The sequence below is a fragment of the Pocillopora damicornis genome, chromosome 6 (genome assembly GCF_964200805.1).
Source record: "Pocillopora damicornis chromosome 6, jaPocDami1.2, whole genome shotgun sequence".
In the NCBI taxonomy this organism is placed as follows: domain Eukaryota; kingdom Metazoa; phylum Cnidaria; class Anthozoa; order Scleractinia; family Pocilloporidae; genus Pocillopora; species Pocillopora damicornis.
In genome coordinates this window covers 21,170,009-21,241,355 of record NC_142675.1, presented here as the reverse complement: position 1 = coordinate 21,241,355, position 71,347 = coordinate 21,170,009, and the positions used below count along the sequence as shown (strand labels likewise).

The following is a 71,347-nucleotide window of genomic DNA, read 5'->3' as shown; positions in this document are numbered from 1 at the left end:
TATAGATGTAAGTGAATGCCCATTGCGCAATTAGCTCATCAGAAACTATTTAGAAAATGACGCCTCTTTGGAGTTACGGGAAAGGTAAAGCGGAAATTGGGTCATATGATTTTATAACTAAAACAACTTCAAACCTGATTTTTCACTCGTATTCCTTTCTGCTCTCATAAAACTCAATCATAGCACTGAGACATCCATTGTTGCAAAAACAAAGGAACGTGCTGTTTGCACGTCAGAAAATTGGGAGCAGCTGGAATCGCTCAAATTCTATTGGTTGTAGTCAACATTCCAGTCGTTCATAAGTCAGTTGCATCAGAGGCCAGGCTAAATATCTCACATCAGCGACGAGATCTCCTCTCAACATGTTTTTTGGTCTTCTTTATCCCCTTCTATTTGAGCTCTCTGCTCTTATTCCAGATCCAGCCTTTTCACAAGGTTTGTAAGATGCGTTTGAATCGTATCTCTTATTGTTTTCAGTGTTAGAACATTGATGTTGGTGTAATTCATTTATTCATACTAATTCAACTCAGAGTCTGGATGTAAGTCTGATGTTCGCTGAATTCTATAAGTCTTTGTTTTTTTGTCATATTTTCACTTGCCAGTGATGGGCATTGAATGCTCTTTGGAAACTTGTTTCGACAATTTGCTTTATAACTGATAACTTGGAACGCTGCTAAATGGCACAATCTCAACGTTCTTTCATGTTTATCTGCTGTTATGAAGTCCCATAGTTGAAGTCAATCTGTTGCCCTCTAACGTTCAGCACTTCAACTTGGTTAAATGCAAATAACACTCCATCACTTCACATTGAGAAATGATTTTCAAGACTTAGCTAAAGTATTGATTAAAAAAGCCTTTACTCAACTTCAATTTAAATTCTAAATGCAGACAAAAAAACAGCTACACTCCTTTAAACTTGGATAAAACTGCGGAGGTCTACAGGCTTTCGACCTCGTCATGGTTTTACTCAAAATAATCTATCAAAGACTGCTAAAATTGGGTTCGCAGAAACATTCGATTCCTATGTCTATCAGACAATTGATTTATGTTCTTCCTTTTCCGAAAGAAAATTTAAAAGCAATATGTTACAGTAAGATAATCAATACGGAGGAACAGAAACGAATGATAACATTACGGCACCGAAGAGCTAGAAATGCTTAGAATTTAAAGGTTTGTGACTTTATTTGCAAAATTTTATTTTGAAATGTTACCTCAGTAAATAAATATATTAAAGTCATGTAGAATGCGTGTATATTTATGGTAAATGACACGGCAGATGTTGATAACTGCGAAGATAGGACAATACAACTTTATATTTGAGAGGTTTCGAACAACTATTTAATAAATTAAAATCGAAATGGCTCGTTGAAATGGCTGCGAAAATCTATCCGCGATATTTTAAGTGTTCAACGAAGCGATTTTCTTTTTCCACCAAACTAAATTTTTCACATGTTATCCTTCTCTCTTTATCTTGCAAAATATCGCCTGATTTTATCCAACTTGATCGAGGGCCTCCGGGGCTGGGCACCCAACAGAGTTTTGCGACAACACTGGAGGAAAATTTTCAATTGAAATAGGCGGAAGTCGAGGGGCCTAAGATGTTATCGACAAAATGACATCTGTTTTGCTTCCCAAATTCATGAATTCTAAAATTAAGATAGGTAACATGGTAACGGTGACGCAAGATTTCTCCAACCTTTCAGGTATTTGGAATGGATAGCTGCTAAATAAACACGAGGGAGCAGACATAATTTTTCTCCAATTAGATCAGAAAATTCATGGGGAATTTAAAATGATTTTGTCATGAGTAATTTCTGTTGAAAATATAAGCCTTTAGAAGTCTCCACACTGCTTAGTCATGCTGACATGCGTACTATTGCTGGTTTTCAGTGTCACGCCATTCAAAATAGATCAAAATAAAAAATAAAAACCGTTCAATCGATTTAGTCTAGAATCTGGAAATAGAAAGAAGCTAGATATGTAAAGACTCTCGCCAAGATTCAGGTCACAGCAATTTTTCTTACGGAAGATATGAGGAGAAACGTTTTTCCCAAATTTATAGAGATTTGTATGGAGCCGCCATGCTGGTGCCCACCTAGATGGGCACCAACATGGCGGCCGGAAACCAGCAGAAACATCTGTCACTGAGTTTTGCTACAAAAGCGTGAATTTATCTCTCTAAGAACTCATAAACGTAACAATAATACTTTATTCTAATACAAGAACTGTTCAGATAGCTGAATTTCCCTAAATAAGTCACCTTTTAAACCAACATAACAGCTCTCTCGCTCGTCATGTAAAGGCCACGTCACGCAAAAGCTTAGAAATTCAAGAGTAGTCTATCATTAAACCAAGAACCCATTTGGAGTGAAAATTTGTCTGAATATTAGTTTTTAGCTGCTCTAATACATCATGAAAGTAAAATCTCAGGAGGATCAATAGTTCTGAAGTCTGAAATTTAGTGACGTCACGTGAAAACCAGCAATAGTACTTTCTGGAACATTTCATCAAGTCACGCAGTTATAGATTACGTAATACTACTAAAATATCTCAATCCTTTTTACCATTCTCAGTTATCTCTTTGCTGTAATTTACAATATCCTAATACGGCACAAGAAGGAGGGAGGCTGACACTGATTGGCCTGGAAATTATTCTTAAAAAGTTTTTTTTTTTAATGGCATGCCTCTAATGTTGCAATTTAATGAAGCTGAATTACTACTGACCATAGCAAAATGGTTTTTTACCTCCCTAAATAGCGGATTTAGCCAAATGAATGTTAATAAGAGTAACGTAGATATAATAAACATCAATTACTTTGAATGGTATAGCGGGGGGAGGGGAGTACTGTTCTATAAGCCACTTAATCCTCTCTTCTGACCAGCTAGTCCCTTCACCACCACTCCCTCCTTGAGTAGTGCCATCATATCCTTTATTAATGAACTGTTCCTCTTTCCTATTACAGTATCAAACCCCGTGTATCGCGAAGGCAACCGCGCCTCCTCTACAAGAACCTTCCTAAGACGTACATTCATTAAACACGAGTTTCAATACTTGAATGTGCCGCTTGTTGGAACAGTGGCAGTGTCTGATGTGTTTGACTGCACGTTAGAATGTCTCAGCAATCCGTTCTGTTTTTCTGTGAACCTGGCCGCCTTCAAAGGAGCCCATGGAAAACTTTGGTGCGAATTGTTGTCATCTGATAAGTTCAGAAACTCCACAGAGTATAAAGGGAATAAAAGTTCGCATCATTTCGCCATTGAGGTAGGAAACATTTCTTAATTTTGACAAATAAACGTGTTAAAAGTTTGACAGCCTTGTCAAGATCGTAAAGAGAAGGCAGTCAGGTTAAAGCCACTGCAAATGGTGTGGGTCTGTTGTCGTATTCATTGTGGTGACAACCGTATTTCCATGGCATGTTGTAAAGCATGCAAACACTTTCTCGTGCCGCACACCATCTTACTTACTTACCACCTTCTGTTTCCCAGGCACGTCAGCATACTAAGAAAATACATGTGACTCAGTTGAAAATTTGAGTCAAGATACCAGATTCTGTTTGTTTAAAGAATGGAATCGTTGTTTAAATCGTCAGTATTTGGTCAGCCTTTAGTCAAGATACCAGATTCTGTTTATTTGAAGAATGGAATCGTTGTTTAAATCGTCAGTATTTGGTCAGCCTGTAGTCAATTTGTGTTTTAAAATGTTTTATCGATAGACTTCTTCATTTTCTGCAAACGTTCGAAACAGTTAGAAAAGCTTTCCTGACTTATAGATCCCAACGGCTTAGCAATATATTTTAATCTCATAAAGCCACTTTCTCAAATACCGGCAAAGGCAGAAAACTAATCCAAAATCTTAACTGATAAAGATAAAAAAAAACACCGATGCTATCAGATGAGGTATGTCTATACCATAAAAATTTATATTGAAACAAATCCGTACCGGATCGACGAAATAGCGCGCCGCGATAGGCGGATTAATGTACTCCCTATTTACCGAACATTTACAGATTTACAGCTGCCTTTCAAAATGAACTATTTTCCTACTTTATTTCTCTACAGTCACCTTGCTCTTCGTCACCTTGTCAACACGAAGCTACATGTGTCACAAACTATAGAGATGGCTCATTCAGATGCCGCTGTACAGAAGGCTTCAAAGGAGAATATTGTGAAAAAGGTGAATAGTTTAGTATGGTGTTAAATTCTAAAATTCTCAAGTGACTGCGATAAATTTTTCTGCTTTACCTTGCAGCTCGAAGACTTTATAAAAATAGCTAGCGAAAATAGATAACTAAAAAACATTTAATGCAATGCATAAAGATGTTGAATCTCTTGGTGCTCAAGTTGATTAATCATCTGACTGCGAAATCAAAAGGTCTGAGGTGGGGAACTAAATATTTATTTGTAATTTTTACCTCTCCTAAGGGATCAATTATCATTCATCATTTACCACGAAGGAGTGGGGGGGGGGGGGGGAAGTGGAGAATTTTAGAGGATCACATGATTTTCAGGGGGAAAGGAGGGGGAAACAGTTGTCGCCGAAAGAGTTTAAAGGGGGGGGGGGACTCTAGAAATTGGCTGTCAATTTTAAAACAGCTAACGAGTGGGGATCGTAAGAATTTTACAGAGCCTTAACTGAGGGGGGGGGAGCGATCTGGTTAATTTTATCGTAACTCAACCAAAATCCTCTGACCCCCCCTCCATCGGTAGTAAATTATAACCGGTACCAAAGTGATGTTTATCATCTCTTATTGCTCAAAGATTTTGTTCATAGCTTGATACAAGAATGTACAGCGACTTTACTTTTGTGTCCCCTGCTGGACTGTGATAGAGCCTAAATATCTTAAACACCTGACTTTTGTTTTTTTCTCTTATATTTAGTTATTGGGTCCTGCAAAGAAGCTTACAACCTTCTCAAGTGAGTGATACCAAATTATTACCCTATAGAGCATAAAAAAGATACAAAATTATCGAATAGTTTCGACGTCGAGAGGAAATTTTTTGCCGCAAACAATTATGATCACGAATGGATTTCTTTTCGCGTCAAACAGGTCAAACGCTAGTCAACTGGTTCCACTATACCTTGACTCTAAACCAATCACAGTTCTCTGTCAGATGGGGAATTTTGGATGTGGAGGTGGAGGATGGACGCCTGTAATGAAGATTAACGGCAGCCAGGTAAGCCTCATTTGGAGGAATATTCTTGGCGGGGTTTCAGAAGCATCGAAACTACGAGAGAATCTCTTAGCAACTCGTCCATATTCCTCTCGCGGTCCCGCTTACGGAAATTCTTCTGGCATAAGTACGACAATACCCTAATATCTAAAAGCGCGACGAATTGCTAATTAACCCGCCTACAAGTAGGGTATTTACACTAACAGTATTATTGATTTCATGAAGGTCCTGCCTTTGATGATGCATCGTGTTGTGTATGTTTAAGGATAAATAAAATCCTCTTAATTCTTTTTAGGCAACGTTTCACTATGACTCTCACTACTGGAGTGATAAAAACCAATACAACATCGTTGGCGGGAGGACTGGGTTTGACTCACAAGAGACCAAGTTACCGACTTATTGGAACACATCTTTCTCCAAGATCTGTCTCGGTATGAAGATAAGTGGACAGCTCAGGTTTATTGTCATTAACAAGCAGGCCAACTCTCTGCACTCACTGATTGCTAGTGGGACATACCGCGCTACTTCACTGGGTCGTAACGAGTGGAAGAAGTTGATTGGTGCGCAGGGCTCTTTGCAACTGAACTGTAACAAAGAGGGCTTCAATGCTGTGGGTACCTCGAGGCATGATTCTAAAGCGAGAATTGGTTATATTGCTAACCAGCAAAACCATTGTGGCTCTTGTAATTCCAGAATTGGGTTTGGTACCGGAGGATCTCCTGATAACTCCAATACGTGTGGAAACGTAGCAGCAGCTCACCCAGATAATGGTAACAGATACATCCGAGCTATGGGATACATTATGGTGCAGTAAACTCTTTCAATCCATGTATGACCTGAGAAAACTCATTATAAAAGGGGGAGGGGAGGAGGGGTACCGAAAAAATATCCTTTCCATCTATCCACCCCCTCCCCCTTCTTTTCTCAGACGCCAGATTGAGAACTTGCTAAGCAGACTATAGATTGCTTGCGGTCTACGAAAATGACGTCAAAATGTTTGTATAAACAAAAAGGGGAAACAACAAGGCGCAGTCGAGTTTGTTACTGATGTTCTTACCACATTTTGACGTCATCTTTTATTTACAACAGAACAAAGTCACGGCAATCTGACGTTGATGAGAACGTCACCCATGGCGTCAGTGTGCCAACTTCAGCTCCTACTTTCTGATGCTTTTTTTTTCTTTAATCTCAGAATTAGTTGTAGCTTTATGTAGATTTACAAACCTTCTTTATGTATTCTTACTTATAAACACGGATATATATTCTTAATTGAAATGGTTTTGTCAAAGAAAAAAAGCAGAAAGGAATAAAGGAAAAAGCCAAAGAGGAACTATTTGGAGAAATCTAAATTCTAAGTATTCATGTTGGATACTGTGCATGTGTGAAAAATAAGTCAAAAGATAGGAGAGAACAAGTACCCCAATCTAACTCGTATTTAAAAACAAATTTTCCAAAACTGTTAAATTCCTAGGAGGCTTTTTCCGTTTTTCTTTCTGCGTATTTCTTTAACCACTTTTTTGCAATAATTTTTACATTATTTAAATTTCTTCAACTTTATGAGATAACCGAGATATAGTATTAGTATTTAGCGGCCACCCTGTATTGTGCGGTCAGTTGTTAAAGTCCCGAATTTCTTTCCCCTTAAACACTGCAATTTTTACCTCTATTAAGTAGTCACCTCTGTGGAGTGGTCGCACTCAACTATACCTAGTCGCGATGACCCGTTTGCTTTTGTCCTTCACCTTGTAAGTCACTCTTTGGCTCGTTATTTACAAACTTCTCTTCCTCTCCCAACATCCCACGCGAGTTGTTAAACCAGTAGGCCGATAGAAAGTGTAGTCTATTGCTTAATTATTACTAATTATTATTAATACTAACAATAATTATTAATCATGATAAAATACTATTATCAATTACTATTAATTATTAAGATTTGCGAACCAGTCCCTTAATGCAAGAATACATTCAGTTGTAGACTTTTAGTATACCCAACACCAGGTCTGTACAAAAAAAAATACGTCCGACACGAGAGCCTCAATTTACTGCATTTTCTCCACAACAGCTAAAAAATGTGCATGTGATAATTAGAAAACAACAGGTAAAAAATAAATGAAAAACAAATGAGCAATAAGCAAAAGAATATTTGAATAAAAATTGATTAAAAAAAGGTTTTCATTTTTGTCTTTTCCGTTTTAGTTCAATTCTCTGCTCAGATGTCATGACATTGTTTTTCTAGAAAATTTTTGTTCTCACTTTTCTAGGTTACTAACATCAAAAAGGCGATGAGCAAGGTTCAGATTATCGTTTGCTGTAGTAAATATTATCTAAAGGATTTTCGTTTTTAAGCTAAGGCTCCACGAAAAGAAGCGCTCGCCAGTGATAACTATCGTGCGATCCTATCGAGCCGCCATGTTTGTTTTGCATGTTGGCATTTAAAAGCTCGCGCTATGTTCGCACCCAGATCTCGTGCGCTCAAAAAACTCCACGAAGCCTCCTTAATATCTGAACATTGCATTTCCCGTCATCATTCGTTTACACCTAGGAAGAGTATCATATATTTTTTTTTAATTATCTGTACACACGTTCAATGAACAATGCCATCAACGTTTACACATTTCCTCGTTACAAGGAAATTTGTGCTTTGAAATTTAGCTCAAAACCAAACTTTTTTGAAAATTTGGTTTGTTTTTATACTCTAAAACAGTTACATGACATTTCGAAGATGTCTATCTCCGGCTGTCACAAAACATTGACCCCCTCTTAAATTTACTTAGAAAAATGAACCTACAAATTCCTTGTTGATTGAAATTCATTTGACCGATACGCCAGTTGTTTCAATTTTGCTTTTTCCTCGGGCTGTTATAAAACAGTCCGTGAATTGGCCAATGAATAAACTATTTTGAAATACCGGAGTTGTTCTTTCTTTTTCGCGTGCAAACCAAGGGAAGACAAAGTTTTTAAAACATTTGACGAGAATTTCATAGGGCTCAATAGGGAGGTTACCTTGCCGCATCGTCGGCAAGAATCGTCGGCCAGAGTCAAGACGCGCCGAGCTAGGTGACCTCGCCCTCGAGTGAAATAATTTACCAAATGTAATAATAAAAGTAGCGAGCCTGAAGAAACGCATATTTTTCATTGCTGAGATCAAAGTGCAATGATGTACCTTAACTGATACTTACGGTATCAAACCATTGATGTGAGCCTAATTTTTCTGTCGAGGTCCATGTGTATTTGATAAGCTTACGTTCATGCAAATAGTAAATAAGTTGTCTTTTTTCGATTGAAGCAACCAGAAAGAATTCGCCCGGTGCGCTTACGGTGTTTACGCGGCATTTTTTGAACGTTTCATGTAAGAGTACATGATCTTTTGAGGGTCACAGATTTCGTGTAAATATTTGACCCCTAAACACATTGCATACTCGTCCATTTAACGTCTCTAGTTTACAAAGGTTTTAAAACGCTTCACGTGCACGCAGAAAAGGCCATGAAATTCAGCGAAAATAATAGCAGATGCAGATGCCATTTTCAATTTAAAAAAACCGGCACATAAAATAACAGAAGGTTGAAGAACTTTCTAGAAGTGTTACCTTGAAAAAGAAAGGTAAACAGTATTTTTGTACTTTAAGAAAGGTCACGTAGTCACGCTACAAATATTATTTCTGCGTGAAATTTCTTGATGGTGAAAAGTGGGAACAGCATTTTCCTGTCTTGTTTTCTGGAAGCATAGCTCAGTTTACAAATTTCATGGGGCTATTGATATTTCCTTTCAAAAGAGGGGGTAGAGTCTTCCGTCATCCACAGTCTGGAAAAGCCGAAGTTGTTACACACGGGAACTTAAAAGTAAAAAAGCACGCGACATGTGACTTTAAAATTTCCTTTCCTGTTGCAGTCTCCTTATAGTAAACTGTGCGATAATGCTAATAAACAATCAAATCCTAGACTAATGAGTGTTTTGTTCCATACAAAAGCCATATTTGCTGATTTCAGCAACTCTCCATAGTGATAAACGACAGAAGAAAGAAACGCTACGATTTTCCCATCAACATTTCGCCCACATACATCTCTCTAAACGTGAAATTTTCCGTTCCTAACAACACTCTCGAAAGTTGTTCAAATTTTTTTGGCTTCCTTGATCAATCATCTTGTATAAAGAGATTTAGAATGCGGGTTTATTTGCTCAAGTGACCGCCTAGGGCCGGAATTGCGTGACAGGTGAAGTTAATAGAAGCTTGTCACAGTCGCACATTTTAAAAGGCATCCAAGACAAAAATACAGCAGTACCCAAATATTTTTTTGATGGTTTTCAGAGATGAAATGATGGATTATAAAGGGGAACTAAAATTAGTGTTGTATCGTCTGGCAAGGGGAGATAATTGACCTCAAAGTTATCATATATTTGTATGAATCAAATAGTCTAAAAACACAGTCATTTATTTCTCTTTGTTGATTAACAAGCTGTAAACCAAATTGACTGATACTCAAGTCGTACATTTATTAAGGATGCAGCAATATGTGTGCAAACCTTCAGAGTAATCAGGCAAATATCATCGCATTGAGAGCTTCGTGCATTTCACCTATTTTGAGACAATTTCCATAGTGAAAACCAATTCGCCCTGGAAATAACCAAAACAGAAACCAGTTTGTCAATTGGTTCTTCGTTGTCAAGTTTTCCTTTAAATAGCAACTTCCCTTACCACAGAAAGAAAGGAAGCTAGAATGGAAGCTAGGAAAAAAACGATTTTGTTTGTTTTTACGCTGAAATGTCCGGCTGAATTACGGAGAAATGTTTGACAGACTGTACGCAGAGTTGATTTCCAGATCTTAGAGGTAAACGAATTAGAACGGCTTAAGTTTAATACAACGTTTTCCACGATGGCAATACTGAGTAACATGGAAATTTTTTCAGGCCCTCTGATTTCGCTCATTCTACAACATCGTTTCAAAGCACTCAGCTTTTGCGTAGCATTTCACGTGAGGCCCGCTTTTACAACCTGAATATTGTGAATTTATTCTAATTGTAAAACAGAGACTTGTTTATCTAGACGATTCAGGTTGCCCTTAGTAACAAACTTAAACCACCGGGTGTTACTGCAAGCCTATATGGATGTAAGTGAATGCTCATTGCGCAATCAGCTCATCAGAAACTATTTAGAAAATGACGCCTCTTTGGAGTTACGGGAAAGGTAAAGCGGAAATTGGTTCATATCATTTTATAACTAAAACAACTTCAAACCTGATTTTCGACTAATATTCCCTTCCGCTCTCATAAAACTCAATCATAGCACTCAGACATCCGTTGTTGAAAAAACAAAAGAAAGTGCTGGTTTGTGCGTCAGCAAATTAGGAGCAGCTGGAATCGCTCAAATTCTATTGGTTGTAGTCAACATTTCAGTCGCTCACAAGTCAATTGCATCAGAGGCGAGGCTAAATATTTCACATCGGCGACGAGATCTCCTCTCAACATGTTTTTTGGTCTTCTTTATCCCCTCATATTTGAAGTCTCTGCTCTAATTCCAGATCCAGCCTCTTCACAAGGTTTGTTAGACGCGTTTACTAATACGTATCTCTTTTTGTTTTCAGTGTTAGAACATTGATGTTGATAATATTCAGTTATTTATAGTAATTTAACTCAAAATTTGGATATAGTCAGATGTTCCCTGAATTCTATCAGTCTTTGTTTTTTGTTATATTTTCACTTGGCTAGTGATGGGCGTTGAATGCTCTAAGGAAACTTGTTTCAACAATTTGAATTATAACTTATAATTTGGGACGCTGTTGAATGGCACAAAGTTTAGTTAACTTCCTTTCATAAATATCTGCTGTTATAAAGTTGCAAAGCTCAAGTCAATCTGTTGCCCTCCAACGTTCAGCTTTTCAACTTGATCAAATACAATTAACACTCCATCACTCTATATCGAAAAATGTTTTTCAAGAGTAAGCTTAGTCATTGATTGAAAAAGCCTTTATTCAACTTCAATTTAAATTCTCAAGGTAGCCAAAAAAACAGCTACACTCCTTTAAGCCTGGATAAAATTACGTAGGTTTACTACAGGCTTTCAACCTTACCATGCTTTTGCTTAAAATAATTTATCAAATACTTCCAAAATTGGGTTCGCAGAAACATTCGATTCCTATGTCTATCAGATCATTGATTGGTGTTCTTCTTTTTTCCGAAGAAAAATTTTGAAAGCAATATGTTATAGTTAGAAAAATAATCATGAGAAAAACAAACGAACAATAACCTTACTAACCAGGGCCTCCTGGGCTGAGCACCAAACAAAGTTTGGCGACAACAGTGAAGGAAAATTGTTAATCAAATTTGGCAGAATTCAAGGGGCCCAAGATGTTAAGACAGCTACAAGCTATTGACAAAATAATATCTGGTTTGCTTTCAATTGGCAAAATTTATGAATTCTAAAATCAAGAACGGTACCATTGTAACAGTGTCGCAAGATTTCTCCAACCTTTTAGGTACTTGGAATGGATAGCTGCTAAATAAAAACAAGGGAGCTGACAAAATTCACCTCCAATTAGAACGAAAAATTCATGGGGAAGTTAAAATTATTTATTAAAGACTGTTTACTTTGGTCTCGTTTGATCTAAAAACACGTTTCGGCCTCTAGTCAAACGTCACATATCTTTCGTTCCGTAAATGCTCAGAATGTTTTAAATATCTTAATATTTTACTAGAGGGCTAAATATCGAGTAAAGCACTTAAAATATCTCATAGGTTTAATCAGCTGATAACCATGAAAAAAAATTCTGGCATAGAACTGAGCATCGTCCCGAAAACAAAGCGAGAGAAAAACACATGGATCAGCTTAAAATTAGCTCTAGATACTTCAAAATATCACTCGATTTTATAAATATCTTATGCTTTCCACCATTCTTAGTTACCTCTTCGATGTACTCTACAACATCCTAATACGGCACGAGTACAAATTTTGTTTTAGTTGTAGAGAGGCAGGGGTCACCCCGAAATTATTGAAAAGAGCTGCGAGGGCCTTGAAACCATTCTTGAAAACTTTTATTTTTTATGGTATGCCTCAATCGTTGCAATTTAATGAAGCTGATTTACTACTGACAATAGCAAAACGGTTTTTTATCTCCTTACATAGCGGATTCTGCTAAATGAATGTTCATAATATCTAGAGTCCCACAGTTATGATATACAGTAATTATTTTGAGTGATATGGGGGAGGGGGGATGGGTAGTGTTCTATAGGCCACTTTATCCATTCTTGTAACCAGCAAGTCCCTTCCTCCCCACTCCCTCCTGTGAGTGGTGCCATCATGTTCTTTTATTACTGGACTGTTCTTCTTTCCAGTTACAGAATCAAACCCTGTGTATCGCGAGGGCAACCTCGCCTCCTCCACAAGAACCTTCCTGAAGCGAACATTCATTAAACACGAGTTTTATCACTTGAATGTGCCGCTTGTTGGAACAGCGGCAGTGTCTGATGTGTTTGACTGCACGTTAGAATGTCTCAGCAATCTGTTCTGTTTTTCTGTAAACCTGGCCGCCTTCAAAGGAGCCCATGGAAAGCTTTGGTGCGAATTGTTGTCATCTGATAAGTTCAGAAACTCCACAGAGTATAAAGGGAATAAAAGTTCGCATCATTTTGCCATTGAGGTAGGAAACACTCTTAATTTTGACAAGTAAACGTGTTAAGAGTAAATGTCAGTAAAAATCACAGATTATCGAAAAAGTCGCGGACACGGTCAAAAATCGATTTGGTTCATTTTTCGCCTGTGGGTAGCCTTATCTAGTAAGCAAACGGAAATGGGGTTAGATTTTTGAAATATGCACTTTAACGGGAATAATTTGTTTTAACATTTCCGGGGGTAAATAGCTCAAATTTGACCAAGCGCGATCCTGAAATTATGCACTTTTCGGGCACTTGTCATGCTAACAAAAATGTAACAGAAGGACTTTTCTAGTCATAGAAATATTGAGTTGGACTTGCATTATCGAGACAAAGTGATAGTTTTTGTCTCATGTTATTCTTGGAGAAGCTACGTCCCTATTAAGAGACGACATCTTCGGCCTTTCGAAATTAAGGCAAAGGTGGCCTAGAATAGCTTGGCAAAAATACATGTGGTAGTGTCTCAAAGTTTACAATAACACTACCAAGAAGCCTTGAAAGATAGTTCTTTACGATGTGGGTTTTATTTCTTTGGGACCTTTGACTATCAAAAGATGACCACCAGCCGAATTTCGGTTAAATTACCGTGACGCCATAATGAGATGCATAATAACAAAATTAAACGCGTCGGACACAAATAAGTGTTTTGGTCAGTTATATCTTCACTGGCCTTTAAAATGACTAGAAACATATTAAAATGTCTATAACTACACTTGATTTTTATATACGGAGACAGGAGAAACAATTTTCGACTTTTGCTACCCTTTGAGAATCACGCCGTAATTCTTCATAATTCTACACAATTCTACACACAAGAGGTTAAACAGTTGAATTGCACTCAAAAGGTTAAATTTGGCACAAAGCCGTTAGTTTCCGTTTACTTCTCATCCAGTGAACATGGATTCGAGCATTTGCATCCCTTCTGCGCCTTCTGCACTCGCCAGTTTCGAATTTACTGAAAATCGTCCGACACAAAGATAAGGAGGTTTCACAAGCAATGGTGAGCTCGAGTGACTAAAATCCGATATGTAGGACTCTGCTGTCACGCAACGCCTTCATGTAAATAATACACGCACCGCTTTTATAATCAGCAGATCAGTTATTCGTAAAACGTTCAGTGCTCAGTTACTTGGAAGAGCAGGTACACTCCTGGACTAATTGTGTGAGTCGTGCGATGAATGGCTTTTTCCTCTTCTGAGGTGAAATGTCAGAAATATCCAGCCCAAGGTCGATGCACATGTCTCTTAGCCTATCCACTCTTAAAGTTGTGAGTGTGCGTTTTTGTACAAGTTCGCAGATATTTAGATCGAAAGATACAATCGGATGTTGAATAGCCACATCTCTCATCACATTTGCACACACTGCAGATAGATGACTCTCAGCTTCGGCGGAAATTTTGTCCTTTTCGACGCTCTCCATGTCCACTTCTGAGATTTCACTAGCTTTTCCTCGGTTACCGGCGGCTGTAACTTCTAATCGCTTCTTTGCTGAAAGACGGCTGAAGAAGCCACTAATCTGCTGCGACGTAAGGACTTAATCAGGTTGAAATCGACGTCCCTCCGCTTGGTCTCTTGCTAGGCTCATGGTTTTCGAAACTTCCTGTGGATCGCTTTTCCGTCCATTATACTCCCCTTTTTGAAATTGGTCAGTTAAGAATTCGGTCTGTTTCCTTGTAAAACGCACCTTTTTCTTAATTGTCTTCAAGGCCCAACCCATTGGAAGAGGCGGCAAGCCGTCTCTCTTTGATCGTGCAGCAACTTGAACGCTTGGTATTCGACTGCGTCCCTCCATCAGCCTGGAAGAATATTCTCTTTTAGCTTCATCGTAGAGAGTTTCCTGTTCGAGCATCATTTGGTGTTTTCCAGTATCTAGGTGTGTCTGGAGGTTTGCAAAGCGACTGTAGGCTTTTACATATCCTTCTTCTGGACACGGGAAAAGCATGTCATCTGGCTTATATTCCCCAATACAGCTTCGATCTTGGTTTTCGCTTTCAGTTAAGAAATTTGCTTTGACAGAGCTTTCCTTAATATGTCGGTGTCTCACAATCTTGAACGTCGGTGCACCACTTGGACTCTGCGATGGCGAGTCTAGGATTTCCAATTTTTCGGGCTACTTCATGACTCCTTCGAACTTAGCCCATGGCACTACTTTACCGGAACCCACATTGAATGCTCTCCACACTCATGTGTCACTTTCATCGTACTCAAAATTGTTGAGTAAGCTTATGCCATCCCATTTGATATTAAAGGTGTTTGACGGTTTGGCAGCAACATAACTTGCTTTCTCTCCTGTGGTTTCTTTTTCCAGATTCAATGGCTGTTTTGAACTGTAGAGCGTTGATGACATCATTGCCTTCGTTTACGTACCTTCCAACGTACCCTCCCTTGATTGTTGCCGCTTTGCGATCACATACCCCCTTTCCACCTTGAGGATCCGAAAAGTCGTTTCTTACAACAGCCACTCCCATGGCATCAACGGCCAGCTTAGCTGAGATGATTGAATTTCCGCTGTGATAACAGCCAGCGTTATCTTGTTTGTAATAAGCCATTTCCAGCTCTGGAATTTCCTTTTTCAGGGTAGTGAGGCAGTCAAGCATAATCGAAGCCACAGTCACACTGTCTTGGGCGCAGCTTTGAAATACGTGAACAGGTGTCTGTGATTCAAAGTGCTCAGAACCCTCTGACCGTCTTATGGCAACGCTAATGAGCCATGGCAATCCTCGCTCGCAAACCAATCTGACTGCACCTCTCGATATTTTCGGGGTATATATTTCATTGCCCAGTCCTGGACTAACAACACCGATCGGCTGTCGAGTTTGGCTAAAACTGAATGCTTCGCCTCAGCTTGGTGGACTGAACGTAGCTGATGGGCTTTCCAGCAAATGATATCATCCCTTGCCTGTTTGATGGTAAGTTGCATGTCAGCTTGATCTTCTGCTGACGAGAGCGCACTTGAACACTCATCTTCTATGGTACACAATACTTCCTGTAACTCATAACACTGCTCATATGGCTCATTGTGGAGATGGTCACAGGAGCCCCGAAATTCAGCATTGCTCGGGTCACTTAGCGCGTAAATTCGACAATGATCGGAAACCTTTGAGGCCTCCACCGCATGTACCTGAAATAAAAAGTAAAATGACAAGCGCGTGATTCAATGTATATTTACAAAGCATTGCATGCGCATATGATCGACATTTCAAAAAGATTACTTAATCGATTCTCAGCGTTGTATACATGTGTGTAAGCGTATTACAGTGAATTGTAAACTGTTGTTTCATCAATTAAGCATAAAGAAGACTTGGAGAGAAAGAAAGAGGTAGCCGTGAATCATAGTAAGAAGTTTACTACATCACTTCTGCGAAGGCAACGCATAATTATAAAATATGCACCCACCTTGTAGTCGCCCTTTAGGTACTGCTTCGAAAAACGAAGTTGCTGCTTAATTTACCTCGCTCGTTGCTGATTCTTGCCACAGTCAACAAGCTTGTCTACTAGTTTTTCTATAGCATCAACCGCTTCCATTCCTGATGCTGAATAGAGACTTGCGAACAGATGAAGAACACACGGCCCAAACTCTCTGTAACAAAGTTCTCTTACTCATAGGCTCAAAGTTGGTTTCACAGCAGTATTGTTGATACTATTGGACAATACGCTCTGGTATCATTGTTCTGATAACATTGGGTGTTTTTATGATCTCGCCAGTCGACAATTTTAGAAGTTTTTCCCCGAAAGGAACATCCTGAGTAACGTGTGGACTCGTTATGAAAGAAACAAAATGTTCTAATCTTACAGGTTCAATTCTCATTTTCTTTTTCTCTTGGTTTGGAAGAGGAGCAGCTCTTCCGTGTATCAGGCTTCACGAAAATCCCGCTTCTTGCTAAGATAAGTTCAATCTCTGTCTCAGCACCTGAAAATTGTAAAAAACGCTTGTGGCTTCCTTTGCGCCACAAACGCCACCTACAATATCATGTAAAGATTAAGACATTCTTTTTCTGCTGGAGTTAAAGCAACCGTTGTCTTTATTCCCTTCACCGACGATTATTACGCTTTTGTTTTTTGTTCACTTTCGTTAACCGATCACATTTGTTTTCCATGGGAAAATCGTATCGTTATTTTCGTTCCATAAGGTTTTCACTGTACGGTTTATATTTGTGAAATTTTTTAAAGTCTATTTCTTTGTTGTATCGTTCTCGTTCATGATGGCAATATATTTGTTTAGATCTTATATGTGAGGCAGAATGAATTGTTTGTTGATCTCGTTACGTGACAGATTATCATATGTCACGCAGAGTGACAGGAACCTGTGAAAAATTAAAATTCGGCAAATCGCTAGCGTTACCTGCCGTTTTGTGCGGGACCCTTTTTGTGTGAGACATCAAAAAAAACCAAATTAGGATCAAAGTAGACTAAAGGTAACTGGGTTGTGACACGCTGTAGAAAGTGACAACAACAAGTAACTTTATTTTACTCATCCCGGCTCAGTGGCTTCAACGAGTTAGCCGGTCGGCCCCCTTCACACCAAATTGCAAATGACAGTATTTCGAAAATATCTTCCAAGCGGAATAACAAGGGCCTATATAGATATATAAAGATTTCTAAGGTAAGGAACTATTGATTTCAAAGCAAAAATAAAAAGTTAAGTGCGGCTGCGACTCAAACAATGCTTTGCTTGTGTCACTGCAATGTTGATTTTGTTCATTTCAATATGGCGCCATTTAAAATTTTAGCGAAGTTTGGTTGGTTGGTACATCAAAACAGCAGAAGATACCAGAAAAATTAAACGATGAATTTGAAGACCCACCTTATAAGCCCTCGTGATAGTATTTCTGGAGATTTTGAGAAACTACCACATGCATTTTTGCCACACTACATTAGGCCGGGTTTGGTATGAATTAAATATGGCGAACACGTCCACTGGTAATTAACCCGTGGTTTCGTCAGGAAGGACGCGATGTAAAAAATATCACTACAACTTGGTAATGGAAGGCCACAAGTATATATTTATAGCTAGAGGAGTTCTGCTGTTGCATTTTAGTTCATGCAAGGACGGCCTGAAAACTGCATAATTTAGAGCTCGCAGGCACTCATTTTCGATCATGCAATTAGTATCGGTTTATTTCCGTTAAAATGAATATTTACACAAACTAACCTCACTTCACTTTAAGCAGTACCTATAGCTACCTGTAGACAAAAAATGGGACGAAACGATTTTTTGACCATGTCCGCGATTTTGTTATTTTTCTTTGATTTTTAGAGACATTTACTCTTAAAAGTTTGACAGCTTTGTCAAGATCGTAGAGAGAAGGCAGTCAGGTTAAAGCCACTGCAAATGGTGTCGGTCTGTTGTCGTATTCATTGTGGTGACAACCGTATTTCTATGGCATGTTGTAAAGCATGCAAACACTTTCTCGTGCCGCGCACTATCTTACTTACTTAACATCTTCTGTTTCCCAGGCACATCAGCAGACTAAGAAAATACATGTGACTCGGTTGAAAATTTGAGTCAAGAAACCAGATTCTGTTTATTTAATTAAAGAATGGATTTTTGTTTAAATCGTCAGTACTTGGTCAGCCTTTTAGTCAATTTTTGTTTTAAAATGTTTCATCGACAGACTTCTTCAGTTTCTGCGAACGTTCGAAACAGTTAGAAAACCTTTCCAGACTCGTAGATCCCGACGGCTTCGCAATATATTTTTAATCTCATAAAGCCACTTTCTAAAATACCAGCAAAGGAAGTAAACTCAGCAAAAATCTTAATACTGTAAATGAAAATAAAAAAATAAATAAATAAAAAAGCCTAGATGCTATCATATGAGGTTTATACCATGAAAAAATTTTACTAAAGCAAATCCGGACCGGATTGACGGAATAACGCGGATTGGCAGAATCATTTACCTCCTATTCAAAGTACATAAACCATTTTCCTACTTTGTTTCTCTACAGTCACCTTGCTCTTCGTCACCTTGTCAACACGAGGCTACATGTGTCACAAACTATAGAGATGGCTCGTTCGGATGCCGCTGTGCAAAAGGCTTCAAAGGAAAATATTGTGAAAAAGGTGAAAAGTTTGGCATGGAGTTACATACTATAATTCACAAGTGACTGCTTTAAATTTTTTGCTTACTTTTTACTTGCGGCTCGAAAATGTTCTAAAATAGCTAGCGAAAATATATAACAAAAAAAAAATATTAAATGCAATACATGAAGATGTTGAATCTGTCGATGTTCAAGTTAATTAAGCACCTGACAGAGAAATCGAAAGGTCTGAGGTGGGGAACTGAATATTTATTTTTATTTTTACTTACTTCTCCTCAGGCGCCAATTATTATTTTTTATCACGGGGGAGGGGAGTGGAAGATTTGGAGGATCACATGATTTTCAGGAGGACTGAGGAGAGCGGATACATCAGAATATTGCAAAACCTTGACTGAGGAGGGGGGTTACTTTTATCGTGCCACAACCAAAATCCTCTGATCTCCCCCCCCCCCCTCCCTCGGCAGTAAATTATAACTGGTACCAAAGTAATATTTAACATCTCTTATTGCTCAAAGATTTTGCTAATAACTTGATAAAAAATGTACAACGACTCTACCTTTTTGTCCCCTACTGGACTGTGATGGAGCCTAAATATCTCAAACACCTGACTTTTTTTTTTCCTTACATTTAGGTATTGGGTCCTGCAAAGAAGCTTACAACCTTTTCAAGTAAGTGATACCAAATGATTATCTTTTCGAGCATAAAATAAAGACAAAATTATCGAATAGTTTCGACGTCAAGAGAAGATTGTTCGCCGGAAACGGGGTAATTTATTATTATCAACTGAGTTAATAACGTAAACTGGCTACCGTAAAGACTTTCAAAGCTGACGTTTCGAGCAATTGACGACGGGCTCTGACGAAGGGCTAACGCTCGAAACGTCAGCTTTGAAACTCTTTACGGTGGCCTATTTACGACGCAGCACCACAGTTTCTTTAGAAACTTACCCCCTCTAATAATATGATCAAGAATGGATTTTTTTCGTACCAAGCAGGTCAAACGCCAGTCAACTGGTTCCACTGGATCTTGACTCTAAACCAATCACAGTCCTCTGTCAGATGGGGGATTTTGGATGCGGAGATGGAGGATGGACGCCTCTAATGAAGATTGACGGCAGCAAGGTAAGCCCCATAAGGCGGAATATTCTTGGCGGAGTTTTCTTGTGGGTGATGAAGCGCGAGCAAGAAATTTTCAGAAGCGTCGAAACTACGATAGAATCTCTTAGCAACTCGCCTATATTCTTATCGTGGTCCCTGCTTGCGGAAATTCCTCTGGCATGAGTGCTACAATACCCTAATATCTAAAACGCCTGCAAGGACCTGCAAGTAGGGTATAGATTGATGGCTTTTACGCGAACTGTATTACTGATTTCATGAGGGTTCTTCCTTTGGTGATGCATCGTGTTATTTATGTTTAAGGATAAATGAAATCTTAATTCTTTTCAGGCAACGTTTCACTATGACTCTCACTACTGGAGTGATAAAAACCAATACAACATCCCCGGCGGGAGGACTGGGTTTGACACACAAGAGACCAAGTTACCGACCTATTGGAACACACCTTTCTCCAAGATCTGTCTCGGTATGAAGATAAGTGGACAGCTCAGGTTTATTGTCATTAACAAGCAGGCCAACTCTCTGTACTCTCTGATTGCTGATGGGACATACCGCGCTACTTCACTGGGTCGTAACGAGTGGAAGAAGTTGATTGGTGCGGAGGGCTCTTTGCAACTGAACTGTAACAAGGAAGGCTTCAATGCTGTATGTACCGTAAGTGATCTTTCTAAAGCAAGAGTTGGTTATATAGCTAACGATTCGAACGATTGTGACTATTGTGACTCCAGAATTGGGTTTGGTACCGGAGGATATCCTGATAACTCCATTACATGTGGAAACGTAGCAGCTCATTTCCCAGATAACGGTGACAGAAATATCACAGCTATGGGATATATTTTGGTGCAGTAAACTCTTTCAATCCATGTATTACGTAAGAAAACTCACGAAGACTGGGGGAAGGGAGGTGGGATACTGAAAAGAGTCCTTTTCCATCTATCCATCCCTCTCCTTTCTCCCCTCAAACGCCAAAGTGAGAACTTGCTAAGGAGACGATAGATTGCTTGCTGTTTAGTTCAGCATCTAAATTGCTTTTTTTCTTATATGCGGTGCAAAGACGGGAAGAGACTTGAATAAGGACTTTACCCGCATGGGTTCCATTTGTACAACTTTGTGAGCCCTCAGTTTTACGGAAATTCAGTCGACTGGTTACTAAAACTACTGTGATGTTTAAATCTTAAAAAGGAAGTAAAGCCAGGATAGCAACACGAGAACATTTTCAGGCACTCGTTAAACATTACCACTAATAGGCCTTTGCTGACCGAATCATATTGAGCTTTATCTGTTTTGCTTTCTCTGTATTTCTTTGACAACCTTTGGCTCGTGATTTACAAACCTCTCTTCCTCCTCCAACATCCCACGTGAGTTATTAAGCTAGTAAACTGATAGAAAGTGTGGACTATTGTTTAATTATTGCTAATCATTATTACTAATAATAACTATTATTCATTATTATTAATCATTAAGATTTGTGAAGTAGCCCTTAATGCAAGTACGTAATCAGTTGTAAAGACGTTTTAGTATACCTAACACCAGGGCCCAGTTGTATAAAGGGTGGATAACGCTATCCAACAGATAAATCGCCATCCAGCGGATAAGTAATAGCAAACCGTATAGCATTATCCACCAGATAGAGATTTATCCAGTGGATAGCATTATCCTCTCTTCGAACAACCGGGGCCTGAACTGTACAAAGAAATACGTCCGACACAAGAACCTTATTATACTGCAATTTCTCCACAACCGCTAGAAAAAGTGCATATGATAATTTGATAACAATAGGTATAAAATAAATGAAAAACAAGTAAGTCATTATTCACCACTTGGATGGTTTATTTGGATCCAACATAATGACCGGCTCCCAACTGGCTCCTTAGCTCAGTTGGTAGAGCGCTGCACCGGTGTCACAGAGGTCATGGGTTCAAATCCCGTATAGGCCTGAATTTTTTTCAGGTCTTATTTCAACTACTAGTGCAGTAGTGTTCATAGCTGCGAGGATCATTTATATTCGTTTCTTCACCGCAGTGAACAAATATGATTTTTCATATATTTGCAGTTATTAGGCAAAAGAATATTTGAATAACAATAAATTGAAAAGAGGGGCGCCGAGACACCATCTTAGAAACGCTAAAGTAAGAAAATACAACTAGAATCAAGATTTCTAATTCAAATTTATAATTATGTAAAAATTTTTGCAATTAGAAGAATTACAATATAGTGGAGTAATCTTAGAATTGAATTTTCATTGTGCCAAATACAAGAGTTCATCAAATACTTTAAATAAGATGATGTCTGCTCACAATAAAGGTTATAAATAATGAACACCGTATTTCCTCGACTAAGCGCCCACGCTCTTATAAGTGCCCTTCCCCGAATAAGTGCCTACTCCCTATTCATAATGTCAAAAAAGCGCCCCCCCCCCAACCCCCCACCCTTTGAATAAGCGCCCACCTCTTCCCTCACTTTCTTAAGTGGTAGGAATACAAGGAAAAATTGTTTCTATTGACAAGTTTGAGTAAACAATGACCGCATTGATTTGCACGTCAGAAAGCTCGAAGCAGCTGCAAACATTTTTAAAATTATATTGGTTGAAATCAGCGCCTTGGAAATGTTCACAGGAAAATAAGATCTTGACTGCAGCTCGTCACTAATCGCATTTGAAACAAAGCTGGGATTCTTTCCCTTGCTGACGAGAAGATTTGATTTCTATAAACATGTTTTTTGTTTTTTTTCTATTCCGTTTTATTTCATTTCTCTGCTCTGATGTCAGACACAGCGGTTTCTCAAGGTTTGTTTTTTGCATTTGCTACTTGTTTGATGTTAACATCTGAATATTACTTTTCTCTGTTATCATTCGTTAACACTTGGGAAGTGTCATATTTTGGTACATGATTTCCGGGGTAAATTGACCCTCCCCCTCCCAAGGTTTCTCTTGGTTTTCACCAAAATAGGTATAATACATAAAATCTCTCAATGCGATGATTCTGAAGGTTTGCATGAATATTGCTACATCCTTAATGACGGTCCGGATGAGGGGCGGGGGGGGGGGGGTACACTTGTCAGTTAAAATTTCGGCCATTTATCAGTTCTCAGTTAGATTTTTGGGCCATTTGTCAGTTCTCAGTTAAAAGACTGTTGTTAATTGACTTAGCGACTTAGTTATTACTTTCGACCCTATTTTTGGCTAAAAAGACACATAGAGCGTAAATTCTAAAATCAAGTCGAAAATTGATACAATAAGAACTCCTCTTTTCTTAATTCTGAAATGAAATAATTCTAAGAACTTCCAAATGACTTTTAGTCTGTGTTTGAAGGGTGTCTTTTCCAATTAGGTAATTAAAAATCCAAGCGAAAATGGGCACGAATTGGCCTCCCGGATCAGAAACCGTAGTTAGGGTAATATCTTCATCCTCTCGGTCAGAAAAGTCATTTTCTGAGTCCGTGTCATATTCGTTTGCATATGTTCGCACCTCAGCAACTGCCACTTCAACGACGTAGTCGTCAGCAATGTGACACATGTCACATTGCCAACTTCCGAAATAGCTTGAACGGCTCCTTTGGCGCTGCTGAGCCCCACTGGCTGATCTCCAGAGTTAAAATCGTTCCCTAGTCCCGTCAACAAGTCCACTTTGGTATAATCTCGCTTCTTCATGTAGACGGCCGGTGGTAAAGCCCCTGCCTTGTCTTTGGCAGTTTCCTCCCGAACTGTCCTTTGCCTCAACGGAAGATATCTCGCCGCAAATTCTTTCACAGCACTTTCAGTCTCGGGGTTGATCTTTTCTGAAGGTAGGGGTGGCACAAAGTTCACATTTGCAAACTCCGTGCTGGTGTGAGGGACAGGATAGTAGGATTTCTCATGAGTAAAATACCTGGCTGCCCATTTTCTTACTCTCTTCAACGACTCCTCACTAATTATTCCAAAGTCTTGGAAATACTGCAATGCGGTAAAGGTCTCGTGCTTGAAATAGGAAACTGCGTTTAGATTTTCCACAACTGTTGTGAGAAATGTGCAAATCAATGTCTTCGAGAAAACCGTTATCAATTGAAGCTATGCTGCGCAGGCGGCGCATTCTTCCTTCAAGTAAGACTTGAGTTTTGTTAGACACAGTTCCTTCAGGGCCGTTGATTGCTTTGGTTTCCCTTACACTGTACCGTTGTTTCACCTCAGAAACGGTCTTTGCGATGTTGTCACATACGATACTTTGTCTACGGCATCTTGAAGAGACGTGTGTGCTTTTCCTATGCTTTGGGCTTTGATACCAAAACTGTTATAGATACTTCCAAGGACTTTTATGAACGACACAATACCACTGAGTCTCGATGCTAGTTTTATGCAACCTGTAGCAACATCCGATACGAATAGAGTCTTCTCCATAGAACAGATGCCATGAACTTGCGTAAAAGAACATGTTTCATCCGTTCCATCACTTGCTCCTTCCTGACCAGAGCACATCAAGGTTTTAACGTTTTTCTCAGAAGGACGGAAGAACTTTACCTTTCGATCTCCTGAGTCAGTGAACGCTATCCCGTCTTCAAATTCACAAAGTCTTCTGATTTCTTTACAAGACTCCGAGTTGTTCTGTAGAAGTAGGTCAACTTCTAAGCTTAAAGGGTTGTAAACGTAAAGGCCACCGTCTAGACCGACTGCATGCTGTAAAGAAAGCTCTTTGTGTGAGAACTTCCATAAATATGACATTCGAAATGCCAGTCGGGTAGGTAACGAGTTTGAACCGGCAAAGCCAACTCCACTGTAATGTAACATTACTTGAGTAATTCCTTTCTGAGGATCGTCTGCACACAACAAAATATTTTCACTTGCAGCACAGATAGAAGTTGGCTTTTCTAATGGAGGGCGAGCCTGGACAAGCTTCGAGTTTCCGAATTCAGCGGCTAAAGGTTTGTTATGTGTTTATTGTAAAGGAGGCTCATAGAATTTTTGCTCAAAGTTGGCGCCCGCTAGCGTATTTGTTTTTCTAGAAAATTTTTATGTTCTCGCTTTTCTAGGTTACTAACATCAAAAAGGCAATGAGCAAGGTTCACAGTCTGGAAAAGTCGAAGTTGTTACACACGGGAACTTAAAAGTCAAAAAGCACGCGACAGGTCACTTTAAAATCTCCTTTTTTCTCACAGATTCCTTATTGTAAACTGTGCGATAATTCCATCAACATTTCGCCCACATACATCTCTCTAGATGTGAAATTTTCCATTGCTAACAAAACTCTCGAATGTCGTTTACATTTTCTTGGCTTCCTTGATCAATTATCTTGTATAAAGAGATATAGAATGTAGTTTTATTTGCTCACGTGACCGCCTAGGACCGGAATTGCGTGACAGGTGTAGCTAGGTGAAGCTTGTCAGAGTCGCAGATTTTAAAACGCATCCAAGACAAAAATACGACAGTACCCAAAAATCTTTTTGATGGTTTTCAGAGATGAAATGATGGATTATAAAGGGGAATTAAAGCTATTGTTGTAGCTGTCTGGCAAGGGGAGATAATTGACCTCAAAGTTATCAAATATTTGGATGAATCGAAAAGTCTAAAACACAGTCATCTATTTGCCTCTGTTGATTGACAAGCTGGCAACCAAATTGACTGATACTTCAGTCATACATGGAAATAACCCAGTTTGCCTGTTTGAAGTTTAGGGTAGATCCTTTAAATTTTGACAACTAAAAGTAAGGGGACCTTTATATTCTCTTGATCTTTAGCTGAAGGAAATCCAAGTCGCACGAGAATAAGCTAATAGAATGCTCTCACAAGTCTTACAGAAACGCCACAGATAATTTCCAATGCAAATTCTAGATGTCGATCTCTTTATTTACAAGCCACGAATGAATCTAAAACCGATTTTTTTTGTTTTCGAAAGAAGCTTTCTCGGTAAATTTGGGACTATTTCAGCTCGGATGGCAGATGATAAGTAGTTTGTAAGTCGAAAATTGTTTATCGTGAAAATTTTTTGAGTCAACTCTGTACATCAAGTCCTTCGAAACATTTTAATTTAAGACATCACTTGGGCTCATGAATCACGAAACACACTCGCGTTCATTAGATATCCTAATTTTTGGGTTGTGGAAATGCAACAGATGATTAAAATGTTTAAAGTGGTAACCATATTGTGTGATCACGGACACGGTATGTTTATTTCAAAGTTCTCTTAGTAAATTATTGAGTTAACACGTAAATAGGAACCCATCATCACAACCTATTAAAAATTTAAAAAAAAAAGCGCAGAGATTCACGAAAACCTTCTGATTTTCCTTCTTGCCAAGTCATTTGCACTGTCAATTGATTTTTGGTTGGCAGTTTTTCTTGAAATAGCAACTTCCCAAACAACAAAACTGGCATTGATATACTCGAATTATTTTTCCATTGACACTGCAGTCGCAAACTTGTCAACGGGAAAACTTATCAAGTTACACTTCCTTTATTCTTAGTAACTCTTTTCTCGCTCACTGAGACATCCATTGTTGCAAAACCAAAGAAAGTGCTGGTTTGTACGTCAGAAAATAGGGAGCAGCTGGATACCCTCAAATTCAATTGGTTGTGGTCAACATTTCATTTTTTCAAAAGTCAGTTGCATCAAGGCAAGGCTGAATATCTCACATCAGCGACGAGATCTCCTCTCAACATGTTTTTTGGTCTTTTTTATCCCCTCCTATTTGAACTTTCTGCTCTAATTCCAGATCCAGCCTTTTCACAAGGTTTGTTAGACGCGTTCATTAATGCGTATCTCTTTTTGTTTTCAGTGTTAGAACATTGCTGTTGTTAAATCCTCATTTATTCATAGTAATTGAACTTCGAATCTGGATCGAAGTCCGATTTTCCCTGAATTCTATCAGTCTTTGTTTTTTGTTATATTTTCACTTGGCTAGTGATGGGCGTTGAATGCTCTACAGAAACTTTTTTTGACAATTTACTTGATAACTTGTAAGCTAGGACGCTATTGAATGGCACAATATCAACGCTTCAAATACATCTTCTGATAGGAAGTTGCAAAGTTGAAGTCAATGTGTTGCCCTCTAACGTCCAGCACTTCAACTTGGTCAAATGCGACTAACGCTCCATCACTCCACATTGAAAAATTTTTTTCAGGACTAAGCTAAGTCATTGATTGAAAAAGCCTTTATTCGACTTTAGTTTAAATAAAGACAAAAAAACAGCTACACTCCTGTAAACCTGGATAAATTACGTAGGTCAACTACAGGCTTTCGACCTTGCCATGCTTTTCCTCAAAATAAGTTATAAAAGACTTCCAAAATTGGGTTCGCAGAAACTTTCGCTTCCATTGTCTATCAGATCATTGATTGATGTTCTTCTTTTTTCCGAAGAAAAATTTTGAAAGCAATATGTTATAGTTAGATAATTAATCATGAGAAACAGAAACGAATGATAACATTACAGCACCGAATAGATAGAAATGTTTAGAATTTAAAGGTTTGTGGCTTTATATGCAAAATGTATTTTGAAATGTTACCTCAGTTAATAAATATATTTAAGTCACTCAAAATGCTCGTATATTTATGGAAAATGATATGACAGATGTTGAAAACTGAGAAGGTAAGACAATTGAGAGGTTGAGAGGTTCCTGAACAAATATTGAATAAATTAAAATCGAAATGGTTTGTTGAAATGGCTGCGAAAAATCTATCTGCGATATGATCGTTTAAGGTGTTCAACGAAGTGAATTTCTCTTTTTTATCAAAATAAATTTTTCATATGTTATCCTTCTTTATCTTGCAAAATATCGCCTGATTTTATCCAACTTGTTCGAGGGCCTCCTGGGCTGAGCACCAAACAAAGTTTGGCGACAACAGTGAAGGAAATTGTTAATCAAATTTGGCGGAAGTCAAGTGACCCAAGATGTTAAGACAGCTACAAGCTATTGAAAATAATAACTGTTTTGCTTCCAATTGGCAAAATTTATGAATTCTAAAATCAAGAACGGTACCATAGTAAGTGTCGCAAGATTTCTCCAACCTTTCAAGTACTTGGAATGGATAGCTGCTAAATAAAAACGAGGGAGCTGACAAAATTCACCTCCAATTAGAACTAAAAATGCATGGGGAAGTTAAAATTATTTATTAAAGACTGTTTACTTTGGTCTCGTATGATCTAAAGGCACGTTTCGGCCTCCAATCAAACGTCACATACCTTTCGTTCCATAAAGGCTCAGAATGTTTTTAAATATCTTAATATTTTACTAGAGGGCTAAATATCATGTAAAACACTTAAAATATCTTACAGGTTTAATCAGCTGATAACTCTGACAACAATTCTGGCATAGGACTGAGCACTGTCCCGAAAACAAAGCGAGAGAAAAACGCATGGATTAGCTTAAAATTAGCTCTCGATACTTCAAAACATCAATCGATTTTATAAATATCTTATGCTTTCCACCATTCTCAGTTACCTCTTCGATGTACTCTACAATGCAATTTCCTAATACGGCAAGAGTACAAATTTTGTTTTAGTCGTAGACAGGCAGGGATCACCCCGAAATTATTGAAAAGAGCTGTGAGGGAAGGGGAGGAGATGAATGAGAAGGAGGAAGACTGATACTGATCGGCCTTGAAGCCATTCCTGAAAAGTTTTGGATTTCGCTAAATGAATATTCATAAGATCTAGAGTCCCACAGTTATGATATACATTATACATTAATTATTTTGAGTGGTATGGGGGAGGGGGGGTAGCGTTCTATAGGCCACTTCATCCATTCTTGTAACCAGCCAGTCCCTTCCTCTCCACTCCCTCCTGTGAGTGATGCCATCATGTCCTTTTATTACTGGACTGTTCTTCTTTCCTGTTACAGAATCAAACCCTGTGTTTCGCGAAGGCAACCTCGCCTCCTCCACAAGAACCTTCCTAAAGCGTACATTCATTAAACACGAGTTTCATCACTTGAATGTCCCGCTTGTTGGAACAGTTGCAGTGTCTGATGTATTTGACTGCACGTTAGAATGTCTCAACAATCCTTTCTGTTTTTCTGTAAACCTGGCCGCCTTCAAAAGAGCCCATGGAATACTTTGGTGTGAATTGTTGTCATCTGATAAGTTCAGAAACTCCACAGAGTATAAAGGGAATAAAAGTTCGCATCATTTTGCCATTGAGGTAGGGAACACTCTTAATTTTGACAATTAAACGTGTTAAAAGTTTGGAAGCTTTGTCAAGATCGTAGAGAAAAGGCAGTCAGGTAAAAGTCACTGCAAATGATGTCGGTCTGTTGCCGTATTCATCGTGGTGACAGCCGTATATTTCCATGGCATGTTGTAAAGCTTGCAAACACTTTCTCGTGCCGCGCACTATCTTACTTACCACCTACTGTTTCCCAGGCACGTCGGCAGACTAAGAAAATAGATGTGACTCGGTTGAAAATTAGAGTCAAGATACCAGATTCTGTTTCTTTAAAGAATGGATCGTTGTTTAAATCATCAGTATTAGGTCAGCTTTAAGTCGATTTTGTTTTAAAATGTTTTATCGACAGACTGCTTCAGTTTCTGCGAACGTTCGAAACAGTTAGAAAACCTTTCCAGACTGATAGATCCCAACGGCTTAGCAATATATTTTTTAATCTCACAAAGCCACTTTCTAAAATACAAGCAAAGGAAGTAAACTCAGCAAAAATCTTAATACTGTAGATGAAAATAAAAAAAATAAATACATAAAAAAGCCCAGATGCTATCATGAAAAATTTATACTAAAATGAATCCGGATCGGATTGACTGAATAACGCAGATTGGCAGATTCATGTATTCCCTATCCAAAGTACATGAAAAATTTTCCTGCTTTGTTTCTCTACAGTCACCTTGCTCTTCGTCACCTTGCCAACACGAGGCTACGTGTGTCACAAACTACAGAGATGGCTCGTTCGGATGCCGCTGTGCAAAAGGCTTCATAGGAGAATATTGTGAAAAAGGTGAAAAGTTTGGCATGGCATTAAATACTATAATTCACAAGTGACTGCTATAAATTTTTTACTTAACCTTGCGGCTCGAAAATGTTCTAAAATAGCTAGCGAAAATATATAACAAAAAAAATATTAAACGCAATGCATGAAGATGTTGAATCTGTCGATGTTCAAGTTAATTAAGCATCTGACGGAGAAATCGAAAGGTCTGAGGTGGGGAACCGAATATTTATTTTTCTTTTTACTAACCTCTCCTCATGCACCAATTATCATTTTTTTATCACGGGGGAGGGGGGTGGAGGATTTGGAGGATCACATGATCCTCAGGGAGACTGAGGAGAGCGGATACACGAGAATATTGCAGAGCCTTGACTGAGGGGGGGGGGTTACTTTCATCGTGCCACAACCAAAATCCTCTGACCTCCCCCCCCTCCCTCCATCGGCAGTAAATTATAAGTGGTATCAAAGTAATATTTAAAATATCTTATTGCTCAAAGATTTTGCTAATAGCTTGATACAAAAATGTACAACGACTCTTCTTTTGTGTCCCCTACTGGACTGTGATGGAACCTAAATATCAGAAACACCTGACTTTTATTTTTTTTTCTTTACATTTAGTTATTGGGTCCTGCAAAGAAGCTTACAACCTTTTCAAGTAAGTGATACCAAATGAATATCTTTTCGAGCATAAAAAAAGAGTCAAAATTATCGAATAGTTTCGACGTCAAGAGAAGATTGTTCGCCGGAAACTAATATGACCACGGGGTAATTTATTATTATCAACTGCGTTAATAACGTAAATTGGCCACCGTAAAGAGGTTTAAAGCTGAGGTTTCGAGCAATTGACGAAGGGGTCTGACGCAGGGCTAACGCTCGAAACGTCAGCTTTGAAACTCTTTACGGTGACCTATTTACAATATCAACTCAGTTGATAATAGTAAATTACCCTGTTATACTCTCCCACTGACGCAGCACCACAGTTTCTTTAGAAACTTACCCCCTCTAATAATATGATCAAGAATGGATTTTTTCGTATCAAGCAGGTCAAACGCCTGTCAACTGGTTCCACTGGACCTTGACTCTAAACCAATCACAGTCCTCTGTCAGATGGGGGATTTTGGATGCGGAGATGGAGGATGGACGCCTCTAATGAAGATTGACGGCAGCAAGGTAAGCCTCATATGGCGGAATATTCTTGGCGGGGTTTTCTTGCGGGTGATGAAGCGGGAGCAAGAAATTTTCAGAAGCGTCGAAACTACGATAGAATCTCTTAGCAACTCGCCCATATTCTTATCGCAGTCCCTGCTTGCAGAAATTCCTCTGGCATGAGTTCTACAATACCCTAATATCTAAAACGCCTGCAAGGACCTGCAAGTAGGGTATAGATTGATGGCTTGTACGCGAACTGTGTTACTGATTTCATGAGAGTCCTGCCTTGGGTGATGCATCGTGTTATTTATGTTTAAGGATAAATTAAATCCTCTTAATTATTTTCAGGCAACGTTTCACTATGACTCTCACTACTGGAGTGATAAAAACCAATACAACACCCCCGGCGGGAGGACTGGGTTTGACTCACAAGAGACCAAGTTACCGACCTATTAGAACACACCTTTCTCCAAAATCTGTCTCGGTATGAAGATAAGTGAACAGCTCAGGTTTATTGTCATTAACAAGCAGGCCAACTCTCTGTACTCTTTGATTGCTGATGGGACATACCGCGCTACTTCACTGGATCGTGACAAGTGGAAGAAGTTGATTGGTGCGGAGGGCTCTTTGCAACTGGGCTGTAACAAGGAGGGCTTTAATGCTGTAGGTACTTCAAGTTCTCATTCTAAAGCAAGAGTTGGTTATATAGCTAACGATGCAAACCATTGTGACCTTTGTGACTCCAGAATTGGGTTTGGTACCGGAGGATATCCTTATTACTCCATTACATGTGGAAACGTAGCGGCTCATTCCCCAGATAACGGTGACAGAAATATCAAAGCTATGGGATATATTTTGGTGCAATAAACTCTTTCAATCCATGTATTACGTTAGAAAACTCACGAAGACTGGGGGAGGGGAGGTGGGGTACTGAAAAGAGCCCTTTTCCATCTATCCATCCCTCTCCTTTCTCCCCTCAAACGCCAAAGTGAGAATTTGCTAAGGAGACGATAAATTGCTTGCTGTTTAGTTCGGCTTCTAAATTGTTTTTCTTCTTATATGCGGCGAGTGCAAAGACGGGAAGAGACTTGAATAAGGACTTTACCCGCATGGGTTCCATTTGTACAACTTTGTGAGCCCTCAGTTTTACGGAAATTCAGTCGACTGGTTACTGAAACTACTACTGTGATGTTTAAATCTTAAAAAGGATGTAAAGCCAGGATAGCAACACGAGAACATTTTCAGGCACTCGCTAAACATTATCACTAATAGGCCTTTGCTGACCGAATCATATTGAGCTTTATCTGTTTTGCTTTCTGTATATTTCTTTGACAACCTTTGGCTCGTGATTTACAAACCTCTCTTCCTCCTCCAACATCCCACGTGAGTTATTAAGCTAGTAAACTGATAGAAAGTGTGGACTATTGTTTAATTATTGCTTATCATTATTACTAATAATAACTATTATTCATTATTATTAGTCATTAAGATTTGTGAAGTAGCCCTTAATGCAAGTACGTAATCAGTTGTAAAGACGTTTTAGTATACCTAACACCAGGGCCCAGTTGTATAAAGGGCCGGGGGGATAACGCTATCCAACACATAAATCGCCATCCAGCGGATAAGTGATAGCAAACCGTATAGCGTTATCCACCAGATAGAGATTTATCCAGTGGATAGCGTTATCCTCTCTTCGAACAACCGGGGCCTGGACTGTACAAAGAAATACGTCCGACACAAGAACCTTATTATACTGCAATTTCTCCACAACCGCGAGAAAAGGTGCATATGATAATTTGATAACAATAGGTATAAAAAAAATGAAAAACAAGTAAGTCATTATTCACCACTTGGATGGTTTATTTAGATCCAACATAATGACCAGCTCCCAACTGGCTCGTTAGCTCAGTTGGTAGAGCGCTGCACCGGTGTCGCAGAGGTCATGGGTTCAAATCCCGTATAGGCCTGAATTTTTTTCAGGTCTTATTTCAGCTACTAGTGCAGTAGTGTTCATAGCTGCGAGGATCGTTTATCTTCGTTTCTTCACCGCAGTGAGCAAATATGATTTTTCATATATTTGCAGTTATTAGGCAAAAGAATATTTGAATAAAAATAAATTAAAAAGAGGGGCGCCAACTAGAATCAAGATTTCTAATTCAAATTCATAATTATGTAAAAATTTTTGCAATTAGAAGAATTACAATATAGTGGAGTAATCTTAGAATTGAATTTTCATTGTGCCAAATACAAGAGTTCATCAAATACTTTAAATAAGATGATGTCTGCTCACAATAAAGGTTATAAATAATGAACACCGTATTTCCTCGACTAAGCGCCCACGCTCTTATAAGTGCCCTTCCCCGAATAAGTGCCTACTCCCTATTCATAATGTCAAAAAAGCGCCCCCCCCAACCCCCCACCCTTTGAATAAGCGTCCATCTCTTCCCTCACTTTCTTAAGTGGTAGGAATACAAGGAAAAATTGTTTCTATTGACAAGTTTGAGTAAACAATGACCGCATTGATTTGCACGTCAGAAAGCTCGAAGCAGCTGCAAACATTTTGAAAATTATATTAGTTGAAATCAGCGCCTTGGAAATGTTCACAGGAAAATAAGATCTTGACTGCAGCTCGTCACTAATCGCATTTGAAACAAAGCTGGGATTCTTCCCTTGCTGACGAGAAGATTTGATTTCTATAAACATGTTTTTTGTTTTTTTCGTTTATTCCGTTTTATTTCAATTCTCTGCTCTGATGTCAGAAACAGCGTTTTCTCAAGGTTTTTTATTTGCACTTGATACTTGTTTGATGTTAGCATCTGAATATTGCTTTTCCCCGTTATTATTCGTTTATACTTGGGAAGAGGAACAAAAATGTTTTTAATTATCTGGACACCCGACCAATGAATGATGCCATCAACGCTTAAACATTTCCTCGTTACGAGGAAATTTGTGCTCTGAAGTGTAGCTTAAAACCAAACTTTATTGAGAATTAATCATACGTTGGTACGTTTATTTCGAAGTCTTCTATATAAATTATTGGGTTAACACGTAAATAGGAACCCATTTTCCCAAATTATTAAAAATTTATACCAAAAGACTCTCTTTAAAAGTTTTTTTTTGTTATAAATCTTTAATGATATGTATAGGTTTCCAACAGTTAATACTTCTTCATAACCCACATATGGCATTTCTGTTATTTTTTGTCATAGCGCAGTATTTCGCGAAAATCTTCTGATTTTCCTTCTTGCCAAGTCATCCTTACCCTTGGCAAGTTTCTCCTTAAATAGCACTTTCCTTCTTCCAAAACTGGCCTTGATATACTCGAAATTATTTCTCATTAACACTGCCGTCGCAAACTTGTCAATGGGAAAACTTATCAGGTTACACTTCCTTTATCATTATTATTAACCCTTCCCTCGCACTCCTAATGGCCATTAAAAGATCTAACTCGCAGTATTATCAATTTTCCAGGAAAATAAGCGACGAAAGGGAAAGGACGATAAGGAATAAACGATTTTGTTTGTTTTAACGCTAAAATGTCACAGCGGAGAAATGTTCGACAGACGGTGCGCAGAGTTGGTATAGAGATCCCACAAGTAAGCGAGTTGATACGGCGGCGCTCGTTTAATACAAAGTTTTCCGCGATTGCAATACTAGTGACATGGAAATGTTTTCAGGTCTTCTGATTTCGGTGATTCTACAACATTATTTCAAAGCACTCAGCCTTAGTTGAGCATTTCTCGTGAGGCCTGCGTTTACAAACTGGATATTGTGAGTTTATCCTAATTTTAAAACAGAGAATTTTATCTGGACGATTTAGGCTGCCCTTAGAAACAAAACCAAACGACCAGATGTTACTGGCAAGCTTAGATGTAAATAAATGCTCATTGCGCGATCAGTTCATCAGATACTATTTAGAAAATGTTTGCTTTTTGGAACTAAGGGAAGAGTAAAACGGAAATTAAGTCATGGGATCATTTTATAACTAAAACGAGTTCAAACCCCATTTTTGACTCGTTTTCCCCTCCACCCTTATAAAACTCAACCATAGCACTGAGACATATTTTTGTTCCAAAAACAAAGGAAAGGGCTGGTTTGTACGTCAGCAAATTGAGGGCAGCTGGAATCGCTCAAATTATATTGGTTGTAATCAATATTTCAGTTGCTTACAAGTCGCATGAGAGGCAAGGCAAAATATCTCCGGATCAGCGACGAGATCTCCTCTCCAGCAACATGCTTTCTGGTCTTTTTTATCCCATCCTATTTGAACTTTCTGCTCTAATTCCAGATCCAGCCTTTTCAAAAGGTTTGTTAGACGCGTTTGCATTGTATCCCTAATTGTTTTTAGTGTTAGAACATTAATGTTGGCAATATTTATTCCTTTATATTAATTCAACCCAGAATCTGGATATAAGTCCGATGTTCCCTGACTTCCATCAGTCTTCGTTTTTTTTTGGTTATATTTTCTCTTGACTTGTGGTGATGGGAGTTGAATTCTCCTTAGAAACTTGTTTCGACAGTTTTCTTTAAACCTGATATCTTAGGACGCTATTGAATGGCATAATCTCAATGTTTAATTAACTTCCTTTCATATATACCTGCTGTTGTAAAATTTAATTCGTGCAAGTTACATAGTTGAAGTCGATCTGTTGCCCTGTAACGTCCAGCCCTTCAACTTGGTTAAATGCAAATAACACTCCATCACTCCACATTAAAAAATGTTTTCAAGACTGAGCTAAGTCACTGATTGAAAAAGCCTTTATTCAACTTCAAGTTAAATTCTAAATGTTGCCAGAAAACAGCAACATTTCTTTAGACCTGGATAAAATGGCGGAGGTTAACTACAGGCTTTTGACCTTGCCAAGCTTTTACTCAAAATAGTTTATGAAAGACTTCCAAAATTTGGTTCGTAGAAACATTCATATCCTATGCCTATCAGATCATTGACGGATTTTCTTCCTTTTTTCGAAGGAAAGTTCGAAAACAATATGTTATAGTTAGATAATTAATCTTGAGGAAGAGAACTAATGATAACATTACAACACCGAAGAGCTAGAAATGTTTACAATTTGAAGGTTTGTGATTTTATTTGCAAAATGCTATTCTAAAATGTTGCCTCAGTGAATAAATACATTTAAGTCTCTCAGAATGCACGTATATCTATAATAAATGACACGGCAGATGTTGATAACTGAGAAGGTAGGACAATAAAAATTTATATGAAAAAAATGTTTATGAGCTCCCTGAACAAATATTGAATAAATTAAAATCGAAATGGCTTGTTAAAATGGCTGCTATATGATCATTTTAAGTGTTCAACAAAACGGTTTTCTTTTCACCGAACTGAATTTTTCCATATGTTATCCTTCTTTATCTTACGAAATATCGCCCGATTTTACCCAACTCGACCGAGGGCCTCCGAGGCTGAGCACCAAACAAAGTTTGGGGCAACAGTGGAGGAAAATTTTTAATTAAATTTGGCGAAAGTCAAGGGAGCCAAGATGTTTATACAGCTAAAAGCTATTGAAAATAATACCTGTTTTGCTTCCAATTGGCAAAATTTATGAATTCTAAAATTAAAACAGGTACTATAGTGACAGTGTCGCAAGATTTTCCAACCTTTCAGGTACTTGAAATTGATGGCTGCCAAATAAACACGAGGGAGCTGACAAAATCTGCTTCCAACTAGAAAAAATTCATGGGGAAGTTAGAATTCTTTATTAACGACTGTTTACCTGAATGAGAAGGAGGCCGGGCTGGTACTGATCGGCCTTGAAACCATTCTTGAAAAGCTGGTTTACTACAGACCATCGCAAAATGGTTTTTCATATCCCTAGACAGCGGATTTCGTCAAATGAAGGTTCATAAGAGTCCCATAGTTATGATAAACATCAATTATTTTGAATGGTAGGGGGAAGAGGGCGTGCATGTTACGGTATAATCTTACTGACAGAAAAATGCTACGATTCCACAAACTCAACTACTGTATTAAACGGCGAGAAATGTTCTTAGCAAGGAGCGACTCCTAAAGGTAATAGAATATTATCGTTAATAAACCACCACAGTCTATATCCTAGCTCACCACTGACACAATCTTTCTTACTGCTGTCTCCAAAGTCCCCTAGAACGGGCAATCTTCCGCGGTAACGCTCTCTCGGTAAAGCTTTCAAAACAGTCGTCGCTCCGACGATAACAACTACCCCCTACATAGGCGAGTCTTTATATATATTCAAAAAGTGTTCTGGAACATTCCAAAAGCATTTAAGAACTATTCTATTACTATTACTTATAAATATATGACTTGATGAAATGTTCCGGAAAGTTCAACGGTATGCAAGTCAACATGACCCAGTAGTCTGGAAATTTCTGGAAGATTATATTTGCAACAATAACTCATAACATGGGGGTAGTGTTCTATAGGCCACTTTATCCTCTCTTGTAGCCAGCAAGTCCCTTCCTCGCCACTCCCTCCTGTGAGTGGTGCCATCACGTCCTTTTATTACAAACTGTTCTTCTTTCCTGTTACAGAATCAAACCCCGCGTATCGCGAGGGCAACCGCGCTTCCTCCACAATAACCTTCCCGAGACGTACATTCATTAAACACGAGTTTCATTACTTGAATGTGCCGCTTGTTAGAACGGTGGTAGTGTCTGATGTGTTTGACTGTACGTTTGAATGTCTCAGCAATCCGTTCTGTTTTCTGTAAACCTGGCCGCCTTCAAAGGAGCTCATGGAAAGCTTTGGTGCGAATTGTTGTCATCTGATAAGTTCAGAAACTCCACAGACTATAAAGGGAATAAAAGTTCGCATCATTTTGCCATTGAGGTAGGAAACACTCTTAATTTTGACAAATAAACGTGTTAAAGGTTTGACAGCTTTGTCAAGATCGTAGGAGAAGGCAGTCAGGTTAAAGCCACTGCAAATGGTGTCGGTTTGTTGTCGTATTCATAGTGGTGACAACCGTATTTCTATAGCATGTTGTAAAGCATGCAAACACTTTCTCGCGCCGTGCACCATCTTGCTTACCACCTTTGTTTCCCAGGCACGTCGGCATACTAAGAAAATACATGTGACTCTGTTGAAAATTTAAGTCAAGCTACCAGATTCTGTTTACTTAAAGAATGGAATCGTTGTTTAAATCGTCAGTATTAATTTGGTCAGCCTTTAGTCAATTTGTGTTTTAAAATGTTTTATCGACAGACTTCTTCATTTTCTACGAAAGCTCGAAACAGTTAGAAAAGCTTTCCAGACTCATAGATCCCAACGGCTTTGCAATATATTTTTAATCTCATAAAGCCACTTTCTCAAATACCAGCAAAGTCAGAAAAACTTAGCTAAAATCTTAATACTGTAGATGTAAATAAAAAAAAAACAGAGATGCTGTTACAGGAGGTCTTTGCCTGAAAAATTTATACTAAAACAAATCCGAACCGGATCGACGGATTAGCGCGAATTGACGGATTCATGTACCCTCTATTCACCACATATTTATAGATTTACAACTGCGTTTCAAAAAACATGAACCATTTTTCTACTTTATTTCTCTACAGTCACCTTGCTCTTCGTCACCTTGTCAACACGAGGCTACCTGCGTCACAAACTATAGAGATGTTTCATTCGGATGCCGCTGTGCAAAAGGCTTCATAGGAGAATATTGTGAAAAAGGTGAATAGTTTGGCATGGATGGTTTTGTGACTGATATACATCCAACAACATTAAATACTATAATTCTCAAGTGACTAATACAAAGTTCTCTACTTAACCTTGCGGCTCGAAAATGTTCTAAAATAGCTACAGAATATATATAACTAAAAAGCATTTAATGCAATGCATAAAGATGTTGAATCTCTCGATGCTCAAGTTGATTAAGCATCTGACTACGAAATCAAAAGGTCTGAGGTGGGGAACTGGATATTTATTTTCATTTTTACTTACTTCTCATCAGGGACCAATTATCATTAACCACGGGGGAAGGGGGGTGGAGGGCTTTAAAGGATCACATGATTTTCAGGGGGAAAGGAGGGGGAATCAGTCGTCGCCGACAGGGATTAAAAGGGGGGGAGACTGTAGAAATTGACTGCTAATTTTAAAACTGCTAATGAGTGGGGACCATAAGGATATTACAGAGCCTTGACTGAGGGGGGGGGGGGGAGTATCAGGTAAATTTTATCGTGACACAACCAAAATCCTCTGACCCCCCCTCCCTCGGCAGTAAATTATAACTGGTACCAAAGTAATGTTTATCATCTCTCATTGCTCAAAGATTTTGCTAATGGCTTGATACAAGAATGTACAACGACTCTACTTTTGTGTCCCCTGCTGGACTGTGATGGAGCCTAAATGTCTTAAACACCTGACTTTTTCTTTCTTTATACTTAGTTATTGGGTCCTGCAAAGAAGCTTTCAACCTTTTCAAGTAAGAGATACCGAATGATTCTCTTTTCGAGCATAAAAAAGAAACAAAATTATTGAATAGTTTCGACGTCGAGAGAAGATTTCTGACCACAAACAAATGTGATCACAAATGGATTTCTTTTCATATCAAACAGGTCAAACGCTAGTCAACTGGTTACATTAGACCTTGACTCTAAACCAATCACAGTTCTCTGTCAGATGGGGGATTTTGGCTGCAGTGATGGAGGATGGACCCCTGTAATGAAGACTGACGGCAATAAGGTAAGCCTCATTTGGCGGAATATTCTTAGCGGGGTTTTCTTGCGGGTGATGGAGCGCGAGGAAGACATTTTCAGAAGCATCGAAACTAAGAGAGAATCACCCATATTCTTCTCGCGGCCCCTTTTTGCGGAAATTCTTCTGACATAAGTGCCACAATACCCTAATATCTAAAAGCGCGACAAATTGCTTATTAACCCGCCTGCAAGTAGGGTAGAGTTTGATAGCTGTATTATTGATTTCATGATGGTCCTGCCCTTGGTTATGCATCGTGTTATTTATGTTTAAGGATAAATTAAATCCTCTTAATTCTTTTTAGGCAACGTTTGACTATGACTCTCACTACTGGAGTGATAAAAACCAATACAACATCCCCGGCGGGAGGACTGGGTTTGACTCACAAGAGACCAATTTACCGACCTATTGGAACACACCTTTCTCCAAGATCTGTCTCGGTATGAAGATAAGTGGACAGCTCGGGTTTATTGTCTTTAACAAGCAAGCCAACTCTCTGCACTCACTGATTGCTGATGGGACATACCGCGCTACTTCACTGGGTCGTAACGAGTGGAAGAAGTTGATTGGTGCGCAGGGCTCTTTGCAACTAAACTGTAACAAGGAGGGCTTTAATGCTGTAGGTATTGCAAGAATTGGTTATGTAGCTAACCAGGAAAACGATTGTGGTACTTGTGACTCCAGAATTGGGTTTGGTACTAGAGGAGGTTCCAATGCGTGTGGAAACGTAGCATCTCATTCCCCAGATAATGGTGACAGAAACATCAAAGCTATGGGATATATTTTGGTGCAGTAAACTCTTTCAATCCATTTCTTTCGTTAGAAAGCTCACTTAGAATAGGAAAGGGGAAGTGGGGTACTGAAAAGAGCCCTTTGTCATCTATCCACCCCCTCCCCCTTCTCTCCTCAAACGCCAGAGTAAGAACTTGCTAAGCACACTATAGATTGCTACCTTCGGCTCGTGATTTACAAACTTCTCTTCCTCCTCCAGCATCCTACGTGAGTAATTTAGCCGGTAAACTGATAGAAAGTGTGTTCTATTGTTTAATTATTACTAATCGTTGTTACTACTAATAATTGTAATTAATCATTATTAGTTATCAAGATTTGCGAACTAGCCCTCAATGCAAGTATAAAATCAGACTTTTAGTATACCAAACACCAGGTCTGCACAAAAAATATGTCTGACACAAGAAACCTACAGTATACCGAAATTTCTCCACAACAGCTAGAAAAAGTGCATATGATAATTTGATAATAGCCATAAAATAAATGAAAAAAAGTAAATAATAAGCCAAATAATATTTGAATAAGAACTAATAAAAAAAGAGGGCGCCGAGGCACATATTAGGAACGCCACAATTAGACAATACCACTAGAATTAAGATTTCTAATTCAAATTATAACTAAGTAAAAATATTTGCAATTAAAAGAGCTGTAGTATAGTGAAGTAATCTGGGAATTGAATGTTCACTGTAAGCAAGTGACTTAAGTAACTTTATTTCAACTCGGGTTAATGAGGCTGATTAGGCCCCTAGTAGTACATAGGTAGAAAAAGTGTATATGATAATTTGATAACAATAGGTATAAAATAAATGAAAAACAAATAAGTAACAGGCAAAATAATGTTTGAATAAGAATTAGTAAAACAGAAGGGCGTCGAGACACCATATTAGAAATGCCACAGTAAGACAATACAACTAGAATTAAGATTTCGAATTCAAATTAAAATTATGTAAAATTTTTGCAATTGAAAGAGTTACAGTATAGTTGAGCAATCTTAGAATTGAATGTTCACTGTAAGTAAGTGACTTAAGTAACTTTAAATAATATGCCGTATGCATATGCCATATGCTAATATGCCGAAAAAGTAAAATATACTGACGAAAAATTGAAAAATGACTAATGACTAACTTTCTAACTACTTTAAGTTAGTAAACAATCTTAACTCTTGAAAACTATAACAGTGAAAAGATCCTAATAGACCGTACATTGGAAATGTAGCTCTCTTACAGCATTCCTAAATTCCTTAAGAATTGTCGTTGAGCGTGCTTCATCCGGTAAGGAATTCTACACTTTGGCACAAATAAAAGATGTAGATTTTAAGCCAAGGGTTATAGTATTCTTACTTGCGACGACGAGCTTGTTGGTGCCTCTTTAGGTTTTCACATCATTTTGTACGACAAACAAGTCTGCCTATTTATTCCGGTAACATGTCGTTTACAGCTAGCAATGTCCTGTAGTCGACGATTAGACAAAGTTAAACAGCAGTCATCATTACCATAATGGGGCACCCGTTTTTTGTAGACACAACTTAGAGCTCTCGCATTAAGCCTTTCCAGCTTCTGATTGTCAGACTCATTACAATTGAGCCAAATAGCAGAACAGTAAGTGAAGTAAGACGTTACGTTCGAGTTGTAGAGGCACATTTTCAAGGAAATTGAAAGCATGCTCTTTAGCCCGCTCAAAACATCCAACTGCTTTCCAACTTTCTTAGTAATCTTGGCAATCTGTTTTCTAAAATTTAGCGAGTTATCGACAGTTGCACTTAAAAGATCTAAATGGTCTACGATTGGAACCTGCATATTATGAATACTAAAGGAAAGATCACTAGGATAGCTTTTTGGAAAAACAATACTCTTACATTTCTCGGGATTGAGCACTAGCTTACTATCATCAAACCTACGACTCGCGACAGCGCGATCGCCATTGATTACGGAATTTACCATCTCAGGATCGTGATCACTAAAAAAATTTGGTTATCATCAGCATTGTTGGACAAAAGAGAGGGCCCTAAAACCGATCCCTGGGGTACACCCTTGGAGATAACAATAACATCTGAAGTAACATCTTCTATCCTCACGCGCTGGGACCTGTCTCTAAGGTAACTGTGTAAGAGGGCCAGGTCAGGTGGAGAAATGCCAAAGGCAGCCAGCTTGGCAAAGAGGAGGTCGTGCGATATCATATCAAAAGCTTTACTCAAATCCATAGAAACTGCGCCAACCAAACAGTTGTTGTCATGAGCAATCCTCCAGTCCTCAATCAAACTTAGAAGTACCGCCTCACAGCTGTAACCCCTTCTATAAGGAGACAGGAACGGTGGCAACTTGATCTAAAATAATCAGAGAGTTGACGTGCAAGACACTCAAAAACTATGCGCTATGTTCGCACCCAGATCTTGCGCGGTCAAAAACCCTACGGAGCCTTTTTAATATCTGAATGTTTTTCCGGTTATTGTTCGTTTACACCTAAGAAGACTATCATATTTTTCTAAATTACATGGACAAACGTCCAATGACTAATGCCATCAAAGTTTAAACATTTCCTCGTTACAAGGAAATTTGTGCTCTGAAATGTAGCTAAAAAGCAAACTTTATTGAGAATTAATTATACATTGGTACGTTTATTTCGAAGTTCTCTATCTAAATTATTGAGTTAACACGTAAATGGGAACCCATTTTAACAACTTATCAAAAATTTATAACAGAAGACTCTCTTTAAAAGGTTTTTTTTTTGTCATAAATCTTTAATGATATGTATAGGTTTCCAACATTTAATAATTGTTCATAACCCACGTGCGGGATTTCTGTTTCTTTTGCCAAGTCATCTGTATTATCAATTGAGTTTTCGTTGGCAAGTTTTTCCTTAAATAGCAACTTCCCTTCGTCAGAAACTGACATAAATGAACTCGAAATTTTTTTTTTCCATTAACACTGCAGTCGCAAACTTGTCAACGGGAAAACTTATCACGACAGGTAACACTTCCTTTATTATTATTATTATTATTATTATTATTATTATCATGTAAGTAAATGCTCATTGCACGATCAGTTCATCAGATACTATCTAGAAAATGTTCCCTTTTTGGAATTAAGGGAAGAGTAAAGCGGAAACTGGGTCATGGGATCAACGAATTGAAACTCAATTTTTGACTCGTTTTCCCCTCCGCCCTTGTAAAACTCAACCATGGCACTGTGGCATGTTCTGTTGCAAAACCAAAGGAAAGGGCTGCTTTGTACGTCAGCAAATTGGGAGCAGCTGAGATCACTCAAATTTTATTGGTTGTAGTCAACATTTCAGTTGCCCACAAGTCAGTTGCATCAGAGGCAAGGCTAAATATCTCACATCAGCGACGAGATCTCCTCTCAACATGTTTTTTGGTCTTCTTTATCCCCTTCTATTTGAGCTCTCTGCTCTAACTCCAGATCCTGCCTTTTCAAAAGGCTTGTTAGATGTGTTTGTATTGTATCTCTAACTGTTTTCAGAGTGAGAACGTTGATGTTGGTAATATTCATTGATTTACATTGACTTCGATGTTCCCTGACTTGCATCAGTTTTCGTTCTTTTGTTATATTTTCTCTTGACTAGTGGTGATGGGAGTTGAATGCTCTTTAGAAACTTGTTTCACCAATTTTCTTTACACCTGATATCCTGGGATGCTATTGAATTTAACAATCTGAATGTTTAATTAACATCCTTTCATATCATCCGCTGTAGTGAAATTTAATTCTTGAAAGTTGCATAGTTAAAGTCGATCTGTTACCTTCTAACATCCATTTAACACTTCAGTTGGGTTATTGATTGAAAAATCCTTTATTCAACTTCAAATTAAATTCTAAATGTTGCCGAAAAAACAGCTTCACTCCTTTAAACTTGGGTGAAATTGCGGATGTTTACTACAGGCTTTCGGCCCTACCATGCTTTTACTCAAAATAGTTTATCAAAGACTTCTAAAATTGGGTTCGCAGAAACATTCGATTCCTATGCCTATCAGATCATTGATTGATGTTCTTCCTTTTCCGAAGGAAAGTTTGAAAGCAATATGTTATAGTTAGGTAATTAATCCTGAGGAAGAGAAATGAGTGACAACATCACAGCATCGAAGAGCTTTATTTGCATAATTTATTTTGAAATGTTACCTCAGTGAATAAATATATTTAAGTCACTCAAAATGCGCGTATATTTATGGTAAATGACACGGCAGATATTGATAACTGAGAAGGTTAGACAATACAAATTTATGTTTGAGAGGTTTCGAACAACTAATGAATAAATTGAAATCGAAATGGCTTGTTGAAATAGCTGCGAAAAATCCATCTACAAAATGATCATTTTAAGTATTCTACGAAACGATTTTCTTTCACTACCGAAATGAATTTTTCACATGTTATCCTTCTCTCTTTATCTTGCGAAATGTCGCCTGATTTTACCCAACTTGACCGAGGTCCTCATGAGCTGAGCACCGAACAAATTTGGCGACCTACAATGGTGAAGGAAAATTGTTAATTAAATTTGGCGGAAGCCAAAATGTTAAGACAGCTACAAGCTATTGACAAGATAATATCTGTTTTGCTTCCAATTGGTAAAATTTATGAGTTCTAAAATTAAGACAGGTACCCTAGTAACAGTGTCGGAAGATTTCTCTAACCTCTCAGGTATTTGGAATGGATAGCTGCTGAATAAACACGAGGGAGCTGACAAACTTTGCCTCCAATTAGATCAGAAGATTCATGGAGATCTTAAAATTCTTTATTAACGACTGTTTACCTTGGTTTCGTATGATCTAAAAGCACATTTAGGCTTCTAATCAAACGTCATATATCTTTCCGTGAATGCTCAAAATGTTGATTCGAAAGGAAAATATGGATCAAATTTTACTTGAAAGTTAATTCTTCGCTTTGTTCGAGTAATTCTGCTTTAAGTAACCGCTCAATACAGGTGGAAGATGATAACAAAGCCATTTAGACTCACTAGAAGGTGACTGCTCAATAGAGGTGACCGCTTGATAGAGCTAAAAATTAACAATTTCGAGACTTAGACAACCGGCCGCTAAATACAGGGTGATCGCTGAATACGGTGCCGTGATCCAACATTCTCATTTGTGTGGGTTTAAAAATATGCAAAGAGATTATAAATGATTACATTGTGGAAAAAGGACAGTATAACAACGTCCAAGACAACTTGTAAATGGTTAATCAGCTGATAACCATCACAACAATTCTGGCATAGAACTGAGCATCGTCCCGAAAACAAAGCGAGAGAAAAAATGCATGGATCAGTTTCAAATTAGCTCTCGATACTTCTAAATATCCCTGGATTTTACAATGCTTTCCATCATTCTCAGTTACCTCTTCGCTGTACTCTACAATACCCTTATACGGCAAGAGTATAATTTGTTTTTTAGTCGCAGAGAGGTAGGGGTCACCCCGGAATTATTGAAAAGAGCCAAGAGAGAAGGGAGAGAGATGAGAAGGAGGGAGGCTGATACTAATCGGCCTTGAAACCATTCTTTAAAAAAGTTTTTTCTATGGTATGCTTCAAACGTTTCAATTTAGTGAATCTGTTTAACTACTGACCATAGCAAAATGGTTTTTCATCTCCCTAAACAGCGAATTTCACAAGAGGTCGCTTCCTCGCCACTCCCTCCTGTGAGTCTTGCCATGATATCCTTTTATTACAAACTGTTCTTCTTTCCAGTTGCAGAATCAAAACCTGTGTATCGCGAGGGCAACAGCGCCTCTTCCCCGAGAACCTTCCTTAGACGTACATTCATTAAACACGAGTTTCATCACTTGAATGTCCCGCTTGTTGGAACAGTGGCAGTGTCTGATGCGTTTGACTGCACGTTAGAATGTCTCAGCAATCCGTTTTGTGTCTCTGTAAACCTGGCCGCCTTCAAAGGAGCCCATGGAAAGCTTTGGTGCGAATTGTTGTCATCTGATAAGTTCAGAAACTCCACAGAGTATAAAGGAAATAAAAGTTCGCATCATTTTTCCATTGAGGTAGGAAACACTCTTAATTTTGACAAGTAAACGTGTTAAAAGTTTGACAGCTTTGTCAAGATCGTAGAGAGAAGGCAGTCAGGTTAAAGCCACTGCAAATGGTGTTGGTCTGTTGTCGTATTCATTGTGGTGACAACCGTATTTCTATGGCATGTTGTAAAGCATGCAAACACTTTTTCGTGCTGTGCACTATCTTACTTACTTACCACCATTGTTTCCCAAGCACGTCGGCAGACTAAGAAAATACATGTGACTCGGTTGAAAATTTTAGTCAAGATACCAGATTCTGTTTATTTAAAGAAGAGAATCGTTGTTTAAATCGTCAATATTTGGTCAGCCTTTAGTCAATTTGTGTTTTAAAATGTTTTATCGACAGACTTATAAAACCCAGACTTATAGACCCCAACGCCTTAGCAATATATTTTTAATCTCATAAAGCCACTTTCTCAAATGCCAGCAAAGGCAGAAAACTCAGCCAAAATCTTACAACTGTAGATGGAAATGAAAAAAAAACCTAGATACCATCATATGAGGTATGTCTATACCATCAAAAATTTCTACTAAAACGAATCCGAACCGGATTGACGGAATAGCGCGGATTGGCGGATTCATGTACCCGCTATTCACCACTCACTTAAAAACTTACAGTTGCCATTCAAAATGAACTATTTTCCTACTTTGTCTCTCTACAGTCACCTTGCTCTTCGTCACCTTGTCAACACGAAGCGACCTGTGTCACAAACTACAGAGATGGCTTATTCGGATGCCGCTGTGCAGAAGGCTTCATAGGAGAATATTGTGAAAAAGGTGAATAGTTTGGCATGGTTTTGTGACTGATATACATCCAATAACATTAAATACTATAATTCTCAAGTGACTGCCAAAAATTTTACTACCAAACCTCGCAGCTCGAAAATCTTCTAAAATAGATAGCGAAAATATATAACTAAAAAACATTTAATGCAATGCATAAAGATGTTGAATCTCTCGATGCTCAAGTTGATTAAGCTTTTGACTGTAAAATAGAAAGGTCTGAGGTGAGAAAAACTGAACATCTAATTTTATTTTTACTTTTTCTCAAGCATCAACTATCGTTAACCACGGGGGAGGGGAATCAGTCGTCGCCGACAGAGGTTAAAGGGGAGGGGGGGGACTGTACAAACTGACTGTCAATTTTAAAAACACCAATTAGTGGGGATCATAAGGATATTGAAGAGCCTCTGACCCCCCCCCCCCCCTCCCTCGGGAGTAAATGTAACTGGTGCCTAAGTAATGTTTATCATCTCTTATTGCTCAAAGATTTTGCTTATAGCTTGATGTGTACAACGACTCTACTTTTGTGTCTCCGACTTAACTGTGATAGAGCCTAAATATCTTAAACACCCGGCTTTTCTTTTTTTCTTTACATTCAGGCATTGAGTCCTGCAAAGAAGCTTATAACATTTTCAAGTAAGTGATACCAAATGATTATCTTTTCGAGCATGAAAAAGAGACAAAGTTGTCGAATAGTTTTGATGTCGAGGGAAGATTTTTCGCCACAAACTAATATGATCACGGGGTAATCCATTATCATCAACTAAGTTGATAACGTAAATTAGCCATCGTAAAGAGTTTAAAAGCTGACGTCTCGAGCGTTAGCCCTTCGTCAATTGCTCTGACGAAGGGCTAACGCTCGAAATGTCAGCTATGAAACTCTGTACGATGGCCAATTTGCGTTATCAACTCAGTCGATAATAATAAATTAGCTTGTAATAGTGTAGTTTGATCGTCCGGGTGAGTGTAGTCCTGAGAAGGACTGTTGTCGGTAGTGGTGACTGACGTTTCGACAACCTGAGCGGAAGTTATCATCAGAGTCAAGTGAAAGGTTGTTGTCAGTCGAATGTACTTAGTCCGGTTTGTGTACACTGATTGGTCAGTTTTGCCGTCACAGTTTTTTTTAGAAATTTACCCCTTTATTAATATGATCACGAATGGATTTCTTTTCATATCAAACAGGTCAAACGCCAGTCAACTGGTTACATTATACCTTGACTCTAAGCCAATCACAGTTCTCTGTCAGATGGGAAATTTTGGATGCGGATATGGAGGATGGACGCTTGCTATGAAGACTGACGGCAACCAGGTAAGCCTCATATGGTGGAATATTCTTGGCGAAGTTTTCTTGCGGTTGATGAAGCGTTAGGAAGCATCAAAACTACTATAGAATCTCTTGGCAACTCGCCCATATTCGTTTCGCGGCCCCGCGTGCCCAAATTCTTCTGGCATAACTGCTACAATACCTTGATACCTCAAAACGTGACAAATTCCTAATTAACCAGCCTGCAAGTAGGGTATAGATTGATAGCTTCTACGCGAACTGTGTTACTGATTCATGAGGGTCCTGCCTTGGATGATGCATGGTGTTATTTGCATTTAAGGATAAATTAAATCCTCTTAATTCTTTTTAGGCAACGTTTCACTATGACTCACACTACTGGAGTGATAAAAACCAATACAACATCGTTGGCGGGAGGACTGGGTTTGACTCACAAGAGACTAAGTTACCGACCTATTGGAACACACCTTTCTCCAAGATCTGTCTCGGTATGAAGATAAGTGGACAGCTCAGATTTATTGTCATTAACAAGCAGGCCAACTCTCTGTCTTCACTGATTGCTGATGGGACATACCGCGCTACTTCACTGGGTCGTAACGAGTGGAAGAAGTTGATTGGTGCGCAGGGCTCTTTGCAACTGTACTGTAACAAGGAGGGCTTCAATGCTGTAGGTACTGCAAGTTATCGTTCTAAAGCAAGAATTGGTTATATTGCTAACCAGGAAAACGATTGTGGCTCTTGTGACTCCAGAATTGGGTTTGGTACCGGAGGATATCCTGATAACTCCCTTACGTGTGGAAACGCAGCATCTCATTCCCCAGATAATGGTGACAGATACATTAAGGCTATGGGATATATTTTGGTGCAGTAAACTCTTTCAATCCACGTATGACCTTAGAAAACGCACTATGAATTGGGAAGGGGAGGTGGGGTACTGAATAAAGCCCTTTTTCTTTTATCATTCCCCTCCCCCTTCTCCCCTCAAACGCCAGATTGAGAATTTAGCAGACTATAGATTGCTACCTACAGCTCGTGATTTACAAACTTCTCTTCCTCTTCCAACATCCCACGTGAGTTATTAGGCTGGTAAACTGATAGAAAGTGTGTTCTATTGCTTAATTATTACTAATCGTTGTTACTACTAATAATTGTTATAAATCATTATTAGTTATCAAGATTTGCGAACTAGCCCCTAATGCAAGTATAAAATCAGTTGTAAAGACTTTAAGTATACCGAACACCAGGTCTGCACAAAAAGTAAGTCCAACACAAGAACCGTATAATACTGTGATTTCTCCACAACAGCTAGAAAAAGCGCATATGATAATTTGATAACAAGAGCTATAAAATAAATGAAAAACAAATAAATAATAGGCAAAATAATATTTGAATAGGAATTAATAAAAAGAGGGCGCTGAGACACCATATTAGAAACGCTACAGTTAGACAATACAACTAAAATCAAGATTTCTAATTCAAATTATGAGTATCATATTTTGGTACATGATTGACCCCCCCCCCCCCCTCAGGTTTCTCTTAGTTTTCATCATAGAAATCGCCTCAAAATAGGCAAAATACATAAATCTCTCAATGCAATGACATTTGTCCGATTATTCTGAAGGTTTGCAAGAATATTGCTACATCCAAGCAATTTTGCCTTGGGTTCCACGTTTAAGGGCGATTGGTCTTTTGCATAAAGAGGCCAATCCACCTGGATTTGATTTTCAGAAACGATATTTTTCTGGCACCACCGTGTGAACCACAAATGCGACTTCTTCTAAAACATTTAAGACTGTTGGTCTGGTAAGGCACACGATTGGTTCGACTGCCATGCGATCTTTGTTTCGCACACAAGCGAGGGTAAGGCATTTCCTAAGTTTTCTGTGAATATCAAGGCTTCCAGAATCACGCAGGGTGTGTACGAGGTTACTTCTTGCGCCTTCAACGTCAATGAACCAGTTGGTCCAGCTGCACTTAAGACTCTTCCCAAGGTGAACATCATCTGGCAGACAGTTCTGCAGGCAAGGTCTCACTCTTTGCACTGGAATTCAGTGCTAACAAGGCCTTCTTATTACATTCCTCGCAACCAGTTACAACTGCCATAACAAGGAATCCGTTGCACTTTAAGCCCTCTGCGAGACAGGTGTCACAAGCTCTTAAAGAGGGTATGTGCGAGGTGAGGCCCCTTACCATGCAATTTACGCACACAGACTTTATTGCCAAACAGTCGTTACAGCTACTTAGACATGGGGATTTACTGGACATCTCCTTTAGACCAAGGAACGAAATTAGGTGCTTTTTCAGTAGCAAGCGTGAAGAAACGCACATTTTTCATTGCTGAGGTCAAAGTGTAACAATGTAACTTAACTGATACTTACGGTATCAAACCATTGATGTGAGCCTAATTTTTCTGTCGAGGTCCATGTGACCTCACATAATGAGCGAGTTTTTTCCCGTTTTTTTAGTAACAAACTAGTGAGCATCTCTGCACGAACTGAGAAAATAAAAATTTGTATTTGATAAGCTTACGTTGATGCAAATAGTAAATAAGTTGGTTTTTTTCGATTGAAGCAAGCGTACAGTTCGATGATAAACTAATTGACTGCTCCCGCAAGTCTTGCAGAAACGCCAAAAATAATTTTCAATGCAAATTCTAGATGTCGATCTGTTTATTTACAAGCCACGGATGAATGTAAAACCGATTCTGTTGGCTTCGAAAGAAGATTTCTAGGTAATTTTGGGACTATTTCAGGCCGGATGGCAAATGATAGGTAGTTTTATATGTCGAAAAGCTTGTATTTGGGCTGAATTTGTTTATCGTGAAAATGTTTCTGTGTCAACTCTACTCGTCAAGTTCTTCAAGACATTTTAATTAAAAGACATCACTTGGGCTCATGAATCACGAAACGCACCCACGTTCATTAACTATCCTAATTTTTGGGTTGTGGAAATGCAACAGATGGTCAAAAAGTTTAAAGTGTTAATCATATTGTATAATCACGGACACGGTACGTTTATTTCGAAGTTCTCCCAGTAAATTATTGAGTTCATACGTAAATAGGAACCCATTATCACAATCTATTAAAAATTAATATCAAAAGACTTTCTTTGAAAGGTTTTTTTGGTATTAATATTTAATGTTATGTATAGCTTTATAACACCTAATACACTTGTTCTTAACGCACTTGTGGCATTTCTGTTTCTTTTGTCACAGCGCAGAATTTCACAAAAACCTTCTGATTTTCCTTCATACCAAGTCATCTGTACTGTCAATTGAATTTTCGTTGGCAAGTTTTTCTTTAAATAGCAACTTCCCTAACAACAAAACTGGTCTTGATGTACTCGAATTTTTTTCCGTTGACACTGCGGTCGCAAACTTGTCCCCGGGAAAACTTATCAAGTTACACTTCCTTTATTATTAGTAACTCTTTCCTCGTACTCCTAATGGCCGCCTAAGAGATCTAACTCGCAGTATTATCAATTTTCTAGGAAAATATGCGATTAAGAGAAAGAAGGATAGGAAATAAACGATTTTAATTAATACAACGTTTTCCACGATTGCAATACTAGTAACATGAAAATTTCTTCAGGCCTGTGATTTCGCTCATTGTACAGCATCCATGGTTTCAAAGCTTTCAACTTTAGCTAAGCATTTCACGTGAGGCCTGTTTTTCAAACGAAATATTGGGAATATATTCCAATTATAAAACAAAGACATGTTTATCTGGACGACTCAGGTTGCCCTTAAGTAACAAACTCAAACCACCGGGTGTTATTGCAAGCTTATATAGATGTAAGTGAATGCTCATTGCGCAATCAGCTCATCAGAAACTATTTAGAAAATGACGCCTTTTTGGAGTTACGGGAAAGGTAAAGCGGAAATTGGGTCATATGATTTTATAACTAAAACAACTTCAAACCTGATTTTTCACTCGTATTCCTTTCTGCTCTCATAAAACTCAATCATAGCACTGAGACATCCATTGTTGCAAAAACAAAAGAATATGCTAGTTGGTACGTCAGAAAATTGGGAGCAGCTGGAATCGCTCAAATTCTATTGGTTGCAGTCAACATTTCAGTTGCTTACGATTTGCATCAGAGGCAAGGCTAAATATCTCACATCAGCGACGAGATCTCCTCTCAACATGTTTTTTGGTCTTCTTTATCCCCTTCTATTTGAGCTCTCTGCTCTAATTCCAGATCCAGCCTTTTCACAAGGTTTGTAAGATGCGTTTGAATCGTATCTCTTATTGTTTTCAGTGTTAGAACATTGATGTTGGTGTAATTCATTTATTCATAGTAATTCAACTCAGAATCTGGATGTAAGTCTGATGTTTGCTGAATTCTATAAGTCTTTGTTTTTTTGGCATATTTTCACTTGGCTAGTGATGGGCATTGAATGCTCTTCGGAAACTTGTTTCGACAATTTGCTCTATAACTGATAACTTGGAACGCTGCTAAATGGCACAATCTCAACGTTCTTTCATGTTTATCTGCTGTTATGAAGTCCCATAGTTGAAGTCAATCTGTTGCCCTCTAACGTTTAGCACTTCAACCTGGTTAAATGCAAATAACACTCCATCACTTCACATTGAGAAATGATTTTCAAGACTTAGCTAAAGTATAGATTAAAAAAACCTTTACTCAACTTCAATTTAAATTCTAAATGCAGACAGCTACACTCCTTTAAACTTGGATAAAACTGCGGAGGTCTACAGGCTTTCGATCTCGTCATGGTTTTCCTCAAAATAATTTATCAAAGACTGCTAAAATTGGGTTCGCAGAAACATTCGATTCCACTGTCTATCAGACAATTGATTGACGTTCTTCCTTTTTCCGAAAGAAAATTTAAAAGCAATATGTTATAGTAAGATAATTAATACTGAGAAACAGAAACGAATGATAACATTACGGCACCGAAGAGCTAGAAATGCTTAGCATTTTAAGGTTTGTTACTTTATTTGCAAAATTTTATTTTGAAATGTTCCCTTAGTAAATAAATATATTAAAGTCATGTAGAATGCGCGTATATTTATGGTAAATGACACGGCAGATGTTGATAACTGCGAAGATATATATGTTATTTGCCGGCTGGGAGGTCCGTATGGTGAAAAACTGTGACCGAGGTCTTGAAAATACTGCCCGAGGCCGTAGGCCGAGGGCAGCATTTTCAAGACCGAGGTCACAGTTTTTCACCATACGGACCGACCCTTAGCCGGTAAATAACATATTTATTGTTTTTAAACTTGACGAAATTCTTTCCGAAAGAACCCGAATGACTTATGGCCGTAAATACGGCAAGATCTTCCATAAACTGAACAATTTTTAAGTGAGTAAATGGAAGTTAAAATAGAGGTGATGCAAATTTAAGAGAGATGCCTCAGCGAAACATTTTCATTTCCGTAAAGATAGAGGTGATTTAAAAGGCTTCCAAACAAACTTTGAAACATTATTTTTATAAGTATCTGTCACAATCTGACACCTGTCAATTAGAGAGCGCGCAAGAAAAATATCGTAGGAACATTTGAAAACCAACAGAACTAGTTTGGCAAGGACTGTCACGACAATGTTTTCTTAAAAATCAGTTAATGATCTAACGGAAAGTATTATTTACTCTCATCGACCATTCATTCATGTACGAAGATTTACCTCTGTTCATTAAGTAAACGGCGAGGAAAGTAATTGTGAGTAAATTCAATTTTTTATTTTGAAGTTGTGGGAGTTTGCTCGTTTTTTTGCTGTAATGGCGTGTTTAACTCTGATCTTTCCTTCACAAAAACTAAATTCGAACGGCACACTCCAACGAGACACAAGGGAATTTAATGCAGCCTTTTCTCAATTCCTTCAATTTCTGTTGTCCAAGTTAAGGTACAAATGTCCAAATTGAACGGAATTGGAAAGACTCACCAGGAGCGTATATTTGTTGTAGAACTTAAATTAAAACTTCGCTCGCTTTTTTTTTACTATGAACAAATTGCTCGAGAAAATTCAGATATTAAATGAATGAAAGTTCCATCGTTCAGTTTAACTGTAACCAAATACCTCACGTTTCAACTTTCTGGGTACTTTTTGTGAACGATTAAAATTAATTGCAGACGGTTTTTAGGCCGCTTGTCAACCAACGTAATGACACTATTGTTTATACAAATTCATTCTGAAACCAATATTTTTCTGTCAACCAAAGTGATTTGATAGAGAGAAAAGGGAGGATTCATAAGTTATTTATCGGCTTGAGGTAGTGACCGACGTGTTTGCTTAAAAATACTGCCCAGCCGGAAAACGAGGTATATTTATGAAAAATGACAACGAAAGTTGGGATGTACTCGGCGACTCACGAAAGCGTTACCGTGGCCCGTGGGCAGAGATAGGAAAATACTGACCGGGTAAAGAACCAATCAGATTGCAAGATTCGTTACCGTGCCCTCTAAAAAAACAATAAAAGACAATACAACTTTATGTTTGAGAGGTTTCGAACAACTATTTAATAAATTAAAATCGAAATGGCTCGTTGAAATGGCTGCGAAAAATCTATCCGCGATATTTTAAGTGTTCAACGAAGCGATTTACTTTTTTCACCAAACTAAATTTTTCGCATGTTATCCTTCTTTATCTTGCTAAATGTCGCCTGATTTTTTCCAACTTGATCGAGGGCCTCCGGGGCTGAGCACCAAAGAGCGTTTTGCTACAACACTGGAGGAAAATTGTCAGTTGAAATTAGTGGAAGTCGAGGGGCCTAAGATGTTATCGACCAAATGACATCTGTTTTGCTTCCCAAATTTATGAGTTCTAAAATTAAGATAGGTACCATAGTAACGGTGACGCAAGATTTCTCCAACCTTTCGAGTATTTGGAATGGATAGCTGCTAAATAAACACGAGGGAGCTGACATAATTTGTCTCCAATTAGATCAGTAAATTCATGGGGAATTTAAAATAATTTTGTCGTGAGTAATTGCTGTTGAAAATATAAGCCTCTAGAAGTCTCCACACTGCTTAGTCATGCTGATATGCTTAACATAGTACTTTCTAGAACATTTCATCAAGTCACGCAGTTATAGATTACGTAATACTACTAAAAAATATCTCAATCCTTTTTACCGTTCTCAGTTATCTCTTTGCTGTAATTTGCAACATCCTAATACGGCACAAGAGGGAGGGAGGCTGACACTGACTGGCCTTGAAATTATTCTTAAAAAGTTTTTTTTTTTAATGGCATGCCTCTAATGTTGCAATTTAATGAAGCTGATTTACTACTGACCATAGCAAAATGGTTTTTTACCTCCCTAAATAGCGGATTTAGCCAAATGAATGTTAATAAGAGTAACGTAGATATAATAAACATCAATTACTTTGAATGGTATAGCGGGGGGAGGGGAGTACTGTTCTATAGGCCACTTAATCCTCTCTTCTGACCAGCTAGTCCCTTCACCACCACTCCCTCCTTGAGTAGTGCCATCATATCCTTTATTAATTAACTGTTCCTCTTTCCTATTACAGTATCAAACCCCGTGTATCGCGAGGGCAACCGCGCCTCCTCCACAAGAACCTTCCTGAGACGTACATTCATTAAACACGAGTTTTATCACTTGAATGTGCCGCTTGTTGGAACAGTGGCAGTGTCTGATGTGTTTGACTGCACGTTAGAATGTCTCAGCAATCCGTTCTGCTTTTCTGTAAACCTGGCCGCCTTCAAAGGAGCCCATGGAAAACTTTGGTGCGAATTGTTGTCATCTGATAAGTTCAGAAACTCCACAGAGTATAAAGGGAATGAAAGTTCGCATCATTTTGCCATTGAGGTAGGAAGCATTTCTTGATTTTGACAAATAAACGTGTCAAAAGTTTGACAGCTTTGTCAAGATCGTAGAGAGAAGGCAGTCTGGTTAATTAAAGCCACTGCAAATGGTGTGGGTCTGTTGTCGTATTCATTGTGGTGACAACCGTATTTCCATGGCATGATGTAAAGTTTGCAAACATACAGTTTCTCGTGCTATAATGAATCCGGACCGGATTGACGGAATAGCACGGATTGGTGGATTCATGTACCCTCTAGTCACCACATATTTAGAGATTTACAGCTGCATTTCAAAATACATGCACCATTTTCCTACTTTGTTTCTGTACAGTCACCTTGCTTTTCGTCACCTTGTCAACACGAAGCTACCTGTGTCACTAACTATAGAGATGGCTCATTCGGATGCCGCTGTGCAAAAGGCTTCATAGGAGAATATTGTGAAAAAGGTGAATAGTTTGGTATGGTTTTGTGACTGATATGCATCCAACAGCTTTAAATACTATAATTCTCAAGTGACTGCCATAAATTTTCTACTTAACCTTGCAGCTCGAAAATGTTCTAAAATAGCTAGCGAAAATATATAACTAAAAAACATTTAATGTAATGCATAAAAATGTTGAATCTCTCGATGCTCAAGTTGATTAAGCATCTGACTACGAAATCAAAAGGTCTGAGGTAGGGAACTGGATCTTTAATTTTATTTTTACTTCCTCGCAGGGACCAATTATCATTAACCACGGGGGAGGGGGGTGGTGGATTTTAGAGGATCACATGACTTTCGGGGGGAAAGGAAGGGAAATCAGTCGTCGCCGACAGAGTTTAAAGTAATATTTATCATCTCTTTTTGCTCAAAGATTTTGCTAATAGCTTGACACAATAATGTACTCTACTTTTGTGTCCCCTACTGAACTGTGATGGAGCCTAAATATCTTAAACACCTCACTTTTGATTTTTATTCTTTACATTTAGGTATTGGGTCCTGCAAAGAAGCTTACCACCTTTTCAAGTAAGTGATACCAAATGATTATCTTTTCGAGCATAAAAAAGACAAAATTATCGAATAGTTTCGACGTCGAGAGAACATTTTTTGCCGCAAACTAATATAATCGATCACGAATGGATTTCTTTTCATATCAAACAGGTCAAATGCCAGTCAACTGGTTACATTATACCTTGACTCTAAACCAATCACAGTTCTCTGTCAAATGGGGGATTTCGGATGCGGAGATGGAGGATGGACGCCTGTAATAAAGACTGACGGCAACAAGGTAGGCCTCTTTTGGCGGAATATTCTAAGCGGGGTTTTCTTGCGGCGATGAAGCGCGAGCAAGACATTTTCAGTAGCGTCGAAACTACGATAGAATCTCTTAACAACTCGCCCATATTCTTCTCGCGGCCTCTGCTTGCGGAAATTCCTTTGGCATGAGTGCTACAGTACCCTAATATCTAAAAACGCGACAAATTGCTAATTAACCCGCTTGCAAATAGTGTACAGATTGTTGGCTTTTACGCTAACTTTATTACTGATTTCAAGAGGTCCTGCCTTTGGTGATGCATCGTGTTATTTATGTTTAAGGATAAATTAAATCCTCCTAATTCTTTTTAGACAACGTTTCACTATGACTCTCACTACTGGAGTGATAAAAAGCAATACAACATCGTTGGCGGGAGGACTGGGTTTGACTCACAAGAGACCAAGTTACCGACCTATTGGAACACACCTTTCTCCAAGATCTGTCTCGGTATGAAGATAAGTGGACAACTCAGGTTTATTGTCATTGACAAGGAGGCCAACTCTCTGCTCTCACTGGTTGCTGATGGCATATGGCGCGCTTCTTCGCTGGGTCGTAACGAGTGGAAGAAGTTGATTGGTGCGGAGGGCTCTTTGCAACTGAACTGTAACAAGGAAGGCTTCAATGCTGTGGGTACTTCAAGTCATCATTCTAAAGCAAGAATTGGTTATATATCTAACGACCAGCACGATTGTCGCTCTTGTGACTCCAGAATTGGGTTTGGTACCGGAGGACATCCTAATAACTCCAATACGTGTGGAAACGCAGCACTTCATTACTCAGATAATGGTGACAGAGACATCAGAGCTATGGGATATATTTTGGTGCAGTAAACTCTTTCAATCCATGCATTATGTTAGAAAACTCACGAAGACTGGGGGAGGTGAGGTGGGGTACTGAATAAAAGCCCTTTTCCATGTATCCATTCCTCTCCTTTCTTCCCTCAAACGCCAGAGTGAGAACTTGCTAAGCAGATTATAGATTGCTCGCCGTCTACTTGACAAATAAATGTTCCCACGTGTCTGTTCCGTAAGAACTCGCAAATGACGTCAAAATGTTTGTAGAAACGAAAAGGGGTAACAACAAGGCGCAGTCGAGTTCGTCACTGATGTTATTTTATTGCTGATATTACTGATGTTTATTTTATTTATTCTTATCACATTTTGACGTCATCTTTTATTTATAACAAAACAAACTCACGGCAATCTGACGTTGATGACGACGGCACCCATGCGTCTATACTCAAACGAATTATACAGAAGAGCCCTTAAAAATAAGAGAATAGTTCAGCTTCTTAATTCATTTTCTTCCGGTATGTGGCGAGTGCGAAGACGAGAAGAGACCTGAATAAGGACTTTACTAGCATGGGCTCCATTTGTACAACCATTTGAGCCCAAAGTTTTACGGAATTTCAGTCGACTGGCTGCTAAATTTATTGTGATGTTTAAATCTTAAAAAAAAAGCATAGCCAGGATGATAACACGAGATCATTTTAAGGCACTCGCTAAACATTACAACCAATAGGCCTCTGTTGACCATGTCAAAGACCACCTCATCTGACCCAGCAAAATCCAGTGGATCATTTTGGTATTTCGGCGCCGGCAAAACTTATAAGCATTAAAAAATTAACAAAAAAAGGTATTATTCCTTCAGGTTGAGGTCACCCCTTGATGCCAACATAAAGAGGGGTTATTTATCGTTTTTTGTAATATCCGTAATCTGTGGAACCTGTATCAAGCGGTCACCCCGCCATTTCCCGTGGGCTTGATACAGGTTTAAATGTACCAAGAGCGCCCTGATTGGTCAAAAACCTATCGTGTATTACATCAGTAAACCCATTTGAGAAATTTTTAAGTCACCCACCTTTAGCTCGCGATTTACAAGCTTTTCTTCCTTCTCCAACATCCCACGTGAGTCATTAAGTCAATAAACTCATAAAGTGTGGTCTAGTGCTTTATTATTTCTTATCATTATTGATAATAATAATTATCGTTAATTATTAAGATTTGCGAACTAGTACCTTGATGGAAGTATACAATTAGTTGTAAAGACCTAACACCAGGTCTGTACAAAAAATACGTCCAACACAAGAGCCTCAGTTTACTGCATATTGTCCCCAACAGCTAAAAAACGTGCATAGGATAGTTTGATAACAATTGGTAAAAAAAAATTTTGACATTTTAAAAGCTCGTGCTATGTTCGCATCCAGAACTCGCGCGGTCAAAAAACTCTACGAAGCCTGCTTAACATCTGAATATTGCTTTTCCCGTCATCATTCGTTTACACGTAGGAAGAGAACCTTTTTTTTTTCAATTATCTGGACACACGTCCAATGAACAATGCAATCAACGTTTACACATTTCCTCGTTACAAGGAAATTTGTGCTTTGAAATTTAGCTCAAAACCAAACTTTTTTGAAAATTTGGTATGTTTTTATACTCTAAAACAGTTACATGACGTTTACACTCCGGCTGTCACATAACATAGACCCCCTCTTAAATTTACTTGGAAAAATGAACCTACAATTCCTTGTCGATTGGAATTCATTTGACCGATACGCCGGTTGTTTCAATTTTGCATTTTCCTCGGGCTGTTATAAAACAGTCCGTGAATTGGCCAATGAATAAACTATTTTGAAATACCGGAGTTGTTCTTTCTTTTCCGCGAGTTTTTTTTCCTGTTTTTGTAGTAACAAACTAATGAGCATCTCTGCACGAACTGAGAAAATAAAAACTTGTATTTGATAAGCTTACGTTAATGCAAATAGTAAATAAGTTGTCTTTTTTCGATTGAAGCAAGTAGAAAGAATTCGCCAGGTGCGCTTACAGTGTTTACGCGACATTTTTTGGACGTTTCATGTAAGAGTACATGATCTTTTTGAGGGTCACAGATTTCGCGTAAATATTTGACCCCTCAACACATTGCATACTCGTCCATCTAACGTCTCTAGTTTACAAAGGTCTTAAAACGCTTCACGTGCACGAAGAAAGGCCATGGAATTCAGCGAAAATAATAGCAGATGTAGATGCCATTTGCAATTTAAAAAAACCGGCACATAAAATAACAGAAGGTTGAAGAACTTTCTAGAAGTGTTGCCTTGAAAAAGAAAGGTAAACAGTATTTTTGTACTTCTCAAGAAAGGTCACGTAGTCACGTTACAAATATTATTTCTGCGTGAAATTTCTTGATGGTGGAAAGTGGGAACAACATTTTCCAGTCTTGTTTTCTGGAAACATAGCTCAGTTTACAAATTTCATGGGGCTATTGATATTTCCTTTCAAACGAGGGGGCAGAGTCTTCCGTCATCCACAGTCTGGAAAAGCCGAAGTTGTTACACACGGGAACTTAAAAGTCAAAAAGCACGCGGCATGTGACTTTAAAATCTCCTTTCCTGTTGCAGTCTCCTTATAACAAACTGTGCGATAATGCTAATAAACAATGACTAGACTAGACTAATGAGTGTTTTGTTCCATGCAAAAGCCATATTTGCTGATTTCAGCAACTCTCCATAGTGATAAACGACAGAAGAAAGAAACGCTACGATTTTCCCATCAACATTTCGCCCACATACATCTCTCTAAACGTGAAATTTTCCGTTCCTAACAACACTCTCGAAAGTTGTTCACATTTTTTTGGCTTCCTCGATCAATCATCTTGTATAAAGAGATATAGAATGCGGGTTTATTTGCTCAAGTGACCGCCTGGGGCCGGAATTGCGTGACAGGTGTAGTTGATAGAAGCTTGTCACAGTCGCAGATTTTAAAAGGCATCCAAGACAAAAATACGGCAGTACCCAAATATTTTATTGACAGTTTTCAGAGATGAAATGATGGATTAAAAAGGGGAATTAAAATTAGTGTTGCAGCTGTCTGGTAAGGGGAGATAATTGACCTCAATATATATCAAATATTTGTATGAATCAAATAGTCTAAAAACACAGTAATTTATTTCCCTTTGTTGATTAACAAGCCGTCAACCAAATTGATTGATACTCAAGTCGTACTTTCATTAAGGATGTACAATATGTATGCAAAACTTCAGAGTAATCAGGCAAATATCATAGCATTGAGAGCTTCATGCATTTCACCTATTTTGAGACAATTTCCATAGTGAAAACCAAGAAAAACCTGGGGGGGGGGGGTTGGTCTATTTCGCCCCGGAGTTTTGGGGTAGACCCTTTAAATTCTGACAACTAAAAATAAGGGGAACTTTACATTGTCTTGATTTTGAGCTGAAAGAAATTTAACCCGTATGATGATAAACCAATAGACTGCTCTGGCAAGTCTTACAGAAACGCCACAAATAATTTTCTATGCAAATTCTAGATGTCGATCTCTTTATTTACAAGCCACGAATGAATGTAAAACAGATTCTGTTGGTTTCTAAAGAAGCTTTCAAGGTAATTTTGGGACTATTTCAGGCTGGATGGCAAATGATAAGTAGTTTGTATGTCGAAAAGCTTGTATTAGAACCGAATTTGTTTATCATGAAAATTTTTTTGTGTCAACTCTACTCATCAAGTTCTTCAAGACATTTTAATTAAAAGACATCACTTGTGCTCATGAATCACAAACGCCCTCCGCGTTCATTAGATATCTGAATTTTTGGGTTGTGGAAATGCAACATATGGCGAAAAAGTTTATATTGTAATATATAAAAAAATATTGTATGATCACTGACACGGTAAGTTTATTTCGAAGTTCTCTTAGTAATTATTGAGTTAACACGTGAATAGGAACCCATTATCACAACCTCTTAAAAATTTTTATTTAAAGACTCATCAAGTTCTTCAAGACATTTTAATTAAAAGACATCACTTGTGCTCATGAATCACTAACGCCCTTCGCGTTCATTACATATATGAATTTTTGGATGAATATTGTAATATATTGTAATATATAAAAAAATATTGTATGATCACTGACACGGTACGTTTATTTCGAAGTTCTCTTAGTAAATTATTGAGTTAACACGTGAATAGGAATCCATTATCACAACCTATTAAAAATTTATACCAAAAGACTCTCTTTGAAAGGTTTTTTTGGTATAAATCTTTAACGTTATATATAGGTTTTCAACACCTAATATATTAGTTCATAACGCATTTGTGGCATTTCTGTTTCTTTTGTCATAACGCAGAATTTCACGAAAACCTTCTGATTTTCCTTCATGCCAAGTCATCTGTACTGTCGATTGATTTTTCGTTGGCAAGTTTTTTCTTTAAATAGCAACTTCCCTCACAACAAAACTGGCCTTGATGTACTCGAATTTTTTTTCCACTGACACTGCTGTCGCAAAATTGTCCCCGGGAAAACTTCTCAAGTTACACTTCCTTTATTATCAGTACCTCTTTCCTCGTACTCCTAATGGCCACCAATGACGCCTCTTTGGAGTTACGGGAAAGGTAAAGCGGAAATTGGGTCATATGATTTTATAACTAAAACAACTTTAAACCTGATTTTTCACTCGTATTCCTTTCTGCTCTCATAAAACTCAATCATAGCACTGAGACATCCATTGTTGCAAAAACAAAGGAACGTGCTGTTTGAACGTCAGAAAATTGGGAGCAGCTGGAATCGCTCAAATTCTATTGGTTGTAGTCAACATTCCAGTCGTTCATAAGTCAGTTGCATCAGAGGCCAGGCTAAATATCTCACATCAGCGACGAGATCTCCTCTCAACATGTTTTTTGGTCTTCTTTATCCCCTTCTATTTGAGCTCTCTGCTCTAATTCCAGATCCAGCCTTTTCACAAGGTTTGTAAGATGCGTTTGAATCGTATCTCTTATTGTTTTCAGTGTTAGAACATTGATGTTGGTGTAATTCATTTATTCATACTAATTCAACTCAGAGTCTGGATGTAAGTCTGATGTTCGCTGAATTCTATAAGTCTATAAATATCGCCTGATTTTACCCAACTTGATCGAGGTCCTCCGGGGCTAGGCACCCAACAGAGTTTTGCGACAACACTGGAGGAAAATTTTCAATTGAAATAGGCGGAAGTCGAGGGGCCTAAGATGTTATTGACAAAATGACATCTGTTTTGCTTCCCAAATTTATGAATTCTAAAATTAAGATAGGTAACATGGTAACGGTGACGCAAGATTCCTCCAACCTTTCAGGTATTTGGAATGGATAGCTACTAAATAAACACGAGGGAGCTGACAGAATTTGTCTCCAATTAGATCAGAAAATTCATGGGGAATTTAAAATAATTTTGTCATGAGTAATTGCTGTTGAAAATATAAGCCTTTAGAAGTCTCCACACTGCTTAGTCATGCTGACATGCGTACCATAGTACTTTCTAGAACATTTCATCAAGTCACGCAGTTATAGATTACGTGATACTACTAAAATATCTCAATCCTTTTTACCATTCTCAGTTATCTCTTTGCTGTAATTTACAACATCCTAATACGGCACAAGAAGGAGGGAGGCTGACACTGATTGGCCTTGAAATTATTCTTAAAAAGTTTTTTTTTTAATGGCATGCCTCTAATGTTGCAATTTAATGAAGCTGATTTACTACTGACCATAGCAAAATGGTTTTTTACCTCCCTAAATAGCGGATTTAGCCAAATGAATGTTAATAAGAGTAACGTAGATATAATAAACATCAATTACTTTGAATGGTATAGCGGGGGGAGGGGAGTACTGTTCTATAAGCCACTTAATCCTCTCTTCTGACCAGCTAGTCCCTTCACCACCACTCCCTCCTTGAGTAGTGCCATCATATCCTTTATTAATGAACTGTTCCTCTTTCCTATTACAGTATCAAACCCCGTGTATCGCGAAGGCAACCGCGCCTCCTCAACAAGAACCTTCCTGAGACGTACATTCATTAAACACGAGTTTCAATACTTGAATGTGCCGCTTGTTGGAACAGTGGCAGTGTCTGATGTGTTTGACTGCACGTTAGAATGTCTCAGCAATCCGTTCTGTTTTTCTGTAAACCTGGCCGCCTTCAAAGAAGCCCATGGAGAACTTTGGTGCGAATTGTTGTCATCTGATAAGTTCAGAAACTCCACAGAGTATAAAGGGAATAAAAGTTCTCATCATTTTGCCATTGAGGTAGGAAGCATTTCTTAATTTTGACAAATAAACGTGTCAAAAGTTTGACAGCTTTGTCAAGATCGTCGAGAGAAGACAGTCAGGTTAAAGCCACTGCAAATGGTGTCGGTCTGTTGTCGGATTCATTGTGGTGACAACCGTATTTCTATGGCATGTTGTAAAGCATGCAAACACTTTCTCGTGCCGCGCACCATCTTACTTACTTACCACCTTCTGTTTCCCAGGCACGTCAGCAGACTAAGAAAATACATGTGACTCGGTTGAAAATTTTAGTCAAGATACCAGATTCTGTTTATTTAATTAAAGAATGGATCGTTGTTTAAATCGTCAGTACTTGGTCAGCCTTTAGTCAATTTGTGTTTTAAATGTTTCATCGACAGACTTCTTCAGTTTCTGCGAACGTTCGAAACAGTTAGAAAACCTTTCCAGACTCATAGATCCCGACGGCTTCGCAATATATTTTTAATCTCATAAAGCCACTTTCTAAAATACCAGCAAAGGAAGTAAACTCAGTAAAAATCTTAATACTGTAAATAAAAATAGAAAAAAAATAAACAAATAAAAAAGCCTAGATGCTATCATATGAAGTTTATACCATGAAAAAATTATACTTAAACAAATCCGGACCGGATTGACGGAATAACGCGGATTGGCAGATTCATGTATTCCCTATTCAAAGTACATGAACTATTTTCCTACTTTGTTTCTCTACAGTCACCTTGCTCTTCGTCACCTTATCAACACGAAGCTACGTGTGTCACAAACTATAGAGATGGCTCGTTCGGATGCCGCTGTGCAAAAGGCTTCAAAGGAGAATATTGTGAAAAAGGTGAAAAGTTTGGCATGGCATTAAATACTATAATTCACAAGTGACTGCTATAAATTTTTTACTTAACCTTGCGGCTCGAAAATGTTCTAAAATAGCTAGCGAAAATATATAACAAAAAAAATATTAAATGCAATGCATGAATATGTTGAATCTGACGATGTTCAAGTTAATTAAGCACCTGACGGAGAAATCCAAAGGTCTGAGGTGGGGAACTGAATATTTATTTTTCTTTTTACTAACTTCTCCTCAGGCACCAATTATTATTTTTTATCACGGGGGAGGAGGGTGGAGGATTTGGAGGATCACATGATTTTCAGGGAGACTGAGGAGAGTGGATACATGAAAATATTGCAGAGCCTTGACGGGGGGGGGGGGTTACTTTCATCGTGCCACAACTCCTCCCCCCCCCCTCCCTCCATCGGCAGTAAATTATAACTGGTACCAAAGTAATATTTAAAATCTCTTATTGCTCAAAGATTTTGCTAATAGCTTGATACAAAAATGTGCAACTACTCTACTTTTGTGTCCCCTACTGGACTGTGATGGAGCCTAAATATATCAAACTCCTGACTTTTATTTTTTTTCTTTTCATTTAGGTATTGGGTCCTGCAAAGAAGCTTACAACCTTTTCAAGTAAGTGATACCAAATGATTATCTTTTCGAGCATAAAATAAAGACAAAATTATCGAATAGTTTCGACGTCAAGAGAAGATTGTTTGCCGGAAACTAATATGATCACGGGGTAATTTATTATTATCAAATGCGTTAATAACGTAAATTGGCTACCGTAAAGAGTTTCAAAGCTGACGTTTCGAGCAATTGACCAAGGGCACTGACGAAGGACTAACGCTCGAAACGTCAGCTTTGAAACCCTTTACGGTGGCCTATTTACGTTATCAACTCAGTTGATAATACTAAATTACCCTGTCATACTCTCCCATCGACGCAGCACCACAGTTTCTTTAGAAACTTACCCCCTCTACTAATATGATAAAGAATGGATGTTTTCGTATCAAGCAGGTCAAATGCCAGTCAACTGGTTCCACTGGACCTTGACTCTAAACCAATCACAGTCCTCTGTCAGATGAAGGATTTTGGATGCGGAGATGGAGGATGGACGCCTGTAATGAAGATTGACGGCAGCAAGGTAAGCCCCATAAGGCGGAATATTCTTGGCGGGGTTTTCATGCGGGTGATGAAGCGCGAGGAGAAATTTTCAGAAGCGTCGAAACTACGATAGAATCTCTTAGCAACTCGCCCATATTCTTATCGCGGTCCCTGCTTGCGGAAATTCCTCTGGCATGAGTGCTACAATACCCTAATATCTAAAACGCCTGCAAGGACCTGCAAGTAGGGTATAGATTGATGGCTTTTACGCGAACTGTATTACTGATTTCATGAGGGTTCTTCCTTTGGTGATGCATCGTGTTATTTATGTTTAAGGATAAATTAAATCCTCTTATTTCTTTTCAGGTAACGTTTCACTATGACTCTCACTACTGGAGTGATAAAAACCAATACAACATCACCTGCGGAAGGACTGGGTTTGACACACAAGAGACCAAGCTACCGACCTATTGGAACACACCTTTCTCCAAGATCTGTCTCGGTATGAAAATAAGTGGACAGCTCAGGTTTATTGTCATTAACAAGCAGGCCAACTCTCTGTACTCTTTGATCGCTGATGGGACATACCGCGCTACTTCACTGGGACGTGACGAGTGGAAGAAGTTGATTGGTGCGGATGGCTCTTTGCAACTGGGCTGTAACAAGGAGGGCTTCAATGCTGTAGGTACTTCAAGTTATTTTTCTAAAGCAAGAGTTGGTTATATAGCTAACAATCAAAACGGTTGTGGCTCTTGTGACTCCAGAATTGGGTTTGGTACCGGAGGATATCCTGATAACTCCATTTCATGTGGAAACGCAGCAGCTCATTTCCCAGATAACGGTACCAGAAATATCAAAGCTATGGGATATATTTTGGTGCAGTAAACTCTTTCAATCCATGTATTACGTTAGAAAACTCACGAAGACTGGGGGAGGGGAGTTGGGGTACTGAAAAGAGTCCTTTTCCATCTATCCATCCCTCTCCTTCCTCCCCTCAAACGCCAAAGTGAGAACTTGCTAAAGAGACGATAGATTGCTTGCTGTTTAGTTCAGCTTCTAAATTGATTTTTTCCAATATGCGGCGGGTGCGAAGACGAGAAGAGACTTGAATTAGGACTTTACCTGCATATGTTCCAATTGTACAACTTTTTGAGCCCTAATTTTTACGGAAATTCAGTCGACTGGTTACTAAAACTACTGTGATGTTTAAATCTTAAAAAAATTAAGCAAAGCCAGGATAACAACAAGAGAACATTTTCAGGCACTCGCTAAACATTACCACTAATAGGCCTTTGCTGACCATGCCAAAAGCCACCTTTTGGCGTCGGCAAAACTGATAAGCATTGTAAAATTAACAAAAAATGACATTATTCCTTCAAGTTGAGGTCACCCCTTGATGCCAACTTCAGTCGTTATTTCTGATGCTATTTCATTTTTTTTTTTTTTTTTTTTTTGAGCTCAGAACTAGTTTTAGCCTTACATAGATTTACAACATCCTTTATATATACGCACTTATGAACGAGAGTATATACTCTCAATTGAAATGGTTTTGTCAAAGAAAAAAAGCAGAAATTAATAAAGGAAAAAGCCAAAGAGGAACTGTTTACAGAAATCTAAATTCTAAGTATTCATGTAGGATACTGCGCATGTGTGAAAAATAAGTCAAAAGATAGGAGAGAAGAACTACCTCAACCTAACTCTCACTTCAAAAAAAAGTTTCGTAACTGATCAAATTATATTGAGCTTTCTGTTTTGCTTTCTGCATATTTCCTTGACAACCTTTTTGCGTTAAGTTGTACTTGTATTCATGTCTATTCAACTTTATAAGATAACTGAGATACAATAGAACCTGTATTTAGCGGTCACCTTGTATTGAGCGGTCAGTTGTCAAAGTCCCAAAGTCACCGCAATGTTCATCTCTGTTAAGCGGTTACCTCTACTAAGTGGTCGCAGTCAACCTATGTATCAAGTCTCAATAGCCTGTTTTTATCGTTATACTCCTGTGATATCGAACGGTCACTGAAAACACGACCACTTAAATAAAACTAAGAATAATCCTTCTAGTAATTTTTGATCCACGTTTCTCTCCCAAAATTAAAGTAATATTTTCGAGCGAGGTTCTGTACACCAAGTGGTCAATTACAGCATAAAGAGGGGTTGTTTATCGTTTTTGTAACATTCCTAATCTGTGAAACCTATATCAAGTGTCACCAGCCATTTACAATGGGCTTGATACAGGTTCGACTGTACTACGAGCGCCCTAATTGGTCAAAAACCTGTAAACCCATTTGAAAAGTTTGTAAGTCATTCACCTTTGGTTCGTGATTTACAAACTTCTCTTCCTCCTTCAACATCCCACGTGAGTTATTACGCCGATAGAAAGTGTGGTCTATTGTTTAATTATTATTACTAATAATAACTATTATTAATTATTATTAATCATTAAGATTTGCGAACTAGCCCTTAATGCAAGTACGTAATCACTTGTAAAGACTTTTACTATACCTAACACTAGGGCCCAGTTGTATAAAGGGTGGATAACGCTATCAAACTGATAAATCGCTATCCAGCGGATAAGTAATAGCAAACCGTATAGCGTTATCCACCGGATAGAGATTTATCCAGTGGATAGCGTTATACGATCATCGAACAACCGGGGCCTGGTCTGTACAAAAAAATACGTCCGACGCAAGAACCTTATTATACTGCAGTTTCTCCACAACAGCTAGAAAAAGTGCATATGATAATTTGATAGCAATAGGTATAAAATGAATGAAAAACAAGTAAGTCATTATTCACCACTTGGATGGTTTATTTGGATCCAACATAATGACCAGCTCCCAGTTAGCTAGTTATCTCAGTTCGTAGAGCAGTGCATCGGTGTCGCAGAGGTCACGGGTTCAAATCCCGTACGGGCCTTAATTTTTTTTCAGGTCTTATTTCAACTACTAGTGCAGCAGTGTTCATAGCTACGAGGATCGTTTATATTCGTTTCTTCACCGCAGTGAACAAATATGATTTTTCATATATTTACAGTCATTAGGCAAAAGATTATTTAAATAAAATAAATTAAAAAGAGGGGCGCCGAGACACCACCGAGACAGTAAGACAATACAACTAGAATCAAGATTTCTAATTCAGATTCATAATTATGTAAAGTTTTTGCAATTAGAAGAATTACAATATAGTGGAGTAATCTTAGAACTGAATGTTCACTGTGCCAAATACAAGAGTTCATCGGATACTTTAAATAAGATGATGTCTGCTCGGAATAAAGGTTACAAATAATGAATACCGTATATCCTATATATTTGTACTGCGGAAAATACATTTTAAGCAAATGAAGATCATCGCAGTATATACTTCAGGCCTTATTTCTCAACTGCTTAAGTTGAGTATATACTGCGATGATCTTCATTTGCTTAAAATGTATTTTCCGCAGTACAAATATATGACTTTCATGTATTCTTATCACACCTTCTCCATCTACGGGTATATAACGAACTCACAATTGACCAGCTCCCAGTTGGCTTGATAGCTCAGTTGGTTAGAGCGCTGCACCGGTATCGCAGAGGTCATGGGTTCGATTCCCGTTCAGGCCTGAATTTTTTTCAGGCCTTATTTCTCAACTGCTTAAGTTGAGTATATGCTGCGATGATCTTCATTTGCTTAAAATGTATTTTCCGCAGTACAAATATATGACTTTCATGTATTCTTATCACAAAGCTAAGATTCTTTCCTTTGCTGACGAGAAGATTCGATTTCTTTTAACATGTTTTTTTATTTTTGTCTATTCCGTTTTATTTCAATTCTCTGCTCTGATGTCAGAAACAGCGTTTTCTCAAGGTTTTTTATTTGCACTTGATACTTGTTTGATATTCGCATCTGAATATTGCTTTTCCCCGTCATTAATTGTTTATACTTGGGAAGAGGAACAAAAATGTTTTTAACTATCTGGACACCCGACCAATGAATAATGCCATCAACGCTTAAACATTTCCTCGTTAAGAGGAAATTTGTGCTCTGAAGTGTGGCTCAAAACCAAACTTTATTGAGAATTAATCATACGTTGGTACGTTTATTTCGAAGTCCTTTATGTAAATTATTGAGTTAACACGTAAATAGGAACCCATTTTCACAACTTATTAAAAATTAATACCAAAAGACTCTCTTTAAAAGTTTTTTTTGTTATAAATCTTTAATGATATGAATAGGTTTCCAACAGTTAATACTTGTTCATAACCCACATATGGCATTTCTGTTATTTTTTGTCATAGCGGAGAATTTCGCGAAAATCTTCTGATTTTCCTTCTTGCCAAGTCATCCTTATCGTCAATTAAGTTTTCATTGGCAAGTTTTTCCTTAAATAGCAACTTCCCTTCTTCCAAAACTGTCCTTGATATACTCGAAATTATTTTTCATTAACACTGCCGTCGTAAACTTTTCAATGAGAAAACTTATCAGGTTACGCTTCCTTTAATATTAGTATTATTAACCCTTTCCTTGCACTCCTAATGGCCACTAAAAGATCTAACTCGCAGTATTATCAATTTTCTAGGAAAATAAGCGACGAAAAGGAAAAGGAAGATAGGGAATAAACGATTTTGTTTGTTTTAACGCTAAAATGTCACAGCGGAGAAATGTTCGACAGACGGTGCGCAGAGTTGGTAT

At 38.3% G+C, this 71,347-nt stretch overlaps 6 protein-coding genes and 2 pseudogenes across 7 annotated transcripts; 7 read left to right on the top strand and 1 right to left on the bottom strand.

The window, feature by feature from the left end:
• Positions 1-362: 362 nt before the first annotated feature.
• LOC113678717 (uncharacterized) lies at positions 363-7,307 on the top strand. Its single transcript, XM_089210733.1, has 6 exons — positions 363-435; positions 2,964-3,262; positions 4,060-4,174; positions 4,879-4,915; positions 5,049-5,175; positions 5,468-7,307. Exons 1-6 carry the CDS (start codon positions 363-365, stop codon positions 5,984-5,986), a joined length of 1,170 nt encoding a protein of 389 aa, XP_089066859.1. The 3' UTR covers positions 5,987-7,307.
• A 6,013-nt stretch (positions 7,308-13,320) lies between these two features.
• On the bottom strand, positions 13,321-16,624 carry LOC149044390 (uncharacterized; annotated as a pseudogene). Its single transcript, XR_016188033.1, has 2 exons — positions 16,610-16,624; positions 13,321-15,937 (listed from the first exon to the last, which is right to left on the bottom strand). The product of XR_016188033.1 is annotated as an uncharacterized LOC149044390 (transcript).
• Positions 16,625-19,892: 3,268 nt separating this feature from the next.
• LOC149044389 (putative skeletal organic matrix protein 5) lies at positions 19,893-22,283 on the top strand. Its single transcript, XM_089210732.1, has 2 exons — positions 19,893-19,976; positions 20,301-22,283. Exons 1-2 carry the CDS (start codon positions 19,914-19,916, stop codon positions 20,817-20,819), a joined length of 582 nt encoding a protein of 193 aa, XP_089066858.1. The 5' UTR covers positions 19,893-19,913; the 3' UTR covers positions 20,820-22,283.
• A 6,445-nt stretch (positions 22,284-28,728) lies between these two features.
• On the top strand, positions 28,729-31,982 carry LOC149044388 (uncharacterized; annotated as a pseudogene).
• Positions 31,983-39,635: 7,653 nt separating this feature from the next.
• LOC149044387 (putative skeletal organic matrix protein 5) lies at positions 39,636-41,821 on the top strand. The gene is made up of 2 exons (XM_089210731.1): positions 39,636-39,698; positions 40,015-41,821. The coding sequence occupies exons 1-2, from the start codon at positions 39,636-39,638 to the stop codon at positions 40,504-40,506; spliced, it is 555 nt and encodes a 184-aa protein (XP_089066857.1). The 3' UTR covers positions 40,507-41,821.
• Positions 41,822-48,536: 6,715 nt separating this feature from the next.
• LOC149044386 (putative skeletal organic matrix protein 5) lies at positions 48,537-50,067 on the top strand. Its single transcript, XM_089210729.1, has 2 exons — positions 48,537-48,614; positions 48,940-50,067. The coding sequence occupies exons 1-2, from the start codon at positions 48,552-48,554 to the stop codon at positions 49,456-49,458; spliced, it is 582 nt and encodes a 193-aa protein (XP_089066855.1). The 5' UTR covers positions 48,537-48,551; the 3' UTR covers positions 49,459-50,067.
• Positions 50,068-52,112: 2,045 nt separating this feature from the next.
• On the top strand, positions 52,113-59,614 carry LOC149044385 (uncharacterized). The gene is made up of 6 exons (XM_089210728.1): positions 52,113-52,805; positions 56,084-56,382; positions 56,710-56,824; positions 57,348-57,384; positions 57,520-57,646; positions 57,985-59,614. Exons 1-6 carry the CDS (start codon positions 52,592-52,594, stop codon positions 58,501-58,503), a joined length of 1,311 nt encoding a protein of 436 aa, XP_089066854.1. The 5' UTR covers positions 52,113-52,591; the 3' UTR covers positions 58,504-59,614.
• Positions 59,615-66,620: 7,006 nt separating this feature from the next.
• On the top strand, positions 66,621-68,660 carry LOC149044384 (putative skeletal organic matrix protein 5). The gene is made up of 2 exons (XM_089210727.1): positions 66,621-66,716; positions 67,043-68,660. Exons 1-2 carry the CDS (start codon positions 66,654-66,656, stop codon positions 67,559-67,561), a joined length of 582 nt encoding a protein of 193 aa, XP_089066853.1. The 5' UTR covers positions 66,621-66,653; the 3' UTR covers positions 67,562-68,660.
• Positions 68,661-71,347: the final 2,687 nt, after the last annotated feature.

Coding starts and splice junctions, on each gene's coding strand:
- LOC113678717 (XM_089210733.1), top strand. CDS start 363: ATGTTTTTTGGTCTTCTTTATCCCCTTCTATTTGAGCTCTCTGCTCTT. Junction 4,175..4,878: donor AGGAGAATATTGTGAAAAAG/GTGAATAGTTTA, acceptor TCTTATATTTAG/TTATTGGGTCCTGCAAAGAA. Junction 4,916..5,048: donor GAAGCTTACAACCTTCTCAA/GTGAGTGATACC, acceptor CGCGTCAAACAG/GTCAAACGCTAGTCAACTGG.
- LOC149044389 (XM_089210732.1), top strand. CDS start 19,914: ATGGGGGATTTTGGATGCGGAGATGGAGGATGGACGCCTCTAATGAAG. Junction 19,977..20,300: donor TGAAGATTGACGGCAGCAAG/GTAAGCCCCATA, acceptor AATTCTTTTCAG/GCAACGTTTCACTATGACTC.
- LOC149044387 (XM_089210731.1), top strand. CDS start 39,636: ATGGGGGATTTTGGCTGCAGTGATGGAGGATGGACCCCTGTAATGAAG. Junction 39,699..40,014: donor TGAAGACTGACGGCAATAAG/GTAAGCCTCATT, acceptor AATTCTTTTTAG/GCAACGTTTGACTATGACTC.
- LOC149044386 (XM_089210729.1), top strand. CDS start 48,552: ATGGGAAATTTTGGATGCGGATATGGAGGATGGACGCTTGCTATGAAG. Junction 48,615..48,939: donor TGAAGACTGACGGCAACCAG/GTAAGCCTCATA, acceptor AATTCTTTTTAG/GCAACGTTTCACTATGACTC.
- LOC149044385 (XM_089210728.1), top strand. CDS start 52,592: ATGCTAGTTGGTACGTCAGAAAATTGGGAGCAGCTGGAATCGCTCAAA. Junction 56,825..57,347: donor AGGAGAATATTGTGAAAAAG/GTGAATAGTTTG, acceptor CTTTACATTTAG/GTATTGGGTCCTGCAAAGAA. Junction 57,647..57,984: donor TAAAGACTGACGGCAACAAG/GTAGGCCTCTTT, acceptor AATTCTTTTTAG/ACAACGTTTCACTATGACTC.
- LOC149044384 (XM_089210727.1), top strand. CDS start 66,654: ATGAAGGATTTTGGATGCGGAGATGGAGGATGGACGCCTGTAATGAAG. Junction 66,717..67,042: donor TGAAGATTGACGGCAGCAAG/GTAAGCCCCATA, acceptor ATTTCTTTTCAG/GTAACGTTTCACTATGACTC.